General features: G+C 42.2%; 1 protein-coding gene across 1 annotated transcript; it reads left to right on the top strand.

Annotated features, from left to right (window-relative positions):
- The first annotated feature begins 7898 nt into the window (after nt 1-7898).
- On the top strand, nt 7899-52141 carry erfl3 (Ets2 repressor factor like 3). The gene is made up of 5 exons (XM_026370526.1): nt 7899-8538; nt 37849-38083; nt 46189-46304; nt 46531-47678; nt 47852-52141. Exons 1-5 carry the CDS (start codon nt 8517-8519, stop codon nt 48518-48520), a joined length of 2190 nt encoding a protein of 729 aa, XP_026226311.1. The 5' UTR covers nt 7899-8516; the 3' UTR covers nt 48521-52141.
- Nucleotides 52142-53019: the final 878 nt, after the last annotated feature.

Raw genomic sequence — 53019 nt, 5'->3', positions numbered from 1 at the left:
ACCCACACCTCTTCCACACACAGTGTGCATGCACACACAAACGCATTGATACAAACAAACACAAGTACAGGAGTGATCCAGGAGCTTAATCTACTGGACTCGCTGTGACACATAGTTTAGAGTGCAGAGGAGAGACAGGAATATTGCTTCTGAATGGGGACAGAACATGAGGACTGTTTTCATATTATTTAATTTTCATTTTTCTGTTTAATCGTTTACGAAACAGAGAAAAAAAAACTTTTTTCCCTTGGATGCAGTGAATGTTCAGCTTTTTCTTCTTGACTCCTGTCCAATTGGTTTCAGCAGCAATAAACCAGAACCAAACACTTATAAATGATCATCTTTTAAGTTGTGATTTGTATTGGAAGAGTATTGATTGCATTCATTTAGAGTTGTGTTGTCTATTGTGGTCACCCATTCTCCTTTTACTTGCTTACTTTTTAATATAAATATGAATATTTTATGCTTTGAGAGTGTGGTCCTGGATGCTGGCAAAGAAATTGTAGATATTGATGAAACTAATGAACCCTAAAAAAATACCTCTTCCTTCACTGCTCCTTCAATAAACCGCAAACACACATGGCAGTGATACTAGTTAGTGGGACAGCAGTTGACCAAACCAAGGTTCATTTTTGCATAAAACACCATCATTAAACACAGCACACAACTCAATGTGCAGCTTGATTAACATGACAAGAACTTGACATAACAGTTATACATCACATTCATGGACAAGGTATAGTCCATAAATGAGCTTGCTAACTGGAAGAACTCTTCTCTGCCAAGGTCAGTCCTCTACTGAGCACTTAATTGTTACTCTTGCAATAATGGCTGCCTCTCATGCAGCTTAACTGAATTCAACTCACTCAGAAAGAGGAAGAAGAGAGAAATGTACATTGAGACCAAGGCAATAGTACTGAGTGGAAACAGGTGATAGTAACACAGATGTAGTGCTGCGACTGTGAATATCTTTAAATCAAAGTTAGAGAAGAGAAACAATGGGGATAGATGAGAGAAAAAGAGTGTGCACCTTGGTTACTGAGGGGTGGAGAGGAGTTAAGAGAGGAAGAGGAAGCTCCGTACTCTGCCGGTAGGAAGAGTTTGTTCCTCAGTGAGATACAGGAGACAGTGTCAACACACACGCTGTGCTCAATATAGCTACTGTCACACAGCCAGGCATACCTCTCTTTTCTTTCCAGGCTGACACTTGCACCTTCCTTAACACCCCTCAGCCTCACTCACCCCACCATCTGAGCAGGTTACATTCTTCTTTTCCCTTCCCTCAGTCCTCCCCCACGGCCGTGTCCATCAATGTCACGTCCCGAAGCTAAATTAACTGATCTCCCTTTGCGCTTTCTCCCCTTTTCTCCCCCCCTCACGCTCTGTATATATTATAGGCTTGACACTCTGCCAGACATTGGTTTAATATAACACACATTCTCTGTGCCTTCCACCCGCTCTCACATTACCCTCTCTTTCCAACTCCCACCACCCCGCTTTCATATGGGCACTGGCCACTTGTTTTTTCCATACTTTACCCACCGCAAAAGGAGGTTTTTGTTCTTGAATAGCTCCCTCATTGCCATGGTAATCCAACAGAAAGAGAGTGTGGTTTTTCTGTCTAGGGCCTCGTGGATGAAAATAGTAAGTCACAAAGGGTTTCTTTAAGTGGCCCTGAATCTAAGAAATCAATCAGTGCAAACTTGGAGTTGTCATGAAGAGACCCGAGGTTTGTGTATGTGGTTATGCTGTGTATAAAAATGTCAAAGTTTAGCACCATTGAGCTGCTATTAACACGTGTCTTCTTCTACCTCTTCCAGGTGGATTCTCCCCTTGATCCCCCTCTTCCTCTGCTTCACTTGTCCCCCAGCATCGCCCTCGCCGCCCCCTTCCTTCCCTCCTCCACCACCTCGCCACTTGCTGTGGTAATCCCATTACTCATGTGCGAATACCAGCTGGGGAAGAGAAGGGAGGGAGGGAGAATGTGGACAGAGGATAACTGTGTGGAGGCCTCGGGTCTCAGCTAGACAGTTGGACATCCTATACACATTTATTCAAAGTGCTTTTGACAAAAGAGTTTAACAAAACGTTCGCTGACATTACAAAATGTTTCACTGTACTTTTAGAAAGCGTTTAAACTTAGACCCTTAATGACCCAATGAGGAGTAAGGAGGGAGAAAAACCGAGAGACAGAGGGAGTGATATCTGGCTGTGTTTCCTGACGGTTGGACTGGCAAGCTTGAAAATAAACAAGTTCTTTGATGACAAAGACCCCACTGACTCTCCTATTCCCTCTCTCTCTCCCACTCCTTCTTCTCCACAGCTTTGCTCTCCTTTCCCCTCGCTCCCTCTGCCCGTCCCCTCTTGCCGTTTCGATGGGGTGAGGTAGGAGGGTGAGTGTGGTGTGTGTGTGTGTGTGTTTGGGGAGGTGGTGGGGGAGGAATTAACCGCCACCCTGCTGCACTTGTTGTCCCCTCAGCTGCCGGCTTTTTCTTTCATCCAGTCTGCTCTCCCCTCCATGCCTCCCATCTTCCTTTGCCTTTCACCACTGCAAAAGAAGTTAAACCTTTTTCTCCTCAGTCAAGGCTCTCCGTGCGAAGAATTGAAGCCGAACAAGGGTTTGACTTTGCAGGAGTTTCACACAATGCCGTCTGAAGTTGATTATGTAAGATCATTTGCTGGAAATCAAGTCAAATATAACTGTAGCAAATACAAATGACAAAGAACAGGTGACAGAAAAAAAAGGAAGCAAAAGATAGAGAGATGTAGGAAGTGTGTGTACATGTATGTCTATGTGTGAGTGTGTTCATGTCACCAGTGGTATGAGTCATCACAAACCCTATGTACATATTACACCTCTGTTGGTTGTTTAACGCCCTGTCCAGGAATTATAATCCTGCCTGACTTCCACTGGTTGATGAAATCTGGTTTTGTGTGCACATGTATTCTGAATGTCTGTGTGCCTGCACTGCCTGTGGTGGCACTGGTTAGTGGGCTACCACACCCATTGTCCACAGTAATTACAATGACTAGAGCCATCTGTGTTAAAGAGGCAAAGACCAGCTGAAACCAGTGTGTGTATTAGTGCCGACTGGGTCACGTGCCTCTCGGTTGCAGCACAGACGTCTGTAGGTTTTTGACCTTCTTGAGCTGCTGCAACAACTTAACAGGTGGGAGTTTAGGACACTTGTGATAACGCATCATTTAGGACATGTAAGGTGAAGTAGGGATATGGTCGGGGGGGTGGTCATGGCTTTCCAATCAATAGGGAGAAAATCTGAGGATGTTCACACCCACCCAACTGTGTGCATTCATATACACACAACACCCCAGTGACAAAATCTCTAGTCTCCCTTTCATTCTCTCCGTCTTTCTCTGCAGAGCGTCTGTCTGTCACTCTGATTAGGAACAGACAAAGTCACATAAAGCGTGGAGGGGATGTAAAAAGGCGGGATGGGAGATAGAGGGAGTTACGGATGATGTAAAACCAGTAGAACAAGACTCTTAGTAATGGCCAAATGCATGTGACAATTTAAATAAATAATAACTGAAAACGTTGCTGCGCACGTGGGAATTGATGTTCAATTTTATCATCTGATATTTTACCGTGTGCTCATAATGAATAGTTTAATATGTAAATGTAGACCTGCTGGAACGTCACACTTGATCCACATCTTGATCACTCTGATGAGGCATTTCTAGTCACAATTCATGTGGGGAGAGAGATGAATCGCGTGCAACGAAGGTCTCATGTAAAATACGACAGAAAAAAAGGAACTTGGATGCAGTTTTTAACTTTGTTTTTAAGTTTGTCAGACCTATATTTCATTTCTTTGCTTGCTTTTGATGGATATTTAAATTAGCTATTTCATGAGAAATGCCACTTTGTTTTTTGGCTGAAATTATATTTGTGAAGTGATGTTTTTCACCAAAAGCTAATTTATTTTAAAGCTGTTTAAATGAACATGCGCTCACACCCTAATGAGACTCTTAATTATAACTATTTTAAAGATACATGCCCTGCAAAAGTGTACACTCAGGTAAAATGATGTAATAATGACAATAACAGGCACTGTTGATCCTTTTGATTTGAAAATAAAAGAACTGATCAAAGCAAATCCACAAATGACAATATATATTTTTACATATTGAATTCATCGGTCCATCAACCTTGATCTTGTAGCTGAATAAGTGACCCGAGGAGAGAAAGTGAAGCAATGAGTGTGAGGGAGGGAAAAGAGATGCACGCATGTAGAGGTGCAGCAGGAGGAGGAACAGAAGAGGTGTTAGAGTGAGGGATGGGTGGTAAAAGATGACAGGATTGTAATGGACAGAGTAGGAGCAAAGTAAGAGGGAATGGGGGAGAGAAATCTGGAGAGGTGGATAAACAGCACGAGCGAGGGAGGAGGAAGAGGAGGACATGGGTAGGATAGCAGGAGGGTGTTGAGTGAAGCACTGTGTTTATCAGGACTCAGAATGTACTGTGCTGTAGATTTGTCTGTAAATGTCATCTCCTGTGCTTGAGTTACAATAGAGAACATTCACACAAGTCACAGACAAGTACACACAAATATAAATACACTGAACGCAGAACGAAGAGGAGAAGCCAGTTGGTCACCCTGAACAGAAACGCAAAGTCACTCTTATTTGACAGTCAGGTTTTTATCTTCTTCTCCCCCTCTGGAGGTTTTTCTCAAGTCCTCTCTTTGATTTCTTCTCTCTCATTTCTCCCTCTGCATGAAGAGGCTGGGGGACGCTGAAGAGCTCTTCATCTCAACCAGAAATACAGACATTGAAAAATGTCTAATAGATATGTGGTTGGATGCCGTACCAAAACAGACGACACATCAGAAACAACAACAAACAGAGAAACAGGGGAAAAGTGCAACACTCTCGTTCCCAGATGATTGCCCTATTGTCAGCTTCTGTGTGTGAAATAAACAGCGTAAACCACGTTTTTGCTGTGTTTTTCCTGCTCTAAAGAAAAAGACAAGACAGAGTTTCCTGATTGGGAGGTTTCAGCATCCAATTTAAAGGGCTTTTTTTTTGGTCCGCTGTCTTATCAGGCAGAGCAGAGCGGGTTTCCTGAGCTCGTCAGAGAATGGCCAGTGAAAGGAGGAGAAATCCTGTTTGTAAATCACACTATAGGGACATTGTAGCTGTCAGGGGACTTTGTTTACTTTGTTTTACTATCACTGTCTTATCCTGTTGACGGGGCAGGTCAGCAGTGTGTATCATGAAGTAAAATGATGTCAAAAAGGCACAAAAACACACATAAAGCCTCCGTCCCTTGTACCACGCAGGTGCCAGGGTGCAAAAAGACATAAGGAGGAGATGCACTTCACCTCTCATGTGTGACGCCTCACCCTTTTCACATGCGCTTATCAACAACACGCGACAGTTTCATATCAGAGGCACATGAGGAAGCAGAAGGTCAATATGTTAAAGGTAACAGGAACAATCACAATCATCGGATCAGGTGAAAGCGTTGCAAACGACACGGCCGGATGTCTCTGGACTCTGAGGCAACTGATATGCACATGGTCATGCATACATTCAGTATATGCTAATGCACACTCTGGGTAGCTGTACGTGTGAGTTTAAAGGCCAGATACAGCTGGTTAGCTGTACCCTAAAAAAGAGGAAAAGGGAGTTAGTGCTGCATGAGAGACTGAGAGCAGAACAGGATGCAGGCTCATATTCAAATTAACCACAATTTTTTTTTTACTGTGTTGTTTTAATGTGAAAATAAATCTACATTTCTTTGATGTGAAGCCCACGTACTTCAGTAGAAATTCAAATAAAGTTAAAAGTAGTTGATTGATTAATGTTTTTAGAGTAATGGTAATTTGCTTGAGTAGTTCTAACTACTTAAGTTTATACTTCTACTCCATCGCAATTAGAGGTGCTGACTTCTAAAGCCTTAACAAAGTAGTAGGTAGACTTAACAAAGGAAAGTTTCAGGAAAACTATTGCTGTAAAAGTTTTTACATACTCGATCATGATTTGGTTGTAAACTCTGTAAAACTGTGTGTGTGATCAGAGGGGCACCTCATTGGTCCCAAATTCACTCTACACATCAACCCCAAACATACAGCCAGAGACATATAGGACTGTTTTCATCAGCAAGGTGCACCATCACCTACAGCTACCTTAATTCTGAGGTACAGAAGAGTACAGATGCAGAATCTTAATACAAAACAGAATCAAGTAATACATGATTGTGCATTAGTGGTAGAAGTACACAAAGTCAAAAATCAAGTAAAAGTTCTGAAACTACTGACCTAAAAAAGATATCCCACTACAAGTAGGAGTACTGCTTCAAATACATTAGTCAAGTATTAAGTACATGCTATAAGTACAAAAGTACTTGATGTTGTTGATAACGTTAGTCTACATCTATTTAGAGGTGAAAAGGTGGTAAAGCTGAAGCTGATTTGAAAATGAGGAAAAGTCTTTCAGAAAAGTAGGTGACCAAAGCTACAATTCCACCTCCACCTTAGAAACAACACTAAAATGTTTGAGGACATATCCTCATTATTGTGTGTTTTAGCCAAAGTAAGTTGTTCGATTCCCGGTTCCTCCTGGCTACTTGCCGAGGTTTCCTTGGACAAGACACCGAAACCCCGTAGTGTAGCGCTGACATGCCGTCTAGCAGCTGTCCACCCACAATTTCCCCAAGGGGATCAATATAGTATTCATTATTATTATTATTATTATTATTATTATTGTTAATAATAATAATAATAAACTTTATAGATTGTATCTGGAAGTTGAGTCAGGGCAACTGGACTTCCTCCGTGTAAGGTCAAACCACTCTTTCACATAGATTCAACAGTCAGAGGATAGTGGGCTGGAGACCACAGATTAATGGTTTCACTTCACATCTGCCTTGAACAGGCTCATTAGGTGATGTAGTGAAACATTGTGACCTATCAAGAAGGAAGTCCAGTTGCTATGACTCAACTTCCAGATAACTCAACCTAGATGACTATAAACCTTATACACAAGAAGTACACAAATACTCACCAAAAACAGATGCAAAATGACTTGAAAACAACAGAAGACACAACATGACTCCAAAGATATAAAACCTTTACCACGAGGGAACAATTTCCATTTATTCTTCTAATAATCCAGTCATGATTGCACAATAAAATTTCCTTTTCACACATGAGAATGTGAAAGAATGAAAAACAAAAGGATGTGTTAATAAATACATATAGATAGATGTCAGGCAGTCAAAATGAGCAGTAGTTTTGCTTTTAGATGGTTTAAAAAAAAAGGAAAAGTAGTGTGACAGACGTGTAAACAATAAATATGACCTGTGTAGTGGTTGAGAAAAATAATAATGAATAGACAATGAAAAATCCTGCTTGCGTTGATTTCCAGCTGCAGTGTTGTGCAAGTACTTGCACTTGAGCACAGAGTTTGTGCACCAGTGCCAGTTGTATGTTTTCCATCCCCACAGCACAACATAGCACAGTGTCACACCTGCTGACAGGATAAGACATGCAATAATACTGGTTTTTAATTCCTTGTTTTCACTGTTAATCACCGACTGACGCTTTTCTTTTTAATTTGCCCGTTTAGTGAGTGTAATTATCGCGATATGACAGGGCCCTAATTAGAAACGTAACCCCTGATTGACGTAAGGAGCCGAGCTGCTCCTCTCTCTCCCGCCTCTCTCAAAATCGTAGGATGTGACGTCACCACGGCAGCGCGACATGGCGGTCTCCACGGCAACGCCTCGTGCTCCAGTGACGCCAGCCCAGGCTCCGGCTCGTGGTGAGTGGGCGTGACTCGCCACGTTAGCCCCCCCCCCCCCCCTCCTCCTCCCGTCAGTGTGGGCGGGCCTCGCGCAGAAGAGAGCGAGCGAAACACGACACCCCGAGGACGGAGAGAGGCGCGGGGGGGGAGGAGAGAGAGAGAGAGCCGCCGTGAGTGGTGTGAGAGAGAGCGGAGGACTGAAAGAAAAGTCCGTAAAGAAAGAGAGGCTCGTCTCCAGCGGCAATTTCACTCGAAGAAGTAACTCAGCTTCGCGGCGGAGAGATGTCAAACAGCGGCGAAGATGCGGTTGAGACGGAGTAAACAGCCACCGGACAGTTAGCGACACAACTTGTCAGGACAGCGGCGGAGAAAAAGGGGCTTCGGGACGGCGGCAACTTGAGCAGATTTCAGCGCAACTTGAGCCGATTCGCGGCGCGGCGAGTTACGGGACGCCAGGCGAGGAGCCGCAGCGAGGTCTTGACCACTCGGCTCGGGTGGAAAGCGAGCCCAACGGTCGGCACAGAGCCCGGGGAGACGCGCCGCGGCAGCCCGAGAGAAGAGAAGAGCAGAGAGGAGAGCCGCGGAAAACGGTCACGGTAGCACAAAAGTTTCCCGTGTGTCTTCACCGTTTTCCAGCTTCGGAACTAGAGGGGGAGGAAGAGGCCGAAAGATTGACTTTTCTTTCCACAAACAACTTTGTGGAATTCAATCCAGTTTAGCGAAGTTGAGTAGCTAAAGCCGGGAGAATGAAAACACCTGGAGAAAGTGGTAAGTTGGCCTGAACGCTGTTGTTGTGAGCTCTTATCCACCATTGTGTTTCTTGATTACTTGCCGTGGTTGTTGTCGGCAGAGCTCACAGTAACTCTAACTGCACTGCTGATTAATTAACAAGCCAGATAGCCATCAACATCCGCTTCCAATCAAAAAACCCGGAGATAAAAACCTGTTGATTTGACTCGTCCACGGGATCAGTGCAATAGTCCGCGGTTTAGCTAGATAAGACAGTAAAATCTGGTGCAGGTTTAGTACTGTACTCCGGTTCAAGAGGAAGTGGTTAAACTACTGTACAGCTGTTACAGCGACATCCTCAGTGTCACCGTGACAACCTAATTTCACCATCCAGCACCTTTCAGAGAACTGACTGAAAAATCCTAGAAGTACTGTGTGCGTGTTTTTTTTTTTTCTACTTGCTGCGTGAAAAACAGAGATGTGGACGTGTTGATACTCTCTTATCACTTGGAGACTCCTGTTCTCCTGGTGGTGGCGTTGAGGTTATTGGATCTAGCCAGGTATACACGGAGCAAGCTGATATTAACCCAGTAACCGAGCATACATTTGTCAGGTACTTGGCCTGTCAGCATATTGAAGTGAGAGCAGGGGGTGGGGGTTTCCACTAGTCAGCTGAGGTCTGTGTGTGTGTTTGTCTAATTCCTGAAATGCTTGCATAAGTTTGTTCTTGCTCCTCTCTCTTAAAGCCAAGACATTCTTTTTTTCAAAGGAGGAAGTGGAAGTACTACCATTTGTGCCAGCTATGCAGTTTATTGTTTGAGTGTCAGTAATGAAGTAACTACCTGACATGACCCTGACTTTACAGTACTTCACTAAAAGAAACTACATCTGTTTGATTTATCCAGCTGACCTAACTGAACAGAGTAGAGCTGAAATGATTAGTCAATTATTGGATTACTTGGTTGACAGGAAAAGACCCTGTGGCTATTTTAATAACTGATCAGATCAGATCTTTATATATGCAACAATACCAAATAATTGCTGCAAATAAATTAAGAATTGTATATAATTGTAAACACAACTATTTGGGGATTTTGCTTGTGTTGAAAGTGCCAGACATGTGAAGACGTCACTTTCAGCTCAGTGAAAGTTGTTGAGGTTTCATCAGTTAAGTAATTAAGCGATTAAAAATAACCAGTAAATTGGTTTTTAATGAAAATAAGAGTTAGTACAGATTTTATACATAGACCAAAATATGCATATTCAATAAGTTGTGTTTCCTCTGATGACTTTCTAAGTGGTTACTGGGAAGCATTTGGCACAGAGCCATGTGTGTGTGAGTGACAAACTGTGTGGGACTCTTTTCCACTTGGGACCTTTCCCTCGCTTCCTTCCCCCACCTTGTCCCCTCCTGACTCCCGCTGCAACCAGCCTCAGCCCCTCAGCCCTGCAGCCCCTCAACCCTCCACATTCCTGCACAGACACACTCCCTGCAGCAGCCCAGAGACGACTGCCATGACATCACACCACTTCCCACCACAAGTAGCTCTTTTATTGCACTGAACTCTGTGTTTGTGTGGCAGCGATAGCTTAAATCCTTTTTGCAAAGTACTAAAAATTGATTGTGCTTAGGTTATGGGTTTGATAAATCCATTAAGTGTGTGTGTGTTTGTGTAGTAGGTTGTTTGTGTTTGTTCCCTTTTGCGTAAAGGTAAAGAACATTAACTGGTTCTACTATACTGTGGTTCTTGTGTGGTTGGTGTAAAGTGTGTGCCGCCCTCCAATCAAGAACTATTATTGTTTAACTGTGTTCATAGTGGAGCATCCTAGTATAACTTTAAAACTTGTTTTGTTTTTGATGTAAAGTTTAACTAGTGGTCTCAAACCCCAAATTCTCATAATAATTAGAGCAGCAACAAAATCTTATTATATTATGTAAATTTTTTATTAGCACTTTATACACAAACAGTTATCAAACTGCATACAGGAACAAAGGAAAGGAAAACTAAAAAGACAAAACAATAATTACTATAGTCAATTAAGTTCTCACTTAATTGTTCAGTCTTTAAAAGGTCAGCTAAAATACCTTTCACAGCTCCTTTTACCCCAAGCTAACAGTGCAAACCCCAGAGATATTCAGTTTCTTAAATCCTATGATCAAATTTAAGGAGCTGAAGGACACATTTATTACCTTGAAAACATGACTCTAATAAACTTATTAATTTATAATTTCCACTCAAATCTATTTTATTAACTAATTAATAAATCCTTTCAGCACCAGTTGGTAAACATAGCAACTGCAGATGCATTATCTAAATGCGATCTTATAACGGCACCTTTAAATAGTTGAATTATGGAACGGGTTAATCCGTGGTGTTGTCCTGATCTGCCTTATCTCCTGCTGTTGCTGCATTTGCAATCAGAACACAAGTTTTAACCCTTAACCCACTGAGATCTGATCATTTAGAGTGAATATGTTTGTTAGTGGGAGAATATAATAGTTCCCTGATATATGTAGGGTAACTATGTCTCTTTGTAGCATGTTTGTTGATGTAGGATTGTGTCCCAACTTCTGCATCTGTGAAGCTTACCTCCTTTCTCTCCATCACTGGACACTTCCCTTCCACAGTCACTTCATTAGCCTGAATAGATGATAGGATGTCTGATGTGATAGAGAACTGGTGTGATGAAGCAGGAAATGGCGGGGCTATAGCTGCATCTGTTGCTGCAGGCAGATGAGTGTTGGTTTTGTGGTATTGGAAAGTATTTAGTTTAATTCCTGTTTATATCCATTCACTGCTGTTTACCTGGTTTTTGTTACTGTTTTGTGTAGCCTTGGGATTGGTTGTAGGAAAAGTACTATACAAGCTGCATTAGTCAGCAGTCGGGGAGTTGGTGGCATGTAGTATCTCACCAGCACAGTCATATGTCCACCTTTGTGTGTACCTCAAAGGCTTTGCTAATGATTGATTAAACTCTGGTGATAAGAACATACACAAAGAGCCATAACCTGCCTACTGTATGTCTCCCGCTCCCTCGTGTTATCTACAACCCTTCTAGGCACATGTTGTGCTTCAGCTTTTGGGTTTTATTCGTTTTCCTCCATCTCTCCCCAAGGGTTACAATTTTTCTCCTGCCAATTCTGTCATTCTTTTTCTTTCTCTTGACAGGATAAGGACTGGTGTGTGTCTTTGTGTGATGGAATTGCTTAGTGGGACCCCTTGCTCTGGAGTGGCCATTGTGTGTGTGGGGTGTGGGGCAATGGTGGGACGCCCTGGGGTTGATTGTGTGGGGGCCAGGGACCTCTCATTGTACTCATAGTGGCGTGGAGTAGCTCATAGTTTGGTGGTACTTTTAACAAGTGAAGAGACCATACTTTTGCGTGTGTGTATGTGTGTGTGTAATGTGGGCACCTCATCAGTCATTCAACTACACAGTTTAATGATGGTTGCTTTATCTTTCTTTGTGCTGCATGCTGCTTCCTGATAGTGATTGACGTTTTACCATTTAATCTACTCACACACAGTCACTTTCTCTCTCTCACACACACACACACACACACAGGGTCCTGCCTTATGATGTGGCAGGGCAGGAGACAAAAGGGTAGCTTGTGAAGACATTTAAAGGGAACATTTCACATTTTCCCTGTGTGGGTTTATGTTTGCAATTCTGAGCATATGGTTTTCAATCTCAGCACACAACCGCTGTGATGATAAGCGCAGCGATTAGCCTTATCTGTGAAAACTCCCTTGCAGTGCTGACCACAGCAAAATCACTACCTCCCATTATCCCAATACAGTTTTACAACCTGAATTATGGGACAGTGCCCTGCTGTGATCAGACTGAGCTAATATGCTTACAGCCGAAACCGCTGAAACAGATGATGTTCCATAACAAAACTCTTCCATCTAAAAAACCTGGTACAATGCAGTAGGTGCTAAGAATCAGCCTTGATTGCTAATGTAAATATATCATCTGTTAGGAATATTTCTAAAACTATAATGCTAAAATATCTTTATATGAGCAACAGGTTATTTTGCTGTAGTGTTCTAAATTATAGTAAAACAATCAGTTTGATTTATTTGTCTGAATGACCCAGTGCAGAGGCAACATGGCCCACTTTCCTTTGTCACAACCTTTCCTTTTTTTAAAGTTTTGATATGGTCGTCTGCGGGTATGAGTTGACAAATGACTTCTGGTAGGGGGCCTTCAGTTGTGGAAATGTCTGTATTTAGTGAGGAATGTGACCAAAGGGGACAATGTGCTCAGCCAGTCGTCACTAATGGACTGACCCCCACACCATTAGTCCTGTGCTGCCCTTGACCAGGGAGACCAGAGAGACCACAGCCAACAAGGCAGCATTACCCTTGATGCACAGGGTGTTTCTGACCACTGTCCAGCACCTCCAGAGACCCACACATTAAACTCAGATCTAACCATCAAATTCAATATATCATCAGCCTCTCAGATCTCTTTCATCGACTGCATGTTTGTGAAGTATGATAGTAATCATCCATTTAGAAGTCACTTTTTACTCTTAACACAGCAGCAGAACCAAATGTGTCCTCAGGCCGTGTGTGTGTGTGTGTGACATTTGAGCGTAGCTTTGCAGTGATGCCATTGGTTGTAGCCACAGCATGACCCCATATTGACTTTATTGGTTATTGGTCCAACATGGCAATGTGGTGGATGTCTGCGTGTCTGGATGGGATGAACTGTTGATTTGTAACTGTAACACTTTTGAGGAACTGTTATGCTGGATGCACATACACAGAACACACACACTTGCACACAGTGCTGCTTTTTATTGGAATTCTTGGACCTCCCACATTCCTCCTTAGAAGGTTAATAGTTGCCGGCTGTGTTGCATTACACGAGGGGAAAACACAACAGTTACTATCTCTGCAAGCCGTTCCTGAGCACGCTCAGTCACTTGGAAATTAGTTCCTCAGCAGGACAATATGAACAAAATGTTTTGAAGAATGCAATCAAATAACGCCTAATTTTTATAGTGATGAGAGGTAACATTTGAAATTAACCCTGCAGCCTCAAAATGTACACAGGCTCAACGATGCGCACACACCAAGGGTCTCTTTTTCAACTAGGTATCAAAATTCATGTTGAGAATGCAGTGGGGTGTGTAGGTGGGCATGGATTGTCCTGCACTGTTCAGCAGCTGTTTGTGTTTGCGTATGAATGTGTGTTGTAATGTAATATGGGGAGTTTACAGAGCTACATTGTTGTAGCTGTGACTCAGAGTGAGGCGCAGATTGCCATCTTATTGTAAAAGAATATCAAGTGTGTATAAGAAAGACACGTTTTTGGGGTGGGCAGCTGTGTAAAGGTATTACTTGTGAATAAGGTGTGTATGCTGGTGCTTGTCAGTGTATGTGTAACAGCTTCTTGGTGACTGCGGCGCCACTGAAACTGATCTGAGTCTGTTGAAATGCACATACACGTGAAGATCAGGTAACTCTATGCCTCTGATCCTTCCAGATGAGAGTTTTTTTTTGGATCCTCACAACACAATGACCTGTCCTCCAGGTTAGAGCCTGGAGTGTCACATCTCTGCTGGCTGGAGTATAATCAGAGTGTAAGCTGTCAAGTTCATGATGGCACTTAGTCAGTCAGTCAGTCAGTCAGTCATGAAGAAAACTCTTCCTTCACCCTTTTGCCTAACAGTGGGTCATTGCACCACCTCCAGCCACACCACAACGGCCTGGCATCCTGCGCTTTACAGAGCACTTTCTTGTAATCCTCTGCTTATGCCACTGCGCCTAATGCTGGCTGTTTAGCCAATGTTAGAGTTAGGCCCATGTAGTGTTGTAATATATACTCCTAATCTTAGATTAACCCTAGTAAAACTGGTCATGCTGAGGGTATTTCTATAGTAAGGGCCAGTGTTTCCCCATAATAGTACAGGCAAAATTCATTTGGGCTTGGGATTCTAATAGGTGCCTCTATCAGTGTCTCCTTCCTGCTTTAATCTGATTTCTCTCTGGCACTCTTGGTAAGAAAAAATAAATAAACCAGGAAACATGAAAAGTATGAATCAGTATTACGTGAGAACACAGCTTTTAGTGCGTTTCATACATACACAGAGGTTTATGGAAATGAGAAGTTATCCTCAGTGACTCGCACAGGCTTCTTTGTGTTACATTACTAACGTTACGATGTGACGTTAATCAGCGTTGTTACAATAGTTTTACATAATCAATCTCTGTGTTGCACTTTAGTGTTAGCATAGACATTGGGAAAACATACAGGCTTGTGTGAGTTTACACTTTGATTTTTTGTAATAATAAATTAATAATCTTGTAGAATATAACGTCAACAGCAGTCTAAAGATAATGCAATTTAAACTTTTATTCAAAAACAATTCACACACACACTGATTTGTACTCATCAGTGTGTGTGTGTCTGTAAGTGTATAGGTGTGATAGACATTGGGCTGTCCCGCTGTCTCAGGCCCTCTGATTCATGGAGGTGGTGAGTGGAGCTCCTAACCCCTCTCTAACCTCTTAAGTCCAGTGCAGTCAGCAGACACTCCCTGCAGAAAGGCTGCAGTGTTTGAATAGTTCCTCTGGCTATTTTTATCTGGGAATCTGCCTCTGTGCTGGACCCAGGGAGCGGGGGTGGAGGGCAAATATCTAATCTAATTTCGGATGATGGGAAGTCACCAAAAGGACTTCTGTGCCACTTGCATAGTGTCGATATTTAGTGTGTGCCTGTGTGGTTGGCTGTTGGGCATTGAAATGCTGTCTGGCGCCAAGTTAAACTTTCTCTTGTCAACCTCCTCCTCTCTCTCCCTTCCCCCAGTCCTCCCTCTTTTTTTCACCTCTCTCTCCCCCTTCCCTCCACCCCATGTAAGGAATGCAACATCACGTTTAGAGTTTTCTTTTCAACCAGTCTTTCCTCTTCCTCTCGCTGTCTTTTCATCGCGCTGGCTCTCTTGCATTCTTCTCTTTCTCTCTGTGTCTCTCTCTCCATGTTCAGACCTGCTGTTTTTTTTGTACGTCATAGCGCTTTTTGATCTTTGAGCCAACTCATCACAGCCTATGTATGTAAGTGAGTAAGTTATGTGCATTTGAAAGGCAGAGCTTTAGGTGGGAATGTCATGCCACATAAAAAGTGTTTCTGTGTGTTCCCAAACTGTTATGGCATGGTAAATTTATGCAATTTGAATTTAGTTAACAGCATGTCTGTTTGTAGGTGTGTACATACAGACGCCACATAATTGCTGGCCAAATCACACCATGTCTGGTAGGGTTAATGATAGCAAACTGCACGTGTGAGAGAAAGAGATAAGCAAAAAGAGGACATCCTCTGTCTTTTATCAGCACCAACTGCTTTATTTAATTTCTTCCTTCTGGACATCCCCATACGTAAGCGCTGTCTTTTATACTTGAGGTTAGAAACATAAACCCACTGCTTCAGCTTAAATTAGACCAAGTGATTACTAATCTACCTCTTTCTGGAGTCACGGGATTGTTGCTGAATGCGTTTCTTCAGCTAGACTTCTGACGTTTGAGCCAGATGGTGCTGTTCTATGAAATAGTGTATGGCAGTGTGTAGGAGAGAGGGAGAGAGAGATAGTGTTTTTATTTGGAACAGAGTCTTGTGTGTTTGTGCGCACACAGATGCACATGTCCCTGTAGTGGAGTGAAACCTTTTTAAGCATCGATTGACCCTCCTATCCCACCATCCTCTCCTCCCTCTCACTATCATTTCTGTGTCACCAATCCATGGATTAATACCCCAGTGGCAGCTCTTCTTCCATTAGCCTCCTCCTCCTCTTTCCTGCTTCATGTCAGCCAGCCCTGTCTGTCTTTCTATCACTAAACACCCAGCTTTACCAGCAAGCATGACTCGATGACCAGACACAGGATGGTTGTCAGCTAACAATGCTCAAGTAGTGTAGAATCCCGTCAGTCACTGTCCAAGTAGATCAGTAGTGAGTTGTGCCTGTTTGTAACTTGAACAGGTAGCCCTGAAAACTCCAAATATGAGCTGAAAGTCAATGTAGACAACAAGTACAAAGTGCAAGTTAGCCTCACTACATGTAGCTGTTGTCCATACTCGCGCGCACACACACACACACACACACACACACAAACACACACACTGCCTTGGGCTCCTTCCAAGATGTGTTATCGTGGACAGAATGAAGTGCAGTGGATTGCACTCACAGCAGGACAAACATCTGACTCTATTTTTGCCCACTGGCCATGGCCCTCTTAAATGTTCATAAAAAGTTCCTTCCTCCAGAATACACAGACTTTTTCCTGCCTCTCCAGGTGTGTGTTTCTCTGCTTGTGTATCTCTGGCCTGAGAGAAACCGAATAATGCATTGGATCATTGGAAAGGTATTTATAGACAAGTGTTTAAACTTTAATGACAAAGCTGGCCATCAGTGCTGCACATCATATAGCATATCCTCCTCCTGCACACACACACACACACACACACACACACACACACACACACACACACACACACACACACACACACACACACACACACACAGCTGAAAACGGGCTCCTCTCATCATAGTTTTCAGAGAGTGAGTGTGCCATCCAGTCTTACATGGTGTACCTCTCTTTACACTTTTAGCGCCTTGATCCAAACATGTCCTCTGGTGCTTTTGAGTTAGTTGTGATGTTGGTCATTTGCTGAAGTTTGAATAAATTAGTCATGTTGCAGAAGTGTTGTAGTTAGTCCGACATTGACCTTTTCATAAACACCTGTAGTCAGTGCAGGGTTAACAGATTGAGCATATGGCTTTACCCTGACCACACTGATGCATTTATATTCTTGAAATCAAAACCAGTACATCACGCTGTAGTGAGAAGAGTGTGGCAGATTATTTTATTTGTCATCTTGATATAATTATTTTTAGACACATTGTGCATGGGGCATTGGGGTTTATTTTAATTGTTTTCAATAGTCTCATCTAATTTGCATTAACCACAGATGGGGTCAGTTCAGGAGCAGTGACCTAAAGTGTTTTTATTCAAGTTATCATCACACAAGCTAATTCTGTGCAATTCTTTATCACTCAGATATGTAACTCTCTAACTTAGGTTGTGCTGCAAAAACTAAAGAACATGTGCATGTTTTATGATAGAAGCCTTTAGTATTTATTAATATAGCTGCTGATCGATTAAGGAAAAAGCTTAAATTTGCATCTCCCGTTCATTACATCAGGGTTAAGCAGCTTGACCTATCCCTGCTGTCTGTGTGTAAATGGGTGATGTGTATGTGCCAGTGCCTCTATGCAGTATCCCTGCCCTCGGTCACAATAGCTTTATCCATAGCCATTTTTAGCATGAGATGTGGCCCAGTAAAATTACGTAACAAACAGGCAGTTGCATGCGGGTGGGCGCACACATATAGGCCTTCTCTACATACACACACAGTGATTGTTGTTTTAGGGAATTAAAGCTTTTGATCAAGGGAAAAGTGAGCTAGATCCCCAGACCAGTCACAGGGTGAGTGGGGTAAAGAAAAAAGTGAAGAATGGATCAAAAGCAGCTGAGGGATTTACAAAGCATGAGGCAAAGATGACGAGTTAAAAATCAGAAAGTATGATGGAAGAAGAGAAAATGGGCAAAAGGTGCTTAATATCAAGCTTAATAAGAGTGTACTAAGAGAAGGCTAGGAGGGGACTTAAACCTTTCTCAGGTCAGTAATTACAAACAAATTTAGAAAGCAGAGGGCATGTAGGATTGATAACAGTTCTCTATAGCAGCTACAAACTTTGGATTTAAAAGCGATGGCAACGTAAATCTCTCATGATAAATTGTTAAGCGATGAATTGTGGATGTAGTCAAACAGATTTTATCAGCATATTTTCTGTAACATGGTGCGTCTGGCTTTTAACTGCCAACATGTGCATCTGTGGTAAATAATACTTTGTGTACATGTTACCGTGGAAACGAGTGCAGCATCTCTCGTTTGGCAAATGATGCCAATCAAAATGTACATTCTTGACCACAGACTAAAGAGAGCATGCAGAAATGAACTTGAATTGTGGTAGCCATGTTTTTAATACATTTTTTCATCATACCTACTAATAGATACTAAGGCCTTTGTAGTCTCTCACACACGTGCATCTCACTTTACACACACACACACACACACACACACACACTCTTGTACGCAGCATGGCCCACAGCTATTGTCCACACTGTGTGCGAGTGGGTGTTGTGTTAGTAGGATTATTGTGTTCGTCTGACCCAAGTATTAGCTGGGTTCTGTGCAAAGGTACACTTTCTCCCTTAGGTTAGTTGTGAGAGGAGGCAGAGTGCAGAGGTGTGTGTGTGGGGATGTGGGATTTGTGCTTGTATGAGTCATTGATGTCATCATTGCAACTGTGTTAACTTATTTCTTTGTATAATTTAGGGTTGGGGCAACAAGTCACAATTTTCTGCCACCAGCACCGTTTAGTCTGTGATTGCTAGATGCCAGTATCAATCAGATTACAATCAGAACAGAAAAAATGTGCACTCATAGTGTTGAATTAAGCCCTGGACTCACATTTCCAACATGCATATTGGCGACACTTGTTTTAGAAGTTCTTTTTCTTTTTGCGAAACATAATTGCATTCATGCACTCTGTCGTCTTTCTGGTGTGTACACAGAACAAATGCAGAAGCAGACACTGTTTACATGCTACAGTGATTTAAGAGATTGAAGATTCAAATCTCTAGCATCTGCCGCTGTCACTAAGATAAAACAATTAAAATGTTTCTAATTTGAGTTTTTCCTAATTGTGATTACATTGTAATTAAAGTGTGTTCTGTCTGAGCTCTTGTGTGTAGGTGTGTTTGCAGGTGTGTCATCAGACGTGTATTGTGAAGATACAGCTGCACTGTAATCCAGTGCAGCTGTCACTTCATGGGGAACCCCCGTGCTACCTTATACCTCAGATGCATGATATGAACCCTTTTGAATTGGTGTTCGGGACAATAGTTTGTATGAATGCCCTCTTTATAATGTGTGTGCTGGTGTCTTTGTGTGTGTGAAATGTATCTGAGAGGTAACACTATTGTATGTTTATACACATGTACCCACGTACTCACCCACACAGACACCACATACACACACATAGACAACAGCGAGGTAGTGCCTCATGTTATGAGTTCCACTGAGCAGAGGTAATCTCTGTGTGTACACTCAGCTCTTACATAAGACCATACAAGCAGTATCCTGATGGAGGGGACAAAGTTCATTACACTCTCTCCGTTTCTCTGACTGTCAGGCTTTTATCACTGTGAACCTACTTCCTTCCCCATGGCTCATTCATTTCTCGCTTCTTTCACTTCCTTCCTTCTTTTCCTCTTCTTTTTTTGTGCCTCTTGACACCTGTTATTTTTGCTTTTTATTTCATATACATTAAGTAAAAAGCAAAAATGTTGTTGTTGTAGCCGACAGCAGCACCTAAAAATTAGGCCCTTATTGATTAAAGAAAATTACAGTTTACATTATGTATAACATATCATTATATATAAATACATAAACAAACAATGCTAAAAAGTTGGTTTCTCAGTCATTGATGTAAATTTAGGTGAAGACAATTCTTTTATCTAAAACACTTTTAAGGGTCATGAAACTCATTCAGTCGAGATCCGTTGTCATTTATTTTTTTAAACCTACTTGTCCTTATCTACATGGAACTGTTTATTAAAGGTGGAAGTGTTCCACATATTTTTTGGAGTCCTATAATAACTGAAGAATACAGCTTGTGAAAAGATTACAAGAAAGCAACTCGCAGTCTTTCCTAAAACAGCTGTTAAATAGAAATGGCCACCCATTAAGTGCTTTTGACTGGTTGAAAAAAAGTTAATTTAATCACCACCAACATGCAGCCTAAGTCGAAAACAAGTTGGCCAAGTGGGTTCACCTTTATATGTGTAGCGTTGAATCCAAAATTAACACAATATTTAAAAAGATAGTTCAGCATAATAATTATCTGTGACGGTGACAGTGCCTTTCACAAACACACCCACCTTTCTGACATGAGATTGCTTAGTGGAGCATGGCTACCATTTGGTAGATGGGTGGCAGACACCATATAGTTGGGTAAGGCACATACAGGAAGCTACAGTTGGACGTCTTGTAACGTCAGCTGGACCACCTGTCAGAGCACCTCTGTTACTCTGTCTCTTCATCTTTCTCTCATACTCCTCATTTCTGTATTTTGTGCCTCCCTCAAGTTACATCATCATCACCCTCTCTCTCTCTCTTCCTCCCTCTCCCGGGCTCTTGCATAACGTCCAGCTTTATTTGCTCCAGCTGAGGATTCTAATCTTTCCCACGAGGCAAAATGCAAGAGCAAACCAGGAGAGGAGAGAAGAGGAGCTGGGCAAGATGACCTTTCTAACCTGGCTGTGTGCGCTGCCTCGTTAACTCAATCACTCTACCAATTAATGAGATCTGGAGCAGGGCTTTGTTTATAGGCACCGCCAACACAGTGTTAAAGTGTATGTGTGTGTTTGTGGTTGTAAAGATGGCTTTCATCATTTATGCCTTCAGTCTGTCATGTCAAGTGTATCTGTGTGCGTGCTGCCATGTGTGCGTCCCACCCCCGGCTGCAGTGTTGTAGGTGCGTGGTCTCTCTTGCCAGCCCCATGCTAACTAGGGAATAAGCAGTGATTATCCACACAGTCTGTAGTAAGAGTGCACATCTAAGTGTACACACATGTTTACACACACCTGAGGATACATGACTTATAAGCACATTCCAGAAATTGTGGCCAAATGTGCTCATGTCAAAGAGACCATCTACTGACTTGGCTGCAACCCAAGAAAGCCCTGTATTACTGTAATACATTTACAAAGGCGTGTGTGTGTGTGTGTTTTTTTTTTTTTTTCAACTGCAAATACTCCGTGCAGAGCTATGCTCATTGAAGCAAATTTTTTCATGTTTGATTCCTCTCAATCTCTCATACACACATACACATAGGCACAAAGACAGTATGCTGGCTGGCTGGCAGCGACATCTGTGCGAGGTGAGTGTTACATAAGGCTGATCAACACTACTTAAACAGCTTTAGGAGACATACTTAACAAGCTGACCATGTGGGCTGGGGGTTAGAGGAGGAGAAGGAGGCAGTGAGGAGCTAAGATGAGGGCGCAGTAGTAGGTCTTGATGGAGAACAGGAGAAACAGAGCAAAGGGCGAGAGCAGTGCGTGAAGAAGAGAAAGTGGTGACAGGCGGTGACATGGCATGTGTCTCTTGTCCCCGTTTACGACGGGATAAACGCACACACATAAACACGCTGTGTTCTGCGCTCTGTGTCCCCCTCACACCCCACTGTGATGCACAGTAGTGATTGCCAGGATCCTGTGTGAGTGAGTACAGTGTGGTGTTGCATGCCTGTGTGCATGTCTATATGCTTTGTACATGTTGGAGTGAATCTTGAGTTGAGAATGGAATTGTCATGCTGCACCAGTCAGTACGGGTTTTTGTTAGAGCCACTTTCTCACAACAGACACATGAAGCCTTCTACAGGTGTGAACCTGATATTATGCAATCTGTGTCCAGAATGACAATATGATGAATTTTTAATTTGCTGAATCATCCAGTATATCCTGTTGCTATTCCTTAGGCTCACCTCTGTACAGTCCAATATTGCAGATTTTGTGTGCTGGGAAAATGAGCTAGTTATCTAGTCTATGTATAATTATTATTAATATATTATTAGTATGCATGTTTGTCACATGCATACATTTATTTTCATTGAATCATTACCTTATTGTTAGTTCTTGCAAAATAAAGGTAGGTTTGAATTCTTCATTTTATAAAGTAAATATTTTCAAAGCAGCTTTTGAAAAAAAGAAAAGGAATGTATTGCATGTGTTGCAAAAGTGTAGTGAGCATCACATTCCTTTACTTGAGGTTTAACTTCTCCTGTGGCCAGCATGTCAAAACCACAGACTGTGTGTCCTCCTCCTTTGTTTTGTTTCGGACTACAAATTATTCCCATTTAGATGATTTATGATCATTAAAGAGAGCACCTATTCCAAGCACTCTGCCTTTACATTTGTCTGTGCTTTTCAGGGCAAATTGAGCTAAATTATAATGTTTAGTTTATTTCACATTCTCTTTACTTATGATGGAAGTTTGTTGCTCTTGTGGTTCACCACTGCCAAGTAAATGTAGAGGAAAACACTCCAAATCTAAATGATTGTATTTCAGTAATGATGAACATTTACTTCAGTAAAGACAGTGACTCAGTCTTCACCCTGACTGGTTTATACCATTCCTTTTATTTCCTTTTTAGCACTCTTTCTCCTTTCTCCCTCTCTATCCCTTTGACCTTTTTCGAATTTCTCTCTTCTTTCAAGCCTAAACACACACACACACAAACACACACATACACACACGCGTGCACGCACCCACCTCTTGAAGAATGGCTAGCAGATGTGGACAGAGCTTTTTCCTTCATCTAAAATTAGCTATGACGAGAAGAATGGCAGGAAAGCTTGCAGGGTTGGACACACAAATGAAACGGGTGAGGGGGGTTGGGATGGAGGACTGATAGACGAATAGACGGGTGGTGGAAGGAATAGGTCGGGACTTAGTGAGAAAGTGTGTATTTTTGGTACTGTTCACACACATTGCTGACGCACAGGAACCAATGAGGGCATAAAGTCTGCCGGTGCCTCAGACTGTGCCTATACAGCTATGTAAAACATTGTTTAGCAGTAGATGTGCTCCCTTGTTAGACCTTTTGTTTGACTGCCATTTGTTACATTCTGCAAAATTTCCGAACTTAAATTATGAGTCTGTCATCATGATTCAATGCTCCTGTGAAACTTCCCACCTTAAATCTTTGTAATTACCCATCTATTAGCACCTTGGAAGCTGGATGTTGTACACAGCTTCAAAGCTGCTCTTGCCTAAGCAGCAGGTAGGTGTAAAGGACAACAGTGCTGGTTGGCAAGATGCCGATGTCCCTTGTTCACTGAGCACCCAAGGGCCTGTTTAGAATACCAGGCCGCCAGCCCTCTGCTTCCCCCTCAAGTTAGATTCATCTCTCCCCAGATGATCACATAATCTACAAGGGAGAGTGAATGTGTGTTTCTTCAGACTTATCCAACAAGTGATACTTTTCAACTAGTGATGTCCTTTGTTTCTGCATAGAAGCAATGTCAGTGCACATTTTAGTTTTATAGCTTTTAAGCTTATGCTGCCTTTGTTCTTTACACTTGGTGTCTGTGTGTATGTTTGTAGTTTACTACTCATGAATACATTGAATGCAAGCCATCATCAGCGCAGTTAGCAGCAGCAATGAGAAAAACATGATTCCCTGGGGCCAGTCACCAATTCCACTCTCACCTCTACTCTTAACAACAGCAAGCAGTTCATAACAAGAGCTGCACACAAACACACATACAATATATATAGTACATTCACAGGCTTCCCATGTGAGCTGAGTTTTTGAAGATGACTGAGAAGGTTTTTTTTGCTGTGTGAATTCTGCTTTCAGGATATCAAAGGTAGTGTTAGGTAAACAAAGTGTAAAATAAAATGAATTAAACCCTTCATTTGGAGACACAAGAAGAAGGTAGCAAAGGAATTCTGCTGTACGAGGGAAATACTTTCGCTAGCATTAGAGAGGCATTTATTGTAGTTTAGATGGTTAGGCTCTAACCATCTAAAGCTCATCACAGGTAAGTGGCATGGTAAAGGCCAAATGTGTTTAGAAGCATTAGTAGTGTACAAAACTTGTTGGCAAGAAAAATGTACAGGCATCACGGTTCTTTTCTCTTTTTTGATGCTAATATACAGTACGAGTCCTACAATTTTTAAACTAGAAAAGGAAAGGACAGTATGCGCCTCCAGAAAACTGCTGAGGTCTGTTGCAACCATCATTGATAATTGGCATGTAATATAGCCCCATAAGAACTTGTATCCACGAGAATGATTTATGATTGTACATGATTGTTTACATAATTAGTTGACATGGTAGTAGCAACCCAAGTGGGTCTTTATAAATAATAGTACACCACTGCCTCAGGATTGTTTAACAAAAGAACAAAGAGTACAGTGCACTTAGCAGAGAATTACTGAATTGATAGCATTTTGATTTGATTTTAATCTGGATTAATTATATAAATGATGAAGTGAAACCTAGGTTGTTTGATTAACAAATTTCTCATGGGATGACAGAATGTTCTAGCAAAACAAAATTTAAAATCTGAAGAACTGTTAGGTTGGAATAGTTCAACAAAGCGGCACAGTGATGCCCAATGGTTAAAGAATGAAGTGTTTAAATTACAGCTGCTGCTGCTGCAATTGTATTGCAACTTCTAATCACTGTTGAGAGAAGAAATACTCAAGCCATTTGCAAGCACCTTGATTACAGTCAGACTATTTCTGGAAGTGAGAGAAACTGTGCCTGCTAGGTTCACTGAATTCTGAATGGCAGAGTTTTGCCACCTAGTTGACATCACCTGTCATCTGAAAAGGTGTAAAAATTCAAGAAACTATAGATGCATCTCTCTCACATATGGCATTTGAATCAGAGCTGGGAGCTTTTTGTCCAACATATTGAAAGTGCCTGGCTTCTACAATTAAAAATATATGCAAGCGTACTACCTTTTGTATTCAAGCATACAATGTCCTTCAGAAGTTTATTGTTAGGTGAATAAAATTGTTAATTTGTAACCTGACTATATATGATAGCAAAACAGTAATCTGAAACAATTTCCATATCAGTTAATTCTTAAAATATTATATCAAACATTTCCACCTTGCCAGTTTCAAATAAATTTAATATACCTCTATAAAACACAGTTACTTTCTCAATAACTATAAAGGACTGCATTGGGATGGGATATTTTTGTCAACATAGCACAGGCCTAATTCGATTTTATAAGAACAACAACAACTTCTTTTAAGCTGTTAGACGTCTGGTGTAAAGATCAGGTGTCTCATTGCTTTGTCTCTCACTTGCCATCACGCGTCCAAAATGTTAATACACTGTGGAATGTGTCGGCTTCAGACGCTGCACAGCAGGCCTCCCTGTACGTGTGTGTTCATGACTCAGTTGTCTTTTACTTTGTTTCATAACATTGTTTATTTCATAACATTGTAGGAAGAGGAGAAAAAACAAATCACATTACAAGATCTCGCCGTCAAAGGGAGAGAGAGGGGGGCCTCGCTGAACCTTTTTACATTTCAGCATTTTATTTTGTTCAAACTCAGTTTAACCCTGGCCTCGGTGCCAGCTTGTTGCAGGACTACTGGGTTGGTTTATAGTGCAGCCTTGTTTGCCTTAAGCAGCCCCTGCTTTTGGAAAAGGGTGGAAAACTTCTGTCTTGTTCTTAGCCAAGGCTAGTGGGTACACATGCGCTCATATACACACATGTTACACACACAAACGCACACACTGTCATGTAGTGCAGAACTCTGTCTCCTGACGACTACCTGTTGCTGGCAGATTCAGCCTCCCACTCTTTTCTCTCTGTGTCTCTCCGTCCCTCTCTCGCTTGTTCCTGCCCTGCTCTTTCCTTTCTAATACCTGGTCTATTTGAGTCCATGTTCCAGGCTTGAAAGGATTAATTGCTGTTTATGCTTTATTTTTTTGTTCTGTTCGTTTCTGGAGGGTTATTTTTAGGCCTTAAGTGTCTGGTTGCTAGGAGACAGTATGAGAGAGAGAGAGAGAGTGAGAGAGAGAGAGGCAGGAGAATCAAGGAGAGTTTGCGTTGTGAGGGCTGAATTACAACCACATTCATGCACTGAGTCAGCACAGACGCACACTCACACACATACTGGTTGTTTTTAGTCTATAGCTGTTATTGTGGACTTGTTTTTCTGGTTCTGTGTATCGTTTCAGCTGCTCTGTGTGTTTCTGTTTTTTATGTTTGGAAATTCTGGTTCTTCTAAAGCACCTGCTGCCATGTGCACGCCTAAGTGAGTTTGATCTTCAGAAGCCTTCACTTTTTCGCACACTGTATTATGTTGTAGGTCTAGAGTGAAACTAATACATGTGTCATTGTTGCACATCAGTCATGATAACACATTTTCAGGAGTTTGAGGTTGGTCTGTGAACTTCCATCTTCAGGTCTCTCCAGAGATGTAGTTTCAGTCTCGGTTTGAGTAGGACTAAGATGTTGCACAGATTGACGCCCATCTAGAAGTTTCTCCACAAAAGACTTCTGAAGATTTCATAATTCTCAGGGCCACTGTGGTACTGGAATTGCTCAAAAGCACTTTAATCTCTATATAATATGTACGTGTGTGTGTGCAAGCCTGCCAGTCCAAAAGTAGACAGTTCACCTGGATTTCACTTAACAAATAAGTACACACTGAAGGTCCAGTGAATAATCACTGCAGATTTATATCCTTCTTCTGGAAACACATTGAGGTCAGTGGACTACCTAAACCCACTGAATGACCAGGATTTTTTTCATCAGTGGATCAATTTCTTTTCTTTTATGATTGCACAACTGTATTACATGATGACAATGCCAGGATTAATTGCGCTCAATTTGTGAAAGAGTGGTTCAGAGGCCATGAAACACCATTTATACATTCTTGTAATATTTTTTTTATCTTTGAAGTGCTCTTCATTGTGTCCAGTGAAGTGTATTTCTAGAATAATGTTTTCGTTCTGAGTTGGTTTTGATTCTAGCCAGATTTTAATGTGTATTAGAAATGACATGACGCATGGACACACACACATGCACACACACAGGAAACAGATCTGTTATTGTAGTGCATAACAGTTGCTAACATCCTGTCCCGCGCTAGTGGCACATTCCAGGAAACCACCTCCCAAAAGTGCCACCTATCTCTTAGTCACACACAGACGCACACACCCCTTTCCTCCACCTGACAGATATGTTCGATCATGCCTCATCTCTAATTTACTCCAGTGTGGCAAAGTCATTCTTTGACCCAGTGACCTGACAAACACCCTGTGTGTCACCCTGTGACACCCGGTGCTCTTTTGTATCTGTTCATCAGTCAAAAACCAGAGTTATTTAGTTTACTGTATTGTATTTAGCAAAAAACATCAAATCCTAACCTGAGGAAAACTGTGGCAAGGAAAAGTTTTGCAATTTTCTGGCTAAGTCAAACGTCTATTGACGTATTGTTTCAGGTGAGATTTGTAGCTTTTCTTTATTATGTAAAATGTTTTTGTGTTTTGTTTTGTTTTTTTACTTTTGGAAAACAAAACAAGACATTGGACATCACTTTCTTCTTCTACTTTTTTGATGTTCTAAAAATATTACATATTGAGATAATGCTGCACATTTTTTTCAATACTAATATATATATGGCACTCCTACACAAAGAGGTGCACACACAGTCAAACACACTCACAGGCAGTAGTGAATGTAGGCAGTGTGTTGTTGAACCAGAGGTGAAATGTCAACTGGCAGCTCTCTGCCAAGCTGTTGGCTGGAGAAGTACATTAACATCAGTCCGTGAGGTGGGGAGACACAGTGAAGGAGAAGAGAGGCGCCTGTGGTCTGTAACATGGTTGTGTTAGGCTGTATTTGCGTTAAGACAGCACAAGGGGCTGCATTGGTAGAGATGTGGTGTTTCATGTACCGATATGACAATGCCAGTTAATAGGGTTTTAGATGTTGTCTTTGCCAAAACACAGCACAGTGGTCTGTAATATTCACAAAGACAGGATTTTATCTTTGAAGTTAATCTCGTGGTAACTGCTTCGACTTGAGATCAAGACAGTTGTTTTCTGACTTATCTGCCACTGCCGGAAATGCCAATAATAACTTGTGAAGATACATGGTTTAAAAAACTAAAAGCTGGAGGCTGCGATGGTCATTTTTTCCATCGCTCGGTTAATAATCTTTCCTTTAGTGGAGTAAGTCAACAGCTCTCTGCTTCGGTTTTGGATACCATAAAGATGATTGTGATTGGTTCTGGCAATCTGGCAGTTGCTTGTACTAATAAGTGCTAACTAACCCAATTTGCATAAATGTTATTCTTTCTCTACGTTCTGCTGTAGTGTAATTATACGTTAACAACTTTTTCTTAGAAGTAATTAGTAAAGAAAGAATAAGCTTTTCATCAGAAACTTACTGTGGATTTTAGTGTTGATTCTGACATGTTTAAATCACTTTAATTCGCTTCCCTGACCATGTAAAACCATAACCATAGCCAAACCAAACCTTAAAACAGAGAACATTTTATTATACATGTAATGGCAATAGAAGGTAAAACTTCCATTGAGAGGTCAAATATAAATTAAGTTTAAGGTTCTCAAATAATAGTAATAATATGATTTACTAGGGATGCTCCAGTCTGATCTGTTGGATTCACTATGTCTACAGTAACTTACACTCATTCAGTCAGTCTACTGACTCCATTTATAGTTCCACAGTAATCCCTGGTGTATAAAATTGTCTTACTTATCGGTAAATAATGAATTCTACACAGTGAAGTGGCTGGTGTATAGACTTTATATTTTAACAGAGAGCAGTAACATCAGATTAGTACACAGTATCTGAAGAACCAATATCAGGTATTCTTAAGTATAATTTATTTTTAGTAAAGAAAAATTTATTTCGTAAAGCTACATATGACTCTAACGTTGTAGTGCACTGCAGTATATTGGGGTATCACACTTTTAAATCTGGATCTGCCATTGTAGTGTTTAGTCCGCTAATACATAAAAAATCAGCTGAATAGCTTCTAACATATAAACTTACAGTTTATTACAAATGCACGTTTTGATCTTGGTCCAATGCACCCTGGCTTGTGTACTGACTATACAAGGTGTATGTGTGTATTTTTGCAGTGAGAGGTTAATGTCCTGGGACCAGTGCGTCACTTTGGTGAGAGTAAATATACCTAACAGAGCCCTGAGAGCAACAGGACTCTTCGCTCGTTGACACAATATTATTCTGCTGTTCTTAACACACTCTGGGGAACACAAACACACACTCTCCCACCAGGCTTGCTTATTAGTGTGATTGCTGTAGTGACACAGAGATAAGTCCAGTTGTCCACCTGAGAGTGCATGAGGTGAGTGGATCGTGACTTTATGTGAGTTCATGCACCCGGTGCTTGTACAATATCCATTTGTCACTAACAGACTTGCTCTTTTAGTTTTCCAGTCCCCATGTGTGTTCTTTTTCTTGGAGCTCTCAGGTGAAGCATCACCTGTGGTGGTATATGTTGCTAATTACGTGGACTTTGTACTGTGTTAAGTTGTTAAGAACTAGACCTCTGGGTTCCCATGGTTTAAAACACAGCTCTCACAAACAGACTGAGGCTTCTTTGAAACCAGGCAACCCCTTTTAGGGGATCAAATATTAATTGAGCTGGTTAGTTAGCTGTTGGTTAGTCCGTTAAATTTGATTTCATTGATGTTGGTTGTTTTGCACATTTGAATCCCTTAACTGCAAATCAGGTAAAGGATACGATATACTTTGCAAAATTTGACACTAAGCAGTAATATAAAGTAATCTGTGGTTTACTGGCTAAATATGCAAAACCACTGGCACACACACACAAAAGGAAACGTTGGATATGCAAATTTCTTTGTACAATAAGGTGCCTAGTCAGTTGATAAACCGCAGGTAAGCTTAAGAGTTCCTGCTTTCAAAGTCAACTATGAAACTCTCTCTGTCACACACTTTCCTCAGCTAATGGATATCTTAACCATGTTGTGACTTAACAAGTCATTTACAGTCTAGCAGTGGAGGATATGAACTAGATGTGGAGGGCTACAGCGGAGCAGCTTGTTGTGGAAGACGCAATCCCTACGGACGCTCATGTCTTTCTCTCTTCTCCTTTCTTGCTCCTCCCCTTCAATTTCCTGGAAAAGATGTCTGTCTGTTCATTGGAAGATGAGTTATACAGCACTGTACAGAGAGACCAAATCGTTGTTCTTACATCATGTCATGTACTTGTGTCCTCATTGCCTCCTCCTCTTCCTCCTTCAGCACTTCTGTACTTTCCCTTTTCTCCCCATCCATGTGTTCTCTTTCACTCTCCCTCTCTCTTTCTAGCTCTCTCACTGTTGAACAATAACCCCACTGTGTGTGTAAGTGTGTGTGGCTATTTTTGGCCCCTTCAAGGCCACAAAGCACTCTCTTCTCTTCTGCTCTTTCTAGCAGTTTCTCTCCTCTTTCTATGGTAGCAAGTAAGAACCTATAGAACATGTAGGCTGTGGTGACCTGTAAGAATAGTGGAGCATCTGGAAGGTTTATGTGTGTTAGTGTTTGATGTATGTTTAAACCCTCTTGGCCCACAGGTGAAGTTAGGGACCTTGAACATTCTTCACTCTTCAAGGATCTCAGGCAAGAGCGGCTCCTCCTAAGGAAAATGAGTTGTCATCATCATCTACTCTATAGGACTGTTGTCCTCATAGAATCTAGTCTGCATGCTGAGATAAAACCACATTGATTAGTCAAACAACTTTTCTACTTATCTGTCATCATCAAACTCAAGTACTACAAAGCTAGCCCGTGTGAAATTAAAATGGAAACCATCAGTCAACAGTATTAATGAGAATCCCTTTAATCTGCTCTCCTCTACTCATTTTTACCATTTCGTATTGTGTAAGATACGATGCTTGTTTCTCCAAAGAAACATGCAGCCATATACAGAAACAAACAATAAGCTAAAATGTATGTAGTAATCCAGCTTTAGTAAAAATGTTTACCCCGTAATCAAAACACTAAAGCTTGTCAAAGGCTTTTTAGATTGTGTGATTGACAGAAAATGATTCAGCAGTTGTATTGACATATTAATAATTAAAAATGCTCTCTACTTCAAGGCCTGTCAAATGTTTACTTGTTTTCTGTATCTTTTTATAATGGTGATTAGTAGCTAGTCGCTCCCACTTTAGCGGGTTGGATTTTTTTTTCTTTTTAGCTGTAGACTTTTCAGATGGCATCTGACATAATAAACTAATTGTAAAGTGACACTATGACACTAAATGCAGAGGCTTATGCTGTGCACAGCTGGGATATGTCACAGTGGATTGCGCAGTGGAAAAACTCACATGTTGGCAGAGCAGACAAAGACGGTACACACTGTAACTGTAACTTGTCTTTTGACAATAAAGTTAAGCAGTAGTGGTACAACATAGTCAGTTTCAATCGTATAAATTAAGATTTCCCAACAGCAAAATTTTGGCCATTGACAATGCTGAGTGTGTATTAACTTTGGAAACCCACTAGCCCCACAGGCTGGTAAGTAAATAAAGACTGTTGATAGTGAATTTAATTATAGAAGAATTTTAATGGATGTTTCGTACTGTTTTCTAACTTATTATGGACCAAATGATGAGTCGACTGCTTGAGAAAATAATCTTATGAACATTACTGTTAGCTGCAGCCCTCCCCGCACTCCTCCTACGTAATACAAACCTAGCTAATCATATTCTTTTTCCTTTGCGACTTATAATAAGCTCATATGTTAAATTTGAAGTTGTTTCCCAACAAACTCTTTTGCATCTATATTTTTTGATATCCACAACTTTTTTTACTGTGTCCCTGTCTTTCTCTTAGAGTGTCTCAGTCTCTGTTCTTTCTCTAGTATTGGCCTAATGAATTTTTAATGGACTTTGTGGGAAGAGTCCAGACACTTTGGGATTCAGGCGTATGGGCTCTGATTACCCTTCTCCTCCTCCGCCTCCTCCTCCTGCAGAGCCCACCCTCTTCTTTCTCTCCCTTGTCTCACTCTTACTTTCTCTGTCTCACCCTCCAAGTCTTTTATTGTACCTCTACTGCTCCCCTCCACCTCCTGGTCTTGTGTTTCTGTCTTCTCTATTCTCCCTGCTCAACGCTTCAGGCAGTTTCACTCATCCAAGCAGCTGTGACAAAGACAGAGCTGTGCATACTTGTGTATGAATGTGCTATCGGCAAATACTGACTGTCTCTCAAGTTTTAGTGCTTTTACAGACTCTCAGAGCCTACATTGACCTCACCCCTTCTCACCCACGCACTTGCACATGTTGTTTCCCACATCTACACTAAAACTGATTTGGGTTAAAGTAGCACGCTGCCCGCCAATTGCTGCTAATGGCTGTTCAGAGGCCCTGCCCCTGTTTGAAAACCCTGAGTCTGCAACTCCACTTTTAGTTTGGCACAGACCTGTCAGTTCATTTGCTGCTGAGTAGGACTCACAGCTCTGGGAATCTCTCCTCCTCATCTCTTTTCTCACTCTTCTACTGCTACTTTGTCTGACTGCCCGTCTGTCCCTGCCTCCTTCCCATCAGCTCTCGCCCTCCTTTGCAACTCACTCTCAGGTTGGTGAGCCAGTCATTTCTTGGAGCCTGTCAAATATTTTAGAGCAGCAACTAAATTAAACTGGTTAATCTGTTGATAACTTTCTCCCATGACAAAAGACACATTTGAGATGGCAAGATGGCATCTTCAATTTCTAGTTTAATCTAATTTTTAAGAGAACACAAGACAAAGATTAAGAATGATAGAAACTGCAAAAACACATCAAATGAATTATAAACTCCAAGAAATAGGACAAGACCTCGTCTGAATCTGTAGTTCCACAGGCAATCTTAGAGAAACATTTTCTATTGAAGTTAACCAAGACGTTGCCCTTTATTCAGCCATAACTCTGTGTCAGTTTCTTCAAAGCGCAGCACCATCTCTCATGTTCTCCAGCCTTTTGTTACTTTCTCTTTCTTTCCTTTCTCATTCACTCTTTTCTTACTCAGTTGCTTTCATGTCCTTTGCCCCCCTCGTTTCTCTCACCGTATGTAGGAGAGTGGAGGTCATTGTTGTGTTTGTAAGCTGCGCACATAGCTGGAATAGCAGCAGTGTTAGGTGCTGCTAGGGGCCTGCCACTAGAATCACACAGAGGAAAAGAGGCATCCGCACTCCTAGAGAGGAGGGAAAGAGGAGGAGGGGAGGGGATGGGAAGGAGAGGGGGTGGAGGGAAGAAGGAGAAGGGGGGGTAAGCAATCTGACCTGGATGACAACAGACTATCAGACGAGCTATGATCTCATCGTTCCCTTAATCTCCCGCCTCCTCCTCCTTTCCCTCCATCCATCCTCCCCCTCTCTCCTCTCCCACTCTTGCCATTGTCTCTTTTTCTCTCTTCCCACTCTTGTTTCCCCGACCCCACCCCCCACCCCCGTCTATTTTTCTGCTACTTTCTTTTCTCTGTACTCAGTTTGTCCAAGCGATCAACCTCATCTCATCTTGCCTTCTTCCTTTTCACCCTTTCTTCTCTCCCTCCCTTCATCCTCCTCTTTGTCGCCTTCGCTTCACTTTCTACCACCTGCCCCTCACTTGTCCCAACTCCCAACACACACACACACGCCCCTACCTCTTGACACACTCTCCAGTGTCCCAGGGCAGAGATTAGGCGCACCCCTATCGTCAACCCTCCACACTACTCTCTGCATTATTGATGCAGAGTTTGTGTGTGTGTGTGTGTGTGTGTGTGTGTGTGTGTGTGTGTGTGTGTGTGTGTGTGTGTGTGTGTGTGTGTGTGTGGGAGAGAGAGTGTGAGGCTTGTGCATGCATGCTGTAATGGCTATCTGGTGTCTCCCCTGGGAGGGAGGGGAGAGAGAGGAAAGGAGCCAAAAAGAGGGAAGGGTTGAGGTCAGAGAGGTTAAGTGTGGTGGTGGGGGTTAGGTCAGATTCTGAAGGCACTTCTCCACTGCTCCCCTTTTCTATCACTTCTTTATCCGGACCTCAATTTCACACGGGTTGTACGATGCCACAAACACACAGATTCCAAAAATTCCCAGCTGCAATTGTCCTATCAGGTGTACAAGGCTAATGAAACAGATCTGTGTCTGTCTGTCTGTGTGTGTGTGATAGCTGATCCACTGTGAGTCAGGACGTCTCAGCCTGGTTTGGACTCTGGGTGGAGAGAAGGACAAAGGCACCTGTTCTTGCTTTCAGCATTCCTCTAAACATAATCCCTACTATCTCTCTCACTCTCTCTCTCTTTCTCTCACACACACACACACACACACACACAGACCAAGTTAGCAGAGTTGCTGTTGCGTTGTTCTCGAACTATGCAACAGCATGGAGCACATATCCTGTGGGCTCTTTGATGTCAGGGTTTTGTGTAACTCATCAGGTAAACTGATGACTTATAATAAGTATCCTACACTCTGACATGTATATCTATAGTACACGCACATACATGCATACATCTGTGCATGAATCTTTTTTTACATCTGCATTCAAATTCAGTTTGCTGATGACAGTGAATCATGCATCATTGTAGGCAGAGAATGTTTATTCATACACAGACCAAGGCTGCTGGTCCATTTAAGTATTTACAAGGGATCAGTTTCAGCTGACCTGAAATATGATGTGTGTGTATAGTGACCTCTATGGTCCATGCCAAAGTCAAAACGATCATTACAGAAACATCTTTACACACACACATACACGCAGAAAGTCTCTGATTGTACAAAGTATAGTAGTATATTAGCTTTAAGGTTGTGCTTAGAGTATTAGAGTATTGTTTGCTCATTTTCATCAGCTACCTGTTTTACATGTAGACAGATGTGCATGTGCTCCAAACACAGAGAAAAGTTGTTGTTGTGGAGCTTCAGTGAAGCAGCTGCCAGCTCGAAAACAGTACTCCACTACTCATTCATTTTTATTCATCTGGGCCAGATTGGGGATTTGAACAGCCACCCTTTGACTTGACATGACACATCATTTACTTTCATACAGTCTCCATCACATTCCTGCTGCAGGGAAGATTGTGTTGTCCTCTGTAGTGGGAGTGTCTCTGTGTGTATGTGTGCACGCGCGTCTGTGTGTGGGAGTGATTATGTATTATCGTTGGAGGAGCATGCTCAGCTAGGCCAGTATGTTTATGGTAGCCCCTGCTGTGTTCCTCTGTGATTGTAGTTCACTCAGGGTTTGATCGTGCCACAAGTGTTTGTTTGAAAGAGAGAGAGGAGGAGGAGGGTGGGAAGAGAAAAGGAAATAAAATGACAGTGAGTGAGTGTTGTTTCATTTGCATGCTAACTGCTACCTACATATTCAGGTCTGGAAAGTCTGAGAACATAGACTTACAGACACAGACGGCACAGTGTATGCATTTTTACACCCGTGGTCATTTCACACATTGTGATGTTTGTTATAAGAAACAATAATCTGTAGTTGAATAAAGTGGCTAAGCTGCCCGCACAGCTTGTTTGTTGACTTCTGTTGGCCACCTACTTTCTGCATAATATTCATCACTAATAAAATCCTGTCTGGGATTTGGAGATGGAAAATGTGTAGGCATCTTCGACATTGTTTGACTGATATCCATAAATCTTTATTTTGAATTGAAAAAGGACCGCTGAGTAGGTGTGACCAACTAAGTGATTCACAAACAAGTCACACAAATTCATCACTGTGGAAGAAAAACACAAGAAACTGTGGTGAGGAAGAGGTAGTAGCCTACGTTTAATGAGTAAGAAGACACGTTGGAAGATAACTTTCCTTTCCACCTATTTTTAACTAAAAACTAAAAACCTAAATGTTCCCGCCCTGACTCTATCGCTTAAGTAGAATAAGAAGTAAAAACCCGGTAAAGCAGTCACTTAATGTTGATGAAAATCTAACATCAACGTATACAGATGCATAATAGATATCTGCCAGATATGGTGTCAGCATTGTTTGGTGTTATGCAACAGTGCAAAAAGAGCACACCAGAGCAGGCTAGAGCAGAGATTATCAGGGCTATCTATCTCTGTTCTAGGCTGTCATCCAGCAAATCCACTAGCAGTCCTGTGTATACATAATCTGATGATTTGGGCCTGTTTGTTTCCCAATCTGCAGCCCAACCTGTCTCATTTCCTTTGTTTCCATTTGCATGCTGTGGAGATAAATGCAACGCAAACACTGGCTTCATGCTAGCCCATATGTCGTTCCATGGCATGCCAAAGTAGGAAGTAATAAAATAAACCTTGTCAAATGGAAAATAGAAACCTGTGCGCATTGTAAAGCAATAGCCCTGTAATAAAAACTATGTTTCTGAAGCTTGAAAGTTTTAATCAGTTTTGACAGTGGCACAAGGGTATTACATTAATTCTGGTTATGTTTGAGTGTTGTCTTGTTAGATAGCATTTTATGAAGATTTGTCTAACCTTCGTTCTCCATATATGTAAATCTGGTGGATGAAATACAAAAAAAAAGTTCTTGATCAAATGTAGTCCAGAACTACATCAGCATATTCATGCAACATATAAAATGAAAGTAGCTGCCGTTTATCGGACGTGATAAGGTGGTTACCATTTCTCTGGTAATTCAGTGTAACCCGATGCCTTACGATGACTGCATGACGACACTTAAACGGGGTGGGCGCTATTCCTTTGGTGACTCAACCTTCTCACTTGTGTATTTATCAGCGCTGTGAAGACGACTGTTGATAAAATAAAATTCCAGTCCAAGCTATATCTGGCTGAATATTACACTGTAATGGTGGCGTTGTGCTCGGTCGTGTCAAATTTTCTTGACCACCCAGGCAACAGAATGTTAGTGGGAGACTTGCATAAACATTTTCAAACATGCGCACTGGCACATAAACTCTTTCAAACTTGTGCATTTGGGCACACACATGCTCATACAAATGGTCATGTACCCACGCCCACCGTCTCGTTCTGCGTGTCATACCCAGCATTTCCCTCAAGCAGCGGGTGGAGATAGATGAAGGGATAGACAGGAGAGATGACTGGCCATGTTGTTTTCCTCCAGTCAGAGGAAAGAGTGACTGCACGAGAGGAAAGAGGTGGAGGAGAGTTTCATATGCCTAACTGTTCCATGAAGCCCACTAACACCACAACTTTCAGTGCTATAGTTTCAGTGTGCGTGTGTGTTTCCCCAGAAGAGCTGATGTGGTGAGGTGGTGACCTGATGACAGTAGAGAAATGCGGTTTATTTAAAGCCCAAGATAGATCAAGATAATCAAAGTTATAGGGGTATGCGATGTTTCTCATTCATCATTATAATTTTTGCTTTTCTTCTTTTTTCTCTTCTACAACAATTGATAAAGTTTCATTTGAGAAAGAAAAGAAAAATGAAGTGAAAATGTGAGTGAAAATAGTTAATGTATGGACACTTCACTCTGTTGTGAAGCTTGACTAAGCTGCACTGCTGTATGTGATCTATACTTAGCTAGACACCTGTAATCCTCTTTTCTCTTAAAGAACAGACTCTGCTCACCTGAAACGGCTACAACTGTTGACTCCTAATTGTAATCGTATCTTAATCTTATCTCTGGCTTTCCTTCACTCATGTTTTCTCTACAGAGACCCTCAAAATCCTACTTGTTTTAATTTATAACTATGATTTGTGCTCTTCACATCACTATTCACTGTGACCCACACTAACCCTCCAATCTGTTTGTCTCTCTGCTCAAGGGTTTGCCTTTCCAGAATGGGCTTACAAGCCCGAGTCGAGCCCTGGGTCCAGACAGATCCAGCTGTGGCACTTCATCCTGGAGCTGCTCAGGAAAGAGGAGTATCATGACGTCATAGCCTGGCAGGGCGACTACGGCGAGTTTGTCATCAAGGACCCAGATGAGGTGGCCCGGCTCTGGGGGGCTAGGAAGTGTAAACCCCAGATGAACTACGATAAATTGAGCAGGGCACTGAGGTATGAGAGCAGAGAAATGTGCTGAATATCCTTCTTTGTTTATACTGTATACATGTGGTAGTGTAATGTTCATACATAGGTATTTGCTCCTATTCTTGTCCTTAAACCTCTCTTCTTTTTGGGACGTTCAAATGCACCAGAGCAGTTTCCCAAAATCTCTAGAATCAATGATAGTGATAAACGTGCCTAAATGAAATTCTGCCAAACAAACAGTATTATATATTTAGAAAAGTCAAAGTACAATTACAAAGCCACACAGCATTTTGATGATTTGATTAGTTTGGAGGAGGACAAACCCACAAATTCAGTCTTTTTGGTGGAGATCACTGAAGTATTGAAAAGAATCTGGCGCTGGCATTATGCAAGAGGTGAAAGAGATTTGTTCCGACTGGTGGAGCAACAGCTGTGGTAAAGATGAAGCAGAGCCTGAAAGTGAATTGCCAGTCTATCTGCGTTCTAGCCCTCACCAGGAATACTTTCTAAAATATTTCATTAAGAAATTAGGTGCATTAGATCCTGAAAACGATGTGTGCAAAGATTCCATATGTTTAGTAAATTAAGTAATGACACTTGAACCTTCAGAGACACACCTGAGGTGATTCGGTCTGAGAATACCAACTTTGACCCTGGAAGCTGATTACATATGCAGGAATAATCTGCTGGAAATGTCACCAGTATTGTCATGTCCTTGACTCTTTGGCTCTGTTTCACCCAGACACTCATCCGTTTTTCATGCATGTCTGTGCACGAATAGCACTTTACCAAGTCTGTAATAATTCTGTTGCAAGATTGACCCTGGCCACATGCCTTCTTAAGACATTGCCCTGTACAAGTTTAGCTGCTATTATGCTGCAGGTAGAGTTACAACACTGACCCATTTGGCCTGTCACACCCTGTCTTTTCGTTAATATCCTTGGATGGCAAGCCAAGCCTGTTAGCGTGTTAGAACAGTGATTTGGCACAGTTTTGGTAGTGACCTTATCTTCAAGTTCAGGAAAAAGCATGAGGTGGAAATGTGACTCACATAGTATAACACCCTCTGCCTGTTATTTATACTGTTTGTATGACTTAAACTTAACAACATTGCCATCAGGGCCTGCTTTGCAATGGGTGAAAGTAATACAAAATAGATAAAATATGAGCGACAGGTGCTTATAGTTGTGTTAGTAACTTTGACCTTATAGCCAGTTTTTTTCTCTGCCCCAGCACATTAATGTTTTTATTAGTATTACAGACATCATTATATCCCTGGGGAACTCATCTGAGCTGATACCAGCTGTAGTAAGCATGGCATCTCATTCACTGTCTTGTGTCCTAATCTTGCTGTTTACTGCAAATAGGGGCTGAGATTATCCTAAGCACTTTGAAGAAAGCTACATAGGCCATTAAAAGAGGGAAATGCGTTGAATTGCTTAATTTAGTGCAGAGGGGACTTATGTACGCTCATTTAAACTGGTGAGATTAGGATAACGTCTGTTGCAGATGGGATCCTATGGGGACAGAGGGAATTACCATGGTCTGCTACTGTGTGCCTACATGTGATTCACGCGCATTCAGACTTGAAGTCTGGATTTAGAATTTGTGAATTAGAGAGAAAAGGAATGTGGATGGGGATACTTGTGGTCAGCCAGTATATTTATAGCATGTCCATCCAGAGCTGTAACAGATTTGGAGCTTAGGCTACAGTAAGTGCTTATATATAGTGGGTCTTAGTGCCCTCTGATGAACCAGCCTTAGAGGCTGATTATCAACAAGTTTTTGACACAGGAGTTTCCCCTCCAGTCCTCTTGTGTCCTCATCCACCCTCCATGTCGCCTCCCTCTGCGACTATAAATTGAGCAGACTCACTTCAGGCTTAGAGTGAGAAGGACACTTCAAACGCGCGTGCACACCCACATCAGCGCTGTCACCTGATTTGACACCAGAGATGTTGTCAGTTCCTTCGCTGCAAAACACACTGGCAATGAAACCTCTCAAGACCCACATGAATAGTAATGTGGCAAGAGGATTAATGCCACTAAAGATTAATGAAGTTATAAAAGAAGCACACAAACACACATGTGCAGGGTAACAGTCCCCATATGGAGCAAACGGTTGGAGAGCAGGCCACATTGTACCCCTCATATGGAGAAGACCTGTAGTCTGGAATAATGGAGACCACAGTCAGCATGTGGCAATTAACATACAGTACACACACATGCTCCCATACTTGAAAAGGCACGCCTGTTTTGAAGTGTTCGTTTTATCGCTTTGCCTTTGTAATTATTATTTTTGCCTCCATGATCGTATTCTTTCCTGTCTGCCATGCACATGGAAATTCCCTTCATCAGGACTGCTGTATTGTGTGTGGACATGTGCGTATGTGTTGGCTTTCCGTTGAGGGGACACAGCCTCAGTCCATGCGTCATCTTGGCCTCCCGCTCCCACCTCCACTGTGAAATTCCCACTCCTGTTGAGAGGATTAGACTCAAACGGCACCAGTGTGTATTTTTGTGCAGGAGTGTGCGTGTTGCTCTGTATGTGCACGTTGAAAGAGACTGACGTTTCATAGTCTAATTCGTGCTATTCTATTAGGCTATTGTTAAATGTAAAATAAACCTTCAAAAACCCAAATAATTTACTTTTAAAGCATGTCGCTGTTGCCCACAGTGTGTCACACCCTTTGCAAGACATTCTCACCTTCTGCTTACGTATTCCTCAAGCTTCGACGTTAGTGCTGTCTGACATTTTTGTAGTGAATAAATGGAGAGACACAAGCCCTCGGCTGCATTTCTTCATGAGGGATCATATGGTACGATGAAAAGAAAAAAGAGAAAAGTGTCCAGGCCTTCGCCCCCTTCTCCTGATTCATCATCTCACTCTCATAAATGAGACTTGTACTGATCAACAGAGGAGAGTAGGGGAAATGAAGCCTGTTGCCAATCAGTCACTGCAGAGCACTGGTTTAATGAGTGCAATTATGCTAAGAGGTCCCAGCTCCTCGAGACCTCCAGGCCCCACTGTTCTCCAGTCAGCAGTCAGCATTGGCTCCATCGCCATGGTCAGAGGTCAGGGGGACTGCCACGCACAGCTGGCAAAGATTAACAACACACCACATGCACATATCGACATACACAAATGCACCATTGTACACAGACTCTTGCCCTTGCACGCTTGGTTGCACACATGTTTGGAGAGTTTGCTTCATTTCCAACATTCATTTAGTTGTGATTGGTTGTCACAGCTGGAAAATTGCCACCACAGAAAATCACATAAATAGAATAAATGTTGCATAAGATTCCTGGGTATGGTGGTGCTGTAAATTCAGAAAAATTGTAATCAAATATTTTTTCACTGTACGCTAAAACCACATGAAAACATCCACCTAATACCCTATTTTTAACTGAATTGGTGGGACTATGGCATGATTATGTGTAATCAATAATACTTTCTTGACCTGAAATACTGTGGCCATTTTTAAACTGCTGCACTAAAACCTGTCTGATGTGTATTTAGAAGTAACCTCAGTGACCACATTCACAGAACATGCTGCAGGAAATACTGCTGCATATGCACACAGTGTTACTCACCTAGCTGGCTGGGCCTGTTTGTAGGTCAGAAGGCCTCTGTCTACAGCAGCACATTGTGTGGAAACACCCAGGGCCGGAGAGAAAGTGCAGAGGGTGCACCCAGGGCCAGTACCACTGTATGAGTTTGTGTTGAGCGTATGCTTGTGTGCATTGTTTTCCATTGTCTATAATCTGTAGCATGTATGCGTTCAGTGTAAATGAGCATTGTGTGCATGTCATTGTCCTAGATTGAATGAGTCCTTTATTTTTCTACGAGGCTGTACACGAGCTGTGCACACACACACACACACACACACATACATCTGAGTGTGCTCAACACTCCACACAACATATATATTCTTACCCACAGGACAAGTGATTGCCTGCTCAGACCTCAGCATATCCCCCTTATTACACACAAACACAAATATACTCCACCACACATGCACATTCACAGAGCATGTGACACCATGCCTAATCATACCCCCAGCCCAGCCCACATCTTTACACAAACTCATTTTATTTCCTTTTTGAGACAGTAAGCGCTCGTCAGACCTCGCTTCTACACAAAGCTCTCTCACGTGTGCACCTTGTGTGTACACACACACACCTGAATGTGAGCAGCTGGTGTGTGTGTGTGCACGCGTGTAGAGGAGGATGTATGTGTAATAGTCAACGCTGACGAAAGAGGCAGAAAATAAACACGGGGCTCATGGGGAGTATTGTAATCCCAACTTCCTGTCACAGTCAGCGCCTATTTACAGCCCAACAATGGGCAAAGCACGGCCTGTGCACGCATACACAAGTGGGCTGGTTCTATTCAGTTTTAGTGTTGACATTTGCGTGCATGTGAGTGTAGAGTGATACTGAATAGCCTGATGTGCTTATACAGATAGATTATTCAGTATTATAAAAAACTGACCATAGCAGATGTGGTTGAGGTGTTGCGTACCTCACTATCTGAACTCAATACATTTAGTCCCTAAACAAAAAGATTTTCACTTACCTTGTCTTTACCGCTATGTGTCAAACCTCAATACTGTTTTGACCACACTTTGTCTGTTTGCATCACTGAGTGCTTGTCAAGCCCTGATATTTCCTTTTATAGACTTTAAATATTTTTTCTGTGGTTATGGTAAGATTGTATTCCAGAATGAGTCAGAATGAGTCTACTAGGGGCAGTAAACATGATTTGTTAAACAACACAGGTAGTCAAACATATTTGAAACCTGAGTGTTTTTTTCTTGCTCTTTTGAACCTATTTGTTAGTTACTTTGCTGTGATACTCTGATAATTATTTTATAACCCAAATAAAACTGATTCCTTGATAAATTGTTTAGTCTGTAAAATGTCAGAAAAGTTCATGTCTTCAGTCTGAGCTTTGACAAAAACTGTTTCTTGTTACATAAAACAGAGCAAACTAGAAAATCCAAGTATTTTATAGACATTTGAAAACTCTCACAGCCTAAGTTGATGCCTGTGCCAAAACCCAGGTATTTATATCAGCAGAAAAATCACATACAAGTAAATAGTGATTCTGTATTATTTTTTCAACAAATGGCTTCGAGTCTAGTTAAAGTGTTGTTTTAAAATGTTTGTTCCTCTACTGTGGCGTCTCTCTCTCTCTCTCTCTCACTCTGTGCTTTGATCATAATGTTTTGGACCACAGCAGGTCTGTGTAATCGCAGCTTTAATCCCTGGCCTAGAACCACACACAGTAACAACTGAGTTGATAGAAAGCCTCTCCTCTGTTTCCCTGAAGGCTTTTCCTAAATCCATACTTCCATTGATTGTTCAATCTACTCTTTTGGTTAAACAGCGAGGGGGATAAAGCGGCGTCTCCTGGATGATACGTTCTGGGGGTGTGTGGGGGCATACGTATTAGAGTGTGTCTGAATGAGGCAGCAGTTGAGATGGTAGAGGTGTGTATTTATGTACATGTGTGTGTAATGCGAGTATGGTGGGCAGCTAAACACAGGCACTCAAAGAATCTCTTTCTTCTCTTTTGAAGTGAGTTCAAATGTTCTTCAAAGACTGTCTGCCCATATGACAAAGCAGGAGGAGGGGGCACGGAGAAGAGAATGGGTGACCATGTGCTCTAAACACAGCTTCAGTCGCCACAGCTAGGATTACACAAAGTTATTGTCTGCTTCCAAATATGCATTTCAGCATTCAGTGTACAAATATTAACAGCATGTGTGTGCAGCCGTGCACACAACATTTTCGTTGGCTACACTCCCTACGAGGCATCTGCCACACGCTGGGGTCAGACACGTGTCAGCACAGTACAATTGCTGGTCTTTGGGATGCATCCGTATTTATACCAATTAGACACTGAGTTGTCAGTTTATTAGGTACATCTGTCAAAAACAAATGCAACACAGTTTTTGTTGAAACTGATTTAGAGAGATGCCAAGAAACTTTTCTCATTGTGAATCTTACTTATGTAATTTAGGATGGACTAAATGTTAACTAGTAGCTACAGTTATAAATACCATTAAGTTGACTAGTAACATGATAAAATATGAAAAACTTCTCTTCACATATTCTCAAAATATTCAGAAAAATGACAACAAAGTGATGCAGTGTTGGGATAAGAAGTTTAGACTTTACCTGTTTATAAATTTCGGTATAGGAGAAGTCTCTTGGATCATTCTTATGGATGTTTCCTAGCTTTCAGGTTAGAGCTAAAAGCTAAAATAAATGCTTAATTTCACAGTCACATAAACTGTAGTTGATCATTGTTGGTCATTTATTTTACACTGTGTGTGCTATCAAGCATACTCATTAGCGATGAAAAAGAAGTGGCAGCAGTGATGCAGCACAATTGTTTTACCTCCAGTAGATGTGCTAGTTTTAGCTGAGTGTACAATTAAAATGTATTTAATACATTTAGTGTGTTCATGTTTGATGCTTTAGAAGGTAATAAAAGTGCAACATGCCATGAATGCTCAATTGTGGGGTTTCAATGATGCTGGATAGTGCACACACACAATTAGGATACCCTTACAATTCATATTATTTTGGACCCTCATGTGGACCATAACACAGTTTGTTCACTTTTCGATCAGCAGCTAATTAAATCACAGTCTTGTTGTGGTTTTAATTCTGCTTGACTTCCTGCTTGTCTGTGTTCGTCCCCTCGCTCATGACTGCTTCTCTCCCCTCTCTCCCCCTCTCTCCCCTCCTCTCCCCGGCCCTTGTGAGTGTCTCCCCTAGAGCAGAAATTACATGCCTGGTGTAAACAATGTTTTCAACAGTGCAGGCCTGTCCTGTCTCTCTGTCTCTCTCACCCTCTCCCATCGCCTCAGGGGACGAGTAGGGATAAAGAGGGGGGAGGTGGATTGATGAGAGTAAAAGAGAGAGAGGTATCAGTAGGATAAAGGGAGAAAAGAGGGAGGACTGGAGAGAACAAGTGAAAAAGAGCAACAGTCTGTTCCCAGAGAAAAAACAGCCCAACAAATCTGTGTAATAAGCATAATAAGAGGGGGTGAAGGACGACACCCCCACCACAAAACAGACAAAAACACACACACAGACACACACACACCACTGTCTGGATAACTACCATTCAGTGTAATGATAGTCAGTGGGCTCTGATTAACTCAGCATTACCGGCATACCCTGAAGCCCCTATCTTTGCCAGCACACTTCACTTAACTTGTGCCAGCAGACACAAGCTGGAGGAAGAAAAAGCAGAGTCTGGTGTTATAAAAGCAGGTAGGCATGCAGACGTGATGAGTAAAGTGCAGTCTGGTTAAATCTTATATCTAATAGCCAGGAGTAGGGTTGAAAGCATAGGTGGTACGTGTGGTGAGCATGGCACACATGCCAGTTCTGTCTCTGACAGAGACATATACACCGTCTCTGCTCCTTTCTTGCTCTTTATCTCTTACTTTTTCCCTCCCTCTGACTCCCTTACTGTGTGAGGTTTGGCAACCAGGGATCTAGAGGTTACATAAAGTGGATGTGGATATGGGGAAGAAAGCAGAGAGATGTTACATAAAGAGCTGTAGCTGGACAAAGGTTAATAAAAATGGAGCCTTGTACTGTAGGCAGAGCCATGGGGGAGAGAGAGAGAGCAAGAGAGAGAGAGAAAGAAATACAGAATGCCCATTACATAAACAGATAAAGATGGGGTGAATTATTGGTGGCTTTGCTTTGGTGTTACATAAAGAGATGGGTCCATCTAGCAAAATGAATGGCAGAATGTACTGTTGTGTGTGTGACACTTAAATGACAAAATCTGAACTTAAAAACACCCTAAAAGAAACCTTTGTATAGTTCCTCAATGTCTTTTAGACATATATGTATAGATTACCACCTTTGTCATACATGCTCAAAATAGCCTAATAGCAGTATTAAAAATATATTAATTAGCATCTGAACTTTTTATCTACACAAAACATTACTCTGCTGCATGATTAATAAAGTGTGTGCTTGAGTGCGCAAGCGCATCTCTCATTCTTGGTGACGTTAGAAGCAAAATATTTTAATATGAAATGATTTAATATGACTTTTTTTTACCTATTCTGTTTGTTTTATGCTCTTTTCCAGATACTACTACAACAAGAGGATCCTTCATAAGACCAAAGGCAAGAGATTCACGTACAAGTTCAACTTCAACAAACTGGTTTTGGTCAACTACCCCTTCATTGACATGAGCTCCACTGGTAAGCTTGGACTGTGTGTGTGTGTGTGTGTGTGTGTCTGTCTGTGTGTGTGTGTGTGTGTGTGTGTGTGTCTGTCTGTCTGTGTCTGTGTGTGTGTGTGTGTCTAATATCTCCTAATCCCACAGTTGGATAGTGTGATTACACAGGATTATACAAGAGAATATATTATTTCTCAGGATTCTCCTCTTTTTTTCTTTTCCTCTCTCCCTTGCCTTGACGTCTCCAGGGAGCAGTGTTCCTCAGAGTGCCCCCCCTGTCCCTACTGGTGCAGGGACCCACTTCCGCTTCCCTCCTTCCACACCCTCAGAAGTCCTTTCCCCCAATGAGGACTTGCGAAGCCCTGGCGGCATGTTCAGCTCTGTGGCCCGACGAATGGGACGCGGGTCTGTCAGTGATTGCAGTGATGGCACCTCAGTCAATTCAGAAATTGAGGAGGGCAACACGGGAGTGGGAGAGGAGAGAGGAGAAAGAGGTGTGAGCGGAGGAGGAGGACCTGGGGGTGGAGGAGGAGGCTTCCGGAGTATCATCCATCCCCGTCTGTCCCATGAAACCTTGTTCCGCATGTACGGAGGACCTGGCAACCCCGCTGGGCATCCAGGCTCCCGTGGTCCTACGGGGCACCGTATCCACCCAGAGCCACTGTCCCCATTCCCTGTATCCCCTCTGCCAGGGCCAGGAGGAGCTGGCCTCTTGGCTCCCCCTCTGTCCCCAGCTCTCTCTATGACCCCAACATCTCACCTCACCTATACTCCCTCCCCCACCCTCTCACCAATGCTAGGCTCCCACTTTTCCTTCAACCCAAAGGACATGGAGCGCTACCTGCAGGCTCACACCCAGTCGGTATATAACTATGGCCTCAGTCCCAGAGCTTTCCTCCAGTACCCCAACATCGTCATCCCTCAGCCCCACCGCCCCACCGCAGACAAGGCTGGTCTGGCTGGAGAGAGAGGAGAGAGAGCAGAAAGAGCAACAACAGGGGGAGGAGAGAGGGGAGGAGAGCGGCACCACCATCCACCTCTAGGTCACTCTGCCCACCACCATCCGCATCCACCTCACACTGCTCACCCTCACCTGCATTCCCATCCCATGCATCATCCACTTCACCTGGGTGAGGAGCCTCCTCATATGTCTCCCTTCAAGTTCAAGCTGCAGCCGCCACCATTGGGCAGGAAGCAGAGGGAAGGGCAAAGCCAGACTAAACTCAGGCAGAGCTCACTGTCCTCAGGCTCTGGATCTGGGTCCATGTCATCTACCTCTGGCCTTGGCTCCTCACTGTCATTTGGCAGTGACCTGAGCTCAGCCAGTGGCTCAGGCCTAGTCTCTGCCTCCTCCTCAACACAGTCTCTAAACAGTGCAGGACTTCCCAAGATAAAGGTGAGACACACCAAACACGTCTTGACTGTTAACTCTGCAGGACTCTTAACATTTAAGCACAGAGTGATATAATTAACCACATCTTTAATGTTCTATCTATTAACAACACTAAATTGTTGTAGTAACATTTTTATTAATGAAAATTAAACTTATACTTCTTCTCGACTGTTCAGGTGGAGCCCATATCTGATATTGAGTCAGAAGAAGAGGTGGAGGTGACTGACATTAGCGATGAAGACCCAGATGAAAGAGATGAAGAGTTTGAGCTTTTTGCACGTCGCCACTCCAGAGCCCCTGACCACCACCACCTTGCCAATGGCACAGCTGCATCCCATCATCATCCCCATCCTGATGAGGACCTGGACGAAGATGTCTTCAAAGCCCCTGCTCCTCCTCCACCTGGTCTGATGCCTTTCTTCACCTCGCAGCACACACACTCCAATGCGCTTCGATTGCTGCCCACCCTTAAGAGTGAGACCACCGAGCCAGGAGACAGCAGCACACCCCCGCCTCAGACAGGCTCAGGAGAATCTCCCCAGACCAAGTGCATCCCCCTCAAGCTGCGTTTCAAGAGGCGCTGGAGCGAAGACCAGCGCATGGAGGCCTCACAGGAAGAGTCTGACGACAAGAAAGTACGACCAGAGGAGGAGAGGGATAGAGAGAGGCAAAGCAATGGTCAAATGGAAATGGATGAAGACGGGACAGGCAGTGGAGAAGCTGACAGTCCTCCTCTGTTGGCCTATGAGGGCTCTTTAGCCACACCATTGGCCTCACACCAGAGGGTGAGTGCTGAGCTGCATCGTGCCACTGCACAGCTGTCTCTGGAGAACAAAGACTGCTGATAAGAGACACAGCCCAAACACTACTGCTCCGGTAGCACAGGGGGTGATACAGGAGTATGTAAATGTTTTCTCTGTAATCCCTATCCTACACTGACAAACTAGATTCCTGAAACCTCCAGTGAGCTGAGAGCACAGTCCAACATACACACATACAAAACTAACACCTCAAAGACAGTCTTGTTGTGTCAGATCCCTCAGCAATCCTCTGTCTGGATCAGGACCCATCTGGGACACATCCTTTGGGAGGAGGGACTCACTTAGACTCAGAGCCATTCAAGGCACAGTGACTGTAACAAACTGGTCCCCAAGTTCACCTCCCACCTGGCCAGTGAAGCTCCAGATGCCCTGTCCCAGTAGCACAGCTCCCACCTTCAGGCCCTGCCAGTAGGATCAGCAGCCAGTCAACACTTTCCTCAGGGGATACACACTCCCTTACAGCCCAGCATCACACTTATGCTGACAATGTGCACACTCTCCCCTATGCTACTTTTCCTGTAAGACGAGGGGACTTTGATAAGTGCCTGTTCTTCAAGCCCACAGCCCTAGATTGACATGGACAAGAGCGCAGAAGGGAGACTGTTTGAGAGGAGGACTGCTCCCAGCTATTAATCCTTTAGCTCATGAAACTGTTGGAAAGTTTGGCAGATACTAACAAATCATGAGAATATAAAGGAAAGTGTGTCTCTAAGACTGAAGAGTGGGGCTGTTGGGTGTTGTGTGACTGACTTTTAAACCTGGCCCACTCCACTCAGGGAAGCCTATTGCTGTATGTTTATCGGATTCATGCACACAAACACATACAAGCAAGTGTAAATCCAGCCAACAGTGAATGGGACTTGGAGACTGTGGGCACTGAACAGTGTTCACTGCAACGCAAGACCCTACACTATCACAGACATCCACACACAGACATTGACTCTTCAGCACACTTCTCTCAGAGCTTTTGACTTTTGTATAACCTTCCTTCTGTCTCTCTCCTGTCCTGCCTCTATTTCTCTTGCGGACCACCTGTGGATAGATCTTGACTGCCCTCACAAAAATAATTTTAACCCCAGTGAGATGTGAGGAGAAGAATGAAGAAAAGCTGCCGAAGGGACCACAAGGGGAAGGCAGCAGTGGGAGGAAGGCTTTGAGGGGGCTACAGTAACTGTTAACTAGCCTTCTCACCTCACCTAACACCGCTTGTACACTGCAAGTAGCTTCCCTCAAGTCCCTGTGGCACAGAATCCTAGTTCACCAGCTAAAGCTCCTCTAACAATCATAGATAGTGTTAAACTAAACCAGCAAACACACAGACACACACACACACACACACACATACATACATAGCACTGCCTTTAGCTCTTAAATATGCTCCCTCTCTCTGTCTGGACCTCCAGCTCTGCTTATAATGGCATCATCCTCTGACGTTCTGAGAGTGTGTGAGACTGCCAGGAGTGTGAGAGCCACAGAGAGCAGGGAACATACACAAACACACACAAACACACACACACACACACACACACACACACACATACTGCCTCTTTATGCCTTGTTTTTATAGCATGTACAAAGGTGCAAACTGAGCTCTAATAACACACATACAGACTATATCTTTATATATTCTAAATGAAATTATTGAAGAAAAGTGAGATTTTAAAAAGCATTTAATGATAACATCGATTCAGGATTATTTGTAAATGGATTATTTTCAGTGGTAAGAAGTGTCATACCACTCGCTAGGTAATAAAGTGTGGAGGGTGGATGGACACAACAAAGAATGGTTCCAGGTTTTTCTTGTACATTTGTTTCATAGATAAACAAGCCAGAGAAAAACGGCACATGCCAGTCTACCAGCAAGAAAAAACAGACGCAAAGAAATCTCAAACAGACTGCTAATGATTCAGAAATGTGGTTCACTCTGCTGCTCACTTCATTTGCGGTAGCTTGCTTTTTCAGCATGCAGCACTCTGCTCTTTTCTGTCTGTACAGTCTAGCTCAGCTCAGCAGGGTTCTCCCCGGACTGAGCTGCCCTGGCCTCAGGCCACCTCTCCAGGCCCTCTGTGTGTGTGTGTGTGTGTCTGTGTGTCTGTGTGTGTGGGTGTGCTCCAAGTTTGCTCATGGGTTATTATTGAAGTAGTAATCCAGTCTTTTCTGTTAGGCCAGTTAGCATAATACTCCAGACTTTGCAGCAGCACTAGACTGGGGCAGGGAAAAGAGAGAGGGGATTAAGGGGTTAATCACTTTAAGATACCCTGGAAAAGTCAGATATGTGAGAGCCTGTCTTGAAATGCCCTCTCCTCAGACTATGCACCTTTACTCAGACACACACTTGTAATCACAAATGATGTTGTGATTATGTTTTACCATCCTGCCATTTTTCATTCACTGCAGCCAGGTGACGCAGGCATCTGATTGGTTAACTGAGCCATGTTGACCAGCAGCCTGTCCCTGCCTGGTCAGTGACAAGACAGATCTATAGCAGAGAACTGTGAGATAGATGGCCTCCAGGCAGTCTGTGTAGCTGAGCTGATCGAATTTCCTCATCAGACCCCTGTGGTCTGGACTAGAGCATGTCACAACACACACACACACACACACACACACACCCTTACCCCCACCAGGTCCTGTGTCTGTATTTGAACTGACAGCTGCCTTATTACTACTTTTCATATCTCAGCAACAGATGAGACATCAGTCTTACCTGCTCTGCACTCTTTCCCTCCTCTTTCTGTTTAATTTGTTCCTCACTCTGTTTCAGGCGGTGTCTGACTTCCTGCTAACTGCAGCGTGATCTGAGTCATTCGTGATATTGCAGGCTTAAAAGATTGATTGGAGTCTATAACAGAGACTCTCTCTCATTCTGTTTGGCATCTACAGTCAAAGAACGGTAGACAAACAGCACAAAGATTACATTTCTCTATCAAAAGAATAAAGGTTTCTAAGTTTATTTTTCTGATGTCAATATTGCTATTGATTACTGTTGATGTTGTTATTATTGTTCTCATTGGGTTATTTACCTCTACACCTGGCATTATTATTATTCCTTGGCTCTGTTAGCTGTTGCTTTTTATGTTGTGTACATCACTTTGGATGATGTGGAACCCCCACCCCGAACTCCATTCCCTGTTTCAAACCTTCAATCCCCTGATCCAGGAATCTTCTCCCTGTCTTTAGTTTTTACAAATGTAATATAACAAAAATGTGTAATATTAATTTTGATGCTGACATAAAAGTAACATTGGGGACTGAGAGAGAAGGACAGCAGCAGAGGATTTTATTTAGGGGCAGAGCGGGAGTAATTTTACCTTTTTTGTCAGGTATTGTAATTTTTATTTTATAATGTTACTTTTCTCTCTCTCTCGTATATTTTTTCTTTTCTTTTTTTTTGGGAGGGGGTTTGTATCATTTTAAAAGAAGAAAAAAGATATGTATTGTTTTACTGTGTAAAGGTCTATCTTCTCCCTCTTTCAGTCTCTTCTTCTTTTTGCCTCATCTCCCCCAAGCAGTTACATAACACTCAGATGGAGAGATGAGAGTTAATACCATGATGTAACATTGAATTTCTCCACTTCTTTTGTGTTTTTTTTTTTCCCAAACTTGTAATTAAGATGTAATCAGGGTTAATTAAAACTGGTTAAAACCCAATATGAATATGTCTTTGTTTATTTATGCACGCGTCTTTCACACATCAATATTTATTAATAACACATAATCAGACTAGTTTATTACGAGTTATTTGTAAACAAAGATATTAACCCTTGACTTTTTGTCTAGTCAATAGAAAGCCACAATTATAGGAGACCTTTTGGTATTTCAATATTACACTTAATTACAAAATAAATAAACAAATACACTAAAGAACACTGTAATTTAACTGTTTTGAAAACACCAGAGTTTCAATCTACAGGGAAATACCTTAGGACAAATACAAAGTTATACATTAATTCATAAATCTGACTGTTATGTCGTGGATGATGTGTCGGACTATTTCACGGTCGTACCCATCACTTCCTCTCCGCTGGTTACCTGGCAACGGCTCAATTGTCAATTTAGCATTTATGATTTTGTACAGTTTAAATAAATAAGACATAAATGATCATAAAAGCGCATTATAGTTGTTGATAGGCAGATTTGTTTTTGGCTACTACAACCTTTCCTGTCGTTTCTAGTTTTTTATGCTAAGCTAAGCGACTCCTAGCTTCAGCTTCATATTTAAAGAGAAGGTAAGAGGATCAATAATTCCTGAAACTTTTTGACAGCATTATTGTATTTTACCAAAATAATATTTTTTATATTATTGTCTTCAAGCATTGCCATGTGGCAAACTTAGCTAATTACTAAAAAATGCATTTAACCCTTACGTTAAGTTAGTTGAATACATACAAATGTGTAAAAATACAAATATATATTTGTGTTTAAAAGAAAATGTTGAAACTTTGATACTAAAATCAGCCCTATAAAAAATTGGTTTCTTTTAAATCAGAAAGATTCATATTAAAACTGGAATTAGGTTTTTA

The sequence above is a fragment of the Anabas testudineus genome, chromosome 16, assembly GCF_900324465.2.
Source record: "Anabas testudineus chromosome 16, fAnaTes1.2, whole genome shotgun sequence".
In the NCBI taxonomy this organism is placed as follows: Eukaryota; Metazoa; Chordata; class Actinopteri; order Anabantiformes; family Anabantidae; genus Anabas; species Anabas testudineus.
This window is presented reverse-complemented; position numbering and strand designations above follow the sequence as displayed.

Excerpts from the sequence above, each read along its gene's own strand:
- erfl3 (XM_026370526.1), top strand. The coding sequence starts at position 8,517 with ATGAAAACACCTGGAGAAAGTG. Across the intron at positions 38,084-46,188 it reads AAATTGAGCAGGGCACTGAG|ATACTACTACAACAAGAGGA; the intron begins GTATGAGAGCAG and ends GCTCTTTTCCAG. Across the intron at positions 46,305-46,530 it reads CATTGACATGAGCTCCACTG|GGAGCAGTGTTCCTCAGAGT; the intron begins GTAAGCTTGGAC and ends TGACGTCTCCAG.